The sequence below is a fragment of the Cajanus cajan genome, chromosome 7 (genome assembly GCF_000230855.2).
Source record: "Cajanus cajan strain Asha chromosome 7, NIPB_CcT2T_4, whole genome shotgun sequence".
NCBI classification, from domain to species: domain Eukaryota; kingdom Viridiplantae; phylum Streptophyta; class Magnoliopsida; order Fabales; family Fabaceae; genus Cajanus; species Cajanus cajan.
The window spans coordinates 36,264,010-36,336,098 of record NC_138523.1 but is presented as its reverse complement, the minus strand read 5'-3'; the positions used below and the strand labels follow the sequence as shown (position 1 = coordinate 36,336,098).

The 72,089-nt window shown below is 34.4% G+C and overlaps 3 protein-coding genes across 4 annotated transcripts; all 3 read left to right on the top strand.

Annotated features, from left to right (window-relative positions):
* Positions 1–37,835: 37,835 nt before the first annotated feature.
* Positions 37,836–44,506, top strand: LPPGAMMA (Phosphatidic acid phosphatase (PAP2) family protein). Of its 2 annotated transcripts, none has more exons than XM_020366854.3 (2): positions 37,836–38,680; positions 44,158–44,506. In XM_020366854.3, exon 1 carries the CDS (start codon positions 37,995–37,997, stop codon positions 38,667–38,669), a length of 675 nt encoding a protein of 224 aa, XP_020222443.1. In that variant the 5' UTR covers positions 37,836–37,994; the 3' UTR covers positions 38,670–38,680; positions 44,158–44,506. The 2 variants fall into 2 exon arrangements, with proteins under 2 accessions (XP_020222443.1, XP_020222442.1); XM_020366853.3 differs by having other exon boundaries at positions 37,836–38,684.
* A 15,032-nt stretch (positions 44,507–59,538) lies between these two features.
* LOC114916288 (uncharacterized) lies at positions 59,539–60,377 on the top strand. The gene is made up of 2 exons (XM_083059557.1): positions 59,539–59,710; positions 59,792–60,377. The coding sequence occupies exons 1-2, from the start codon at positions 59,591–59,593 to the stop codon at positions 60,068–60,070; spliced, it is 399 nt and encodes a 132-aa protein (XP_082915683.1). The 5' UTR covers positions 59,539–59,590; the 3' UTR covers positions 60,071–60,377.
* A 4,666-nt stretch (positions 60,378–65,043) lies between these two features.
* Positions 65,044–68,728, top strand: LOC109805165 (POLAR LOCALIZATION DURING ASYMMETRIC DIVISION AND protein). The gene is made up of 4 exons (XM_020367164.3): positions 65,044–65,476; positions 66,649–67,103; positions 67,727–67,982; positions 68,371–68,728. Exons 1-4 carry the CDS (start codon positions 65,125–65,127, stop codon positions 68,505–68,507), a joined length of 1,200 nt encoding a protein of 399 aa, XP_020222753.1. The 5' UTR covers positions 65,044–65,124; the 3' UTR covers positions 68,508–68,728.
* Positions 68,729–72,089: the final 3,361 nt, after the last annotated feature.

Below are 72,089 nucleotides of genomic sequence, written 5' to 3'. Positions count from 1 at the left end.
GAGAACTTTATTATTTTACATTATGTCTGTTTACAATACCTGAACATATATGTTTCTTTATAATGAAAATGTATTTGATTAATAGTGTTATCTACATTCTTAAATTAACTTTGATTTAAATTTGGTTTTTGGATCTTGACTCTAAGAAAGATGAGTGGATGATAATATAATGTTTAATATGTTCAAAGAAAAGGATCAATATAATAATAAAGTACTACATATAAGAGTCACAATAAAATTCACTTAGAAAAATTTTTCACGTTTTAAATAATGCATGTATTGTTTTAAAAAATATATACCTAAATGCACACACATATACACATATTTACACATACATTGTAGTTATTATTATATGTAGTTTTCTTTGATATTGTAGTTACAATTATGACAATTTCAAAAGATTATGTGAAATTATTTTCTCTTCTAGATAGTTAAAAGCTAGCAAAGATATTTGTCATTAACATTGTTCTTCAAAGTTACTTGACAATGATAACAATCGTATTCTTTTGGGAAGAATACAAAAAAAAATCTCAGTATTTTATGACATTAATCCAAAATCTAAATTTATTTTTACATTTTTGCATGTTGTTTTATCTTTATGCGAGTAATGTTATGACTTATTACTATTATGATCTAATGTTTCCTATTTATGTGAATCAATGTCCATTTATTCCCTTCATGAATTCTATTTTTAGATTTTGATTATTTTGGATATCCCATTGATTTATTTTTCTTGTCTATCATGTTTTCAACAGGTGTTAGTGTTGTTCATTGTTGTCCATCTTCACATCCATCACGAACAGGAATCCTCTATCTGATATGAAAATTATACAATCACAAAAATTAACAATAACCTGAGACGTGTTAAAGCACTGTCCTTAAGGACTTATCCGCGTGATGCGCAAGTCCCCCAGGATATAACAGGTTCTTCCCAATTAATAATTGAGGAAACATAACTAACAAGTTTTCTTAACTGAGAATAACCCATAAGACTCATGATATAATCAAGAAAAGATGTGTGTGGAGATATATCCTCAAAATCTTCTGTATGTTATATTTATAATGAAAGGAAACTGTTTCTCAAAGCCACCTTTGACCAAGTCATAAGATAAAATATATTATCTCTTGAAGATCAAGTCAAAATATAAGATAAGACCTAGTCTAAAGACTAAGTCAACAAGACTAATTCTAATTAAAAAAATTATTTAATAAAGTAGAATTAATTTAAAATATTTTTCTACTTAAATGAACATATTAACCTTTTTGAAATATCTCTAAAAAATACAACAATCCCCACATATTTCAAAAAGGTTAAAGAAAAATTCTTAAGAAAACTAAAGAATTTCATGGGTCCTCATTCTCTTGGATGTAATGCGTTGGACCTGGTGTAGCAAGCTATATGAACCAGACCTAGAGTGATAAGACTTAACACACAGTATAATTGGTATAGCAAGCTATATGAATCAAAGACACTTAGCGTATGTTAGAGGTCTACCAATCATATTACACCCCCACAATTCTTGTTGTTATCGTTGTTGTGCGCTAATAGGCCATGCGCATGCCCGATGAGTGCTCTAGAGATATCGCCAAAATCTCATACAAGCGGCCTCACCTGATACTCATATAGGTGATTTCATCAAGTAAATACTGCAAATCATACATTACCCATAAGGGATATGAAAATCATTAAAAGTTTTATAAGTTGTCAAGCTTTCGCATAACCTCATAAAGCTTAACTATAAAACTTATCCTTCACATTAATGCAGTTTTAATACTTTCTCACATCATAAGAAGAGACAAAAACTATTAAAATTGATTAAAATCAATTTAGTGTTAGCAGAACTGACAAGTGACTTGTTTTTACCCATATGAACCTTATTCATGGGATCTCCAATCACAAAGGTTGGGTTACCATCACTTGTTTGTTTACAAGTGGCTTAATAAAGTCTCATTCCCCTCGATGTTTAATATAACAATATCTTCCTTTGGAATTTAAGTGATAGGATCGGCCGAATCCATTATTAACTTCACATAATCGATAAATTCAATCATTTTATATAAGCAATTGCTTTACCACATTATGTTCAATGTTATATTCCCAATGGAATATTTACTAAGAAGTTTTTCAACCACTCAGCCTCATAATCAACCATATCAAGAGAAATAAACTCTAACTCAACAATTAATTAATTGGTTGATCTCAAAGTAATTGCACCACATTCAGGTGTAGTGACATAACCACGGATGGATTTTGTCTCAATTTGATCAAAGATCAAATAATAATCATCATTGTATTTCTAATACAATGGAAAATCCACCATGTTGAATACCATCAATTTATGATATCTTTCCAACATCTCATAGTATTAAAAAATATAGATAATTTCACATCTCATTATGTAATTAAAATATTTAATCAATTAATATACTAGATCAATACTAGCTATCTTCTCATAACGTGAAGTTTCTCTCTCACGTAATGTCATGTAGGCCAAACTCATATATAATCATGTATTACCTCGAAAGAAAATAACAAAAATACACTAGTCATCAAATCAAGTATATGATCACAAAAATATGAGGCAACTTTAAACCAATATCTCAAAACATATAGCAAATATGTTCAACATCACATAAAGTAATGTACCCAAAGCTCATCATATATAATTATATTGGTGTTAAGGGGAGTTTAATCTCATTTATGAAAATTAATAACAATAATAAGGTGTATTAATAATTAAATATTCTCATCATGAAGAGAATCTCAAATATTAATTGCCTACATCATTTCTCATATGATGTCTCGCAATTACTCTTCTCATCCTCTCATCACACCTCATCTTTTCTCTTAAGTGATAGTACTGTTGAGCTTAGAAGAGCTGAAGATTAAAAGAGTTTTGATGATCACAACAACTTGGAGACAACAAGTGTGCAACAACAACATTGAACACAAAAACAAAGTCAAGGAAGTTCAAGAAAAATGTTGTGAAGTATAGCTATGTAATAGAGTTTAGGAAATAAAGTGTTTTAAATGAATTGTTATATTTGTACTTGTGTGTGTGCTTTGTGTATTGAGCAAATCTTGTCTAAAATCAAGTAGAGAGTAGATGATGATGAGTTGAGAACATTGGAAAATTATTTTGAGACTTAAAATGAAGTTTTAAGAACTGACTCAAAATAATCGATTATTGTTAAAAATAATCGATTATTTCAGCAAATGGGCTAAGTGGAATGCCTTGCTGTAATAATCGATTATTTGCCAAAATAATCGATTATTTCATAAACAACTCTCTGGAATAATCGATTATCCAGCTAAATAATTGATTAAATTGTTCTTGGTTGATTTCCAGAAATCTGAAGAACAAAATAATCGATTATTCTTTAAAATAATCGATTATCTGGGTTTGAACTTCTATAAATAGACTTGAACTATTTTGAAAAAAAAGACAATTGTGTGAGAACTGATAATCAACTTCTGAAAACACTTTAGAGAGTCTGTGTGACATCTTGGAAAGGTTTCTTTGTGAAAATCCAAGAAGAAAATCATTTGTGAAAGAACTTGTGAAAATCGTCATCATCATCATACCCTTGAAAGAGAAGGACAAAGGATTGTTCAAGAATTCCAGGTGAATTCATTTCATTTTTGTTTCTTTGTGAATCTTTGTGGAAAATCTTGAGAAGGGTTTCTCAAGTGATTAAGGTTCTTGTAGTGGGATCTACAAGGGGTGCTTTCTTGGGGTCAAGAAAGTGTTTATCTTTTAGTAGTGAAGTATATGCATGTGTGTTTGCTTGTAAACCTTCTTGCTTAAAGATAGTGGAAAAATCTTAATCAGGTGGTGATTAAGGACTGGATGTAGGTCACATGTGGAGTGGCTGAACCAGTATAAAAGACTTGTGCAATCTTCTTCAACCTTATCTCTTGTTTTGTAATTTCTTGATTGAGTTTTAAAGAAGATAAAATTTGATTAACAAGTGAATGTAATTCTTGATGGTTTAAATCTGTAAATTGAACATTATTAATGAACCTCATGATGTTGTAATCAAGATTAGCATATTGCATTCATATTGTCATAACAAGTCTTGAGAAGTGCTTCAAGTGAAAATTCTGTCATAGAAAAGTTTTAATTGAAAGTAAAGATCCAGAAACTCTGATAAAATTTCAAAGGGTCATTGAATCCAATTCACCCCCCCCCCTTGGATTAGGCCATTCTTTTCTAACAATTGGTATCTAGAGCAAGGTTCTTGAGAGTTGTTCAAGACTTAAAAATGGCCAACAACAACCTACCCTATGGTGAGGGTGTCTCTATACATAGATCTCCTGTTTTCAATGGTGAAAACTATGTCTATTGGAAGATTAGGATGAGAATTTTCATTGAGGTTATTGATATTGCTGTATGGGATGCTATAGAAAATGGACCCTATGTCCCAATGAAAAAGAATGATGATGGTGAGCTTAAGGAGAAACATTGGAGTGAGTGGAGTGATGAGGAAAGGAGAAGAGCCCAACATGATAAGAGAGCAAAAAATATAATCACATCTGCATTGTCTATTGATGAATTTTTCAGGATTTCACAATGCTCATCAGCTAAAGAAATGTGGGACACCTTGCAAGTCACTCATGAAGGAACAAGTGATGTGAAAAGATCAAGAAAACATACTCTCATTAGAGAATATGAATTGTTTAGAATGCAAAACGGTGAAACCATCTCTGACTTTCAAAAAAGATTTACACACTTGATAAATCACCTTGTTGATCTTGGCAGGAAATTTGAAAAGGAAGAGCTGAATCTAAAAGTGCTGCAATGCTTGGATAGAACATGGCAAGCAAAGGTGACAGCCATTGAAGAATCAAAGGACTTGACCTCCTTAACATTAGCTACTCTCTTTGGAAAATTAAGGGAGCATGAACAAAAGCTGCACATATTTGATGAACATGAGCAGCAAGACAAGAGAGGTAAAGGAGTGTCATTGAAGGCCTTAAAAACTACCAAAGGAAAAGAGGTATATGAAGAAACAAGCTCCGATGACTCCGAAATCGAAAATTTCAACCTGCTAGTGAAGAAATTCAGAAAGTTTATAAGAAGAAAAAGAAACTCTCCCTATAAGTTCAACAAAAAGCCAAACAAGAAAGAGGAAGCATCCTCCTCCTCCTTCAATTGCTTTGAATGCGGAAAGCCTGGACACATGAAAGCTGACTGTCCAAATATCTTAAAGAAGCAACAAGAGGAGAAGAAGTTTAAGAAAAATGCAAAAGGAAAAAGAGCCTATGTTGCTTGGGAAGACAATGACTCAAGCACAACAAGTGAAGAATCTGAAAGTGAGGAAAACAATTTGTGTTTGATGGCTGGAACTGCACAAGACACAATAGTAAGTGACTCAGACCTTGAATCAAATCCTGATTATGACCAACTTCAAGAAGCTTTCATTCAAATTCATGAAGAGGCTGTCAAGTTAGGTGCCTCAAATTTAAAATTGAAAAACAAGCTGAAATGGTATGAAAATGCTTTAATTAAAGCTGAACAAGAACTTGAAGATTTGAAGCATGAGCATGAAAATCTTCAAACAATGTTTAACTTTAGTGAAGCTCATTCCTCAAAAGATGTTTGTGAACATTGCAAGGTTTTTGAAAAAGAAAATGCTGATTTTAAATCCACACTTGCAAGGTTCACAAAGGGAAATGCAAATTTGAATATTCTTTTGGGAAAGCAAAGAAACACTTTTGATAGGAGTGGACTTGGCTTTAATCCAAGTACAAGCATACCAATTGTGTCAAAGAAAGTAGCTTTTGTGAAAAGTCAAAATTTTAGAAAACTCAAAAGCAACTTTTCTAGACAAGCAACTTGTTTTTATTGTTGTAAAATGGGTCATACTATTAGGAACTGTTACTCAAGAAAATTTGGAGTTCCAAGTGGAAAAATGATTTGGGTTGAGAAGAGTCAAGGGCTGAGAACTAACCAACAAGGACCCTCTACATGGGTACCTAAATTTTTCCTCTGAATTTATTTTGTAGGAATGCTTGAGGGCCAAAAATTTGCTGTGGTATCTTGATAGTGGCTGCTCAAGGCACATGACCGGGGATCCCTCCAAATTCTCAAGTCTGAAATTGAAGAATGAAGGGTATGTTACCTATGGTGACAACAATAAAGGCAAAATTCTTGGTCATGGAAATATTGGTTATTCCTCCTCTCAAACATTGATTGAAAATGTTTTGCTTGTTGATGGATTGAAACATAATTTGCTGAGTATTAGTCAATTGAGTGATAAAGGCTTTAAAATTGAATTTGACAATACATGTTGCTTAATTTGTGATAAAAAGAGTAAAGAAATCAGATTCATAGGAAAAAGGATTGACAACATATATATGCTAGACTTAGAGCATTCTATATCAATGTCAAACACTAAATGTCTAATAACTCAAGAAGAAAGCACATGGCTTTGGCATAGGAGAGCTGCACACATTCACATGGATCACTTGAATAAATTGAGTAGGAAAGAATTGGTGGTTGGTCTACCTAAACTCAAGTTTGGAAAAGACAAATTATGTGATGCTTGTCAAAAGGGCAAGCAAGTGAAGGCTAGTTTTAAAAGCAAAAATCAGATTTCAACATCTAGACCTTTGCAATTAATTCACATGGATTTGTTTGGTCCATCAAGAACAATGAGCTTAGGTGGAAACTACTATGGCTTAGTAATTGTTGATGACTACTCAAGATATACATGGGTTATGTTTCTTGCAAATAAAAATGATGCTTTCACTGCCTTTAGAAAATTTGCTAAGCTTGTTCAAAATGAGAAGTGTTCAAACATCACCTCTATAAGAAGTGATCATGGAGATGAATTCCAAAATATCATGTTTCAAAAATTCTGTGAGGAACATGGTATAAACCATAATTTCTCAGCACCTAGGACACCTCAACAAAATGGAGTTGTTGAGAGGAAAAATAGGTCCTTAGAAGAACTTGCAAGAACAATGTTAAATGAAACAAACCTACCAAAATACTTTTGGGCTGATGCTATTAACACAGCTTGTCATGTGTTAAATAAAGTTTTGATTCGGCCTATTTTAAAGAAAACACCCTATGAAATCTATAAAGGAAAGAAGCCTAACATTTCCTATTTTAGAGTGTTTGGTTGCAAGTGTTATGTGCTGAACAATGGGAAAGAACAACTTGGGAAGTTTGATGCAAAGGCTGATGAAGCAATATTTCTAGGATACTCTACAAATAGTAAGTCTTATAGAATTTATAATAAGAGAACTCTAGTGGTAGAGGAATCTGTTCATGTAGTATTTGATGAAGCAAATAAGCAAGAGACAAGACAAACTGAAATTGAAGATTTAAATGAATTGCTTGATCAACCTCTATTGGAGAATGAACCAAATGAAAAATCTAAGGAGAGTGTATCACATGAGAAAGAAAAGGCAACATGTGAACAATTGCCAAAAGAGTGGAAGACTTCTAGAGAATTATCAATAGATAACATAATTGGAAATATTGGTAAAGGTGTTACAACTAGGAGTGCTATCAAAAATATTTGTAACACTATGGCATTTGTTTCACAAGTTGAACCTAAGAACATTGATGAAGCACTTAAAGATGAACATTGGTTAATGGCTATGCAAGAGGAACTAAATCAGTTTGAAAGAAATGAAGTGTGGGATTTAGTGCCATTACCAAAAGATTATCCAATTATTGGAACCAAGTGGGTTTTTAGAAATAAGCTTGATGAATCTGGAATAATTCTTAGAAATAAGGCAAGATTAGTGGCTAAGGGATATAATCAAGAAGAAGGAATTGACTATGATGAGACTTTTGCCCCTGTAGCAAGGATTGAAGCTATTAGACTACTTCTTGCTTATTCATCAATTAAGAATTTCAAGCTTTATCAAATGGATGTAAAAAGTGTTTTCCTCAATGGGCTGATACAAGAGGAAGTGTATGTGGAACAGCCACCTGGATTTGTGGACTTCAAAAATCCTAATCATGTGTACAAGCTCAAAAAGGCACTCTATGGCTTGAAGCAAGCTCCTAGATCTTGGTATGATAGGCTGAGCAAATTTCTGATTGAGAATGAATATGAAAGAGGAAAAGTGGACAATACATTGTTTGTTAAGAGATTTAAAAATGATACAATGTATGTGCAAATATATGTGGATGATATTGTGTTTGGATCTACAAATTCCTCTCTTTGTAAAGAATTTGCCAAAACAATGCAAGGAGAATTTGAGATGTCAATGATGGGAGAACTTACCTTCTTTTTGGGATTACAAATCAAACAAATGCATGATGGAACTTTCATAAGTCAAATCAAGTATTGCAATGAACTTTTGAAAAAGTTTGGTATGGAAGGGTGTAAGGAGGCTGCCACACCAATATCAAACAATTGCAATCTTGACTTAGATGAGAAAGGAATTGCTGTTGATAATTCAAAATATAGAGGTATCATAGGATCACTCTTATACTTGACAGCAAGTAGGCCTGATATAATGTTTGCTGTGTGCCTATGTGCAAGATTTCAAGCAAATCCTAAAGAATCTCATATGAAAAGTGTAAAGAGAATCCTTAAGTATTTGAAGGGTACAACTAATGTTGGTTTGTGGTATCCAAAAGGAGTATCATTGAGTCTAATTGGCTACTCAGATTCAGATTTTGCTGGGTGCAGGCTAGACAGAAAGAGCACAAGTGGAACATGTCACTTGTTAGGTAGTGCACTTGTTTCATGGCATAGCAAAAAGCAAGCTTGTGTTGCTTTAAGTACAGCTGAAGCTGAGTATATAGCAGCTGGAAGTTGTTGTGCTCAAATCCTTTGGATGAAGCAACAATTAAGAGACTATGGAATTGAGTTGAACAAGATTCCTTTGAGGTGTGATAACACAAGTGCAATAAATCTGACCAAAAATCCAATTTTGCACTCTAGGACTAAGCATATTGAGATAAGACACCACTTTTTGAGAGATCATGTTCAAAGGAATGATTGTGTTGTGGAGTTTGTAGAGACAACCAAACAACTAGCTGATATTTTCACAAAACCTCTACCTAGAGAGAGGTTCAATCAATTGAGAATTGAGTTGGGAATAATTAGTGAAACAAGTTTGAATTGATTATGTTGTGAGAATGAATACAAGAGATGTGTGGAAGATAATATTTGGAAGTTGCAAACAAGACTTGGTGAAATTTGAGAAGTTAAAATTTTCAGTGAAACAAATCATCACTGGAATAATCGATTATCTTAAGATATAATCGATTATCTTAAAGTGACTCATGAAAATAATCGATTATCTGAGGAAATAATCGATTATCTGGAACATGAAGAATTCCAAGAGTTTCGGAAATAATCGATTATTTGGGTAATAATCGATTATCTGGTAAGCAAGAAACTCAAAAGTCACTGGAATAATCGATTATTTGGGTAATAATCGATTATTTGATAAGAAGAAACTCAAAGGTCACTGAAATAATCGATTATTTCAGTCAATAATCGATTATCTGGGGAGTACAAGGAAAATGAACCCTCTGTAATAATCGATTATCCTTAAAATAATCGATTATTCATATCAGAAAATGGTTCAAATTGAGTTTACTGATGCAAATAATCGATTATTTGCACAAATAATCGATTATTTGGGCGGTTTTTTTTTAAATTTTCTTAAAACGGTTAACTCCGCGCCAACTCTTAAAACTACCCATTTTCTCCATACCCAGAATGTGCAAATGCTTTAAAGACTTCTTAGAACCTCTCATTCTCTCATTCTCTCATTATTTCCCAAACCCTCCAAACCCTAACTCTCTCAAAACCTCTCAAAACCCTCTTCTTCTTCATCTTTCTCCAAGACCCAACCATGGCATCTTCCTCCAAGAGACCCAAGAAGCTGGAAGTGAGGGGGAGCAAGCGCCCTCTTCCCTCGGAGCAACTCATCTCGAAGTGGTTTGCCGATGAGAAGGCCCAAGAATACTACTTCGAATGGTATGCCGGTCGGAGTTTTATGAGCCGGAACTGAAGCCGTTCTCACCTTTTGAGCAGATCATGATTAATAAGATTGATGCTGTTATGGACATGTCAAGGAGACATGAGACTTTGTTTTCTGGTTTGCTTGACAGGTTTGATGATCTGGATCGCGAAGTTAGAATCATCAAGACACAGCTTGGGATTCCGGAGGATGAGGAGTGATTTCTGTGTAGTTTTTAAATTTAAGTTTGGGACAATTTGGTTTAATCTGGTTGTACTGTTTTTTTTAATTTCTGAACAAGTTTATTGCTTTTGATGATGAACAATTTAAGTTTGATGAATTTGAAGTTTGGTTTGCTTATGTGATTGGCTTGATTTTGATTCCAAAGATTAATTTGGAATGCTGGTGCACAATGCTCTGTTTTTGGTGAGCATATATGTTGGAATAGTCTGTTTTTGTACTGTGAACATGGCTATCTTGACTTGATTAGGTGTGATTTGTGGTATGATGCACAATTGGCATCACAAATTGGTTTAATTTGATCTGAATCATGGATTGACTAATGACCAAATGGTTTGGTTTGAGCTGCTGAAAAATTCTATACATGGCCTATAATTGTTAACCTTGGCTTACTTTGTTTTTGATAATGCCAAAGGGGGAGAAATGGTATTGTGTGTTGTGTGTTTAGTTTTGTTGCAGGTATTGTGCTTTGTGTGTGTGTGTGTTGTACAGGTTTTGGTCCATGGCACAATAAGGAGCAGGCACAAAATGCATTATGGATTGAAATCATTGTCCATGGGTTGTCATGGGTTGTCATCATCAAAAAGGGGGAGATTGTTGAGCTTAGGAGAGCTGAAGATTAAAAGAGTTTTGATGATCACAACAACTTGGAGACAACAAGTGTGCAACAACAACATTGAACACAAAAACAAAGTCAAGGAAGTTCAAGAAAAATGTTGTGAAGTATAGCTATGTAATAGAGTTTAGGAAATAAAGTGTTTTAAATGAATTGTTATATTTGTACTTGTGTGTGTGCTTTGTGTATTGAGCAAATCTTGTCTAAAATCAAGTAGAGAGTAGATGATGATGAGTTGAGAACATTGGAAAATTATTTTGAGACTTAAAATGAAGTTTTAAGAACTGACTCAAAATAATCGATTATTGTTAAAAATAATCGATTATTTCAGCAAATGGGCTAAGTGGAATGTCTTGCTGTAATAATCGATTATTTGCCAAAATAATCGATTATTTCAGAAACAACTCTCTGGAATAATCGATTATCCAGCTAAATAATCGATTAAATTGTTCTTGGTTGATTTCCAGAAATCTGAAGAACAAAATAATCGATTATTCTTTAAAATAATCGATTATCTGGGTTTGAACTTCTATAAATAGACTTGAACTATTTTGAAAAAAAAGACAATTGTGTGAGAACTGATAATCAACTTCTGAAAACACTTTAGAGAGTCTGTGTGACATCTTGGAAAGGTTTCTTTGTGAAAATCCAAGAAGAAAATCATTTGTGAAAGAACTTGTGAAAATCGTCATCATCATCATACCCTTGAAAGAGAAGGACAAAGGATTGTTCAAGAATTCCAGGTGAATTCGTTTCATTTTTGTTTCTTTGTGAATCTTTGTGGAAAATCTTGAGAAGGGTTTCTCAAGTGATTAAGGTTCTTGTAGTGGGATCTACAAGGGGTGCTTTCTTGGGGTCAAGAAAGTGTTTATCTTTTAGTAGTGAAGTATATGCATGTGTGTTTGCTTGTAAACCTTCTTGCTTAAAGATAGTGGAAAAATCTTAATCAGGTGGTGATTAAGGACTGGATGTAGGTCACATGTGGAGTGGCTGAACCAGTATAAAAGACTTGTGCAATCTTCTTCAACCTTATCTCTTGTTTTGTAATTTCTTGATTGAGTTTTAAAGAAGATAAAATTTGATTAACAAGTGAATGTAATTCTTGATGGTTTAAATCTGTAAATTGAACATTATTAATGAACCTCATGATGTTGTAATCAAGATTAGCATATTGCATTCATATTGTCATAACAAGTCTTGAGAAGTGCTTCAAGTGAAAATTCTGTCATAGAAAAGTTTTAATTGAAAGTAAAGATCCAGAAACTCTGATAAAATTTCAAAGGGTCATTGAATCCAATTCACCCCCCCCTTGGATTAGGCCATTCTTTTCTAACAAGTACTTTTCAAGATCATACTTTAAACTATCTTAGTCTGACTTACTCGACTCATTTGATTCAAAAAAGTATCTTCATCGTATTTAAAAATTATCCATATACTTTAAACTACCTCCTGACTTACTCGTGACGAGGTTTCAATATTAGCCGTAATAACCAAAATTCGGTTCCCGAAGCATTAATAGTCAACAAGTAACATTCATAAAAACCATAAAGTGATGCGTTAGTTCATATAGAATTAAAGAGAGTACAATGCATAAGAAGTTAGTTTAATCGTCTTCTAGGGGATCCACGAGTTCACCATCCACAATTTCTTTGAAGTACCCAATACCCCCAATGTCGATATCAGCATGAAGAAACTTTATTTAGGTTGTTGTAGCATCAAAGCCTTCTATAAATTTCTTCATGGCTTCTATTTTGGTAGCTTGAAGTTCAGCTTGCAATTTCTTGACTTCAGCTTTTAGCAAAGACACTTCACTCTCAAAAATGTGGGCAGCATCGACACTCTTGTCTCGGGCCAGGCGAGTCTCCTCAAGCTCTTTCTCCATTGCTGCTTTTTCAGTAGCCCAAGTTCTTTTTTCCTTTTCAAAACTGTGACAGTTTTCAATCAGTTTGTCCCTCTCAGCCGACACCCATTTCAAATCGGCCTTCCCTTTACTTATATTTTCTTCCAAAAGTGTGATTTTCTTTCCCTGAAGTTTAATCTCCCTAGCCATGCTACGAATTTTGTCTTCATTGATGAGAGATAGAACAGACAGAAGGTTGGTGTAGACCCCTAAAATTGTCCGGGTCGGAAATAAAACTCGAAGACCCTCAAAGATCGAAGGAAAGTCAGCCAGAAGGACTCCTAGAAGACCATAGGATGGCTATCTGTAGGTTTAGAGGTCTTAGAGTAGCTTAAAATAAGGAAGTGGAGGGAATGAAGCCCAATACGGCCGTACTAAACTTAATACGGCCGTATTGAAGCTTCAACACGGCCGCAGTGAACTCAATACGGCGTATTGAAGTTTCTGAAACTTCAATACGGCCGTACTGAAATCAATACGGCCGTATTGAAGCTTCAATACAGCCGCAGTGAACTCAATACGGGCGCATTGAAATTTCTGAATTTCAATACGGCCGTATTGAACTCAATACGGCGGTATTGAAGTTCAAAAATTTCAATACGGCCGTATTGATTCCATAGCCCGTATTGCGCCTATTCCCTATAAATATGGCGTCATTTTGACGTCATTCCACACTTTGGAACATAGTTTCAACCCTCTCCTTGAGTATTCTGGGGTTTTTGAGCAGTGTTCTGCCCTAGAAATCACTCGGAGAGTTGATCCGACGAAGTTCTTGAGCCCCGAGCCATTTTGCTTGAGGATCGAACCTAGTCGAAGGGAAATCCTCCGGATTTCCATAGTAAAAATTTTATAGGAAGGGAGCGAGCGGGCTTGTAGAGCGAGGGAACGCCAAAAAGCTTCCCAGTTTTACGAAATATATAGAAAGCACGCTTCAAAGGTTTCTTCTTCAAAATCCTTCTTTTTACTGCTTTCTGTGTGCATATTTAACTGTCATCATGTAGATAGTTAATTTATAATTGCTTAGAATAAATAGGGGTAATTTAGTAATTCTACACTGTTATTTTAGAAATAATCTGTCATAGGGAACCCGAAAGGGGCGCTGTGGGGTGCTAACACCTTCCCCACGCGTAACCGACTCCCTTACCCGACTCTGGTTGTAATGGCCGAAGTCGATTTTTGAATCGATTGCCTTATCCCTTTTTCCAATGTTTTGAGTAAAACATTGGTGGCGACTCCAAAGAACCCTCCTTTTGCGAAAACCACTAATCCATGGAGGGTCCCGCTTGGGATTAATATGGATTGGTGAATCATTTAATAAAATTGCTCGTTTGACAAGGTCTCAGTTTGAGAATACGTCATTCTAGCAATCCATATTTTTAAACAAATAAACGAGTCCAACCATCCTTCGCGAATGCCGAAAGCCCGTTTCGGGCCGGTGGCGACAGATGGCGACTCCGCTGGGGAAGCTTCGAGAGTCAGTCCCATTTAGTGACAGATTATTTTTAACAAATAATAGTTAAAATTACTTTATTACCCCTTGTTTGTATGATAACATGTTTTATCTATTTGGCTTTAATAACTGTTGTATTTTTAAATTTACGCAATTGTTTGAAATAAAAACTGCACACAAACCTTTGCACACAACAGTTCCCTCTATACCCGGGGGCATGAGTGACTAACCATAGGGAGTGGATGTTAGTACGGCCGGTTGTCGAATGGGTCTATAGGTGCCCGTAGACCGTTGTCGGAAAACATCACTCAAGGTGATAACCATGAACTTGAGTCCGATGGTGCGTTGGAGCTTTCCATCGACCTACGATGAGAGGAATTGGGTCCCTATAATGGGGGCACCTTGGGGGCCTTGGACTGGTGAGAACAGTTAGAACCTACCTTAAATATGCACCTTTCTGCAGGATACCCCTACCTCGTGATTCGCTCGTGACTGTTCGTGGATGAGTGAATTGTTTGTGCATTGTTTATGTGAAATTGTTTGAGCATACATTGCATTTCTTTAAACATACAACATTCCTATTCTTTTAAAATAAAAATAAATAGGAATAAGAATCTTCCATTGCATGGTGTTAACATCTACCTTCATCACATTCATATAGGTAGTTTCCCTTTTCACCCAAAAAAAAATACAAAAAACAAAATACCCAAAAAAAGGAAAAAAGGGTTATTTATCCAAACCAAGCAATATCATGCATCATCTTAGGGACATCCTAAAAACATGATAATGCTTAGTTGAATAAACACAATGCATGCATATTCAACGTCATCATCTCATATCATGCATTCTTATCAAAGATCATGGAGGGATCTAGATTTGCATTTCATACATCCCTCCCAATAAATCATTAATAAACATTAATAAAAAGAAAGAAATAATCGATGCGTATGTTCAAAGAATGGATCGCACGCCGTTCGTTATCAAGTGTAAGCCAACAACCGCGCCAAGCGAACACACGTCAACTCCGTTGTTGGTAATTAAGACGAATAAAGGGGAAGGTCCGACACCGTTAAGGATCACTACTCCAAGGCCTCTTTCCCTTACAAATCAAATAAGGCTGTGCCGTGGATATACGACATCCATTTTTCTGCCGACAGCGATATCTCTAACATCGCTGGACTTGGGGGCATGACTAGGAGTGGTAGGATCTACACTCCCGATGATCTTCATAACAAAGCCCCCAAGAATAAAGAAAAAGAAGAAAAGAAAACCGAGGAAAAAGAATCCGAGGAGGAGACTGACAAGCTGTTAAAATTTATCCGACAGAGCGAGTACTCCATCGTGGATCAACTTCATAGGACGCCAGCAAAGATTACGCTGTTGTCGTTGATCCTATGCTCCGAACCGCATCGGCAAGCTCTGTTGAAAGTCTTGAACGAGGCATACGTGTCGCACACTATCTCCCAAGACGAGTTTGAGGGGATTGTTAGTCACATCAAGGCTAATGATCACCTCACCTTCATCGATGAAGAAATCCCCGCCGAGGGATCAAACCACAACAAGCCCTTGCACATCTCTATAAAGTGCAAGGAGTATCACATCGCTAAAGTCTTGGTAGATAATGGATCTTCCTTGAACGTAATGCCAAAAAGAGCGCTCGAACAAGTGGCAATCAAGGGAATCCAAATGCGCCCGAGCAACATGATCGTTCGAGCCTTCGATGGATCTAAAAGAGAAGTGGTGGGAGAGATCAATCTTCCAATCCAAATTGGACCCACTATCTTCAACGTCGAATTTCAAGTGATGGACATCACTCCCGCATACAGCTGTCTCCTCGGCCGACCTTGGATTCATGATGCGAAAGCTGTTCCTTCTACGCTCCACCAGAAAGTCAAGTTCATAATGGGTGACAAGCTGGTGACCGTGCAAGCTGAAGATGACATACTCATCAGCAAGCCATCCACCATACCTTATGTGGATGCAGCAGAGGAAGCTTTGGAAACCGCCTTCCAAGCATTGGAAATTGCCAATGTTGAAACGTTTCCCCGAGAAATGAAGAAGGTAGCTCATATGCTCACAAAGAACGGATACTTGCCAGGACAAGGATTAGGCAAGGATTCCCAAGGAATCCCGGAGCTACCCATTATCAAGGACAATCCGGGAAAACAAGGGTTAGGATACAACCCTAACAAAGATCAAAGAACGAAGAAGAATCAAGATCCTTCTCGACGTTCTTTAAGCCAGATCTTTAGGAAGGCCGGTTCACAAGCGTCAAGGCCGGTCGTCGTCGTCAAATGTTTTTCTCCTTCTGATAGGGATGTATAGACTTAGTGACTATTAGAGATCACTCCTCGGGGACAGCCCGACCCCCGAGCCTCGATAGGGCACATGTTTCCGCTGCGATTATAATAAAATCATTCTTCATTAATTCTTTATTGCTTCTTTTCTTGCTTGCAATAAAATTCTAGACCACATTATTTTAACCCTGTTTGAATAAGCATAAATGAGGTTAAAATCGTCTTAATAATCAATAAACCCGCATCATTTTTATGTGGAAATGTGCATGACAGCTTGGAGCACCTTTTCTTGGCATCAATAAGTGCCATCATGGATAAAAGAAATCCTAAAGATAATAAGCTCGGCAGGAAACCCAAAAAGGGGACTGCGCAAAAATAAGAGCAAAAGACCCGCTAGGAATCCCACAAAAGGGTGACCTAGGCAAAAGTTAGGGTTACAAAATGAAGACAAAAACCCGCTAGGAATCCCACGAAAAGGGTGACCTAGGCAAAAGTTAGGGTTACAAAATGAATACAAAAGCCCGCTAAGACATCACAAAAGGGTGTTTTAGGCAAAAGTTAGGGCCGTCAAAAAAAGAAAAAAACAAAATAAATCCATGATGGTACCATCAATTGAATTCAACAAGGGGCTCAAGAAAAGCTATCCAAGTTGTCAAAGCACAATCATTAATAACAAAGATGTGCTTAACCTCATAAGTGTTTAATCGAACAAACCTAAACATTTAAGCCTACCATTGGCCAGCCATTCTTACAAAATCCATTTTTCAAAAAATAAAATAATCCCCTCTAAAACACAAACTTTTGAAAAATATACCCTTTCCTTCTTTTCTCTCTTGTCCCAACGATTTTTGAATAATCTAGTGGAAACATGGAGATATAGTGGTCAATAGGAGGGTTGACACATCTTCTAAAGAAAGGGAAGGATCATTTGGTTGATGACACCAAATCTCAAATATAATACGCATCATTCCTCGGTTACAGAAGTCGGCAGCGCACAGCCCGTCTAAGAGGAATGGCAAAATCCAAAAACGCATCGGTTAATTCTTTTGAAAAAAGAGTCAAATAGAATTAGGTGCATCATACCGCATACATGCATACAGATGATAGGTGTACTGGAAGATCACTTATTCTCTGTTTATTGAAAAAACAAACAAAAAAACAAAAAATATATAAACTTCAGAAAAAACAATGCGCCCGTACCATGTTCAGTACACCCGTACTAAAATTGGGGTTATGAACAAATTTTTAACTCAAACATGGGCGTACTGAAATGGATGCGGCCGTATTGGCCATAAAGAAATTTTCAAAGACCTCGTCATGAGGCAATTGCATAAAATAGAAAAAATAGAAAAATTGCTTGTGTATGACAGCAGCAAACAAAATGCAAAGATTCAGAAAATCAACAGCGTCATACAGAATAACTGAGCCTGGAGAGGCTTGCCGAAAGAATACTCTCAGAATAACTGAGCCTGGAGAGGCTTGCCGAAAGAATACAATCAGAATAACTGAGCCTGGAGAGGCTTGCCGAAATAATACTCTCTCAAAATAACTGAGCCTGGAGAGGCTCGCCGAAATAATACTCTCTCAAAATAATTGAGCCTGGAGAGGCTCGCCGAAATAATACTCTCTCATAATAACTGAGACATTTCTGTACAGAAAAAGCCGAAAAACAACAGAAAAGGCAAAAATACAGAAAAAGCCAAAAAATGACAAAAAAGGCAAAAATACAGAAAAAGCCAAAAAATGACAAAAAAGGCAAACATACAGAAAAAGTCAAAAGTCGACAAAAAAAGACAAAGAATTCATCATACAGAATAATTGAGCCTGGAGAGGCTTGCTGAAATAATACTCTCATCAGAATAACTGAGCCTGGAGAGGCTTACTGAAATAATACTCTCTCAGAAATAACTGAGCCTGGAGAGGCTTGCCGAAACAATACTCATTCAGAATAACTGAGCCTGGAGAGGCTCGCCAAAATAATACTCCACATCAAAGAATAATTGAGCCTGGAGAGGCTCGCAGAAATAATACTCCCCAGAGAAACCTCAACTCACGCTCTTGGACTCAAAATCCCTAGCAAGAGCTATCAAGCAAGATCGTCAAAATCCCTAATGGAAACACGATCGCCCAAGAAGAATATCCAAGTCAAAGGACTTTAAAACTTCCTCAGTGAAGATAGCTCTTCAACTCAGGCGTTGAGTGAGGCTAAGCCTGCAGAGGCTTCCTAAAAAATACTCTGGGATACATAAGATCCCCAAATCCCCAGTCGCCTACTCAGAGGCATCCCTGCAAAAAGAGAAAAATCAAAAATATCAATAAGTATTCCCCAAGCGGAATCTGGCACTCAGCCGAACACTGAACTTCAAATCCCCAGTCGCCTACGCAAGAGGCACTCCTTCAAAAAGGAAAACCCAAAAAAGAAATTAATAACAATTCCCCAAGCGGAATTTGGCTTTTCAGCCAATCATCAAACATCAAGATAATTCGCCTACTCAGAGGCACTTCATTCAAAAAGCAAAAATCATAAAAAGATCAATAAATCATTCCCCAAGTGGAATTCGGCTTTCAGCCTATCATTGAACATCAAGATGATCTGCCTAACAGAAGAGGCCAATCACAACCAATGACAAAATCCCCTAACGGATAACAGCCTACACAGAGGCAACAAAATCCAAAAATAAAAAAGAGTTACCCGAATAAGGACAACCGGGATACTCCACCAACGTCAAAGGACGTCAGCCAAACATAAGGCATCGCTCAACTCAAAGAGAGAGCATCTGTGTCCACACCCCAAGGATTCAGAAATTCCCCATGGGTACCAACTACGCAATGGAAAGTTGGGGCACAAGAACCTATGAATGACTGCACATCCCCTAGACGGATCCCTGCGTTATCCAGCCCTCAGCGGCACAAAATCAGAAAAACCGTCGAAGCAGCATCGTGGACTGTGGAGACAAAAATCATCTCAAATCCCTGGAGAGGGCAAACTCACATTGCCAATGTCGTCAAGAACACGGAGGCAGACCCTGGAGAGGGCAAACTCACCCTGGAGAGGGCAAGACTCACGCACAAGTCTGGAGAGGCGACGACTAATACTCACCCTGGAGAGGGCAAACTCACCCTGGAGAGGGCAAGACTCACGCACAAGTCTGGAGAGGCGACGACTAATACTCATCCCGGAGAGGGCAAACTCACCCTGGAGAGGGCAAACTCACCCTGGAGAGGGCAAGACTCACGCACGAGCCTGGAGAGGCGACGACTAATACTCACCCTGGAGAGGGCAAACTCACCCTGGAGAGGGCAAGGCTCACGCTACCAAAGTGACTAGAAGCGCGGAGGTATGCACCAACCTGGAGAGGCTACTCAACAATTTTCCCACCTGAAGACACTACAAGTCGGAAGGATGGCTTATTCCCCGGACAATTGGGTCAACTCCTTTACTTGTAAATCGGTACACCAAAAGGCCGTTTGACTAAGTAAAGGGGGGGCAGCTGTAGACCCCTAAAATTGTCCGGGTCGGAAATAAAACTCGAAGACCCTCAAAGATCGAAGGAAAGTCAGCCAGAAGGACTCCTAGAAGACCATAGGATGGCTATCTGTAGGTTTAGAGGTCTTAGAGTAGCTTAAAATAAGGAAGTGGAGGGAATGAAGCCCAATACGGCCGTACTAAACTTAATACGGCCGTATTGAAGCTTCAACACGGCCGCAGTGAACTCAATACGGCGTATTGAAGTTTCTGAAACTTCAATACGGCCGTACTGAAATCAATACGGCCGTATTGAAGCTTCAATACAGCCGCAGTGAACTCAATACGGGCGCATTGAAATTTCTGAATTTCAATACGGCCGTATTGAACTCAATACGGCGGTATTGAAGTTCAAAAATTTCAATACGGCCGTATTGATTCCATAGCCCGTATTGCGCCTATTCCCTATAAATATGGCGTCATTTTGACGTCATTCCACACTTTGGAACATAGTTTCAACCCTCTCCTTGAGTATTCTGGGGTTTTTGAGCAGTGTTCTGCCCTAGAAATCACTCGGAGAGTTGATCCGACGAAGTTCTTGAGCCCCGAGCCATTTTGCTTGAGGATCGAACCTAGTCGAAGGGAAATCCTCCGGATTTCCATAGTAAAAATTTTATAGGAAGGGAGCGAGCGGGCTTGTAGAGCGAGGGAACGCCAAAAAGCTTCCCAGTTTTACGAAATATATAGAAAGCACGCTTCAAAGGTTTCTTCTTCAAAATCCTTCTTTTTACTGCTTTCTGTGTGCATATTTAACTGTCATCATGTAGATAGTTAATTTATAATTGCTTAGAATAAATAGGGGTAATTTAGTAATTCTACACTGTTATTTTAGAAATAATCTGTCATAGGGAACCCGAAAGGGGCGCTGTGGGGTGCTAACACCTTCCCCACGCGTAACCGACTCCCTTACCCGACTCTGGTTGTAATGGCCGAAGTCGATTTTTGAATCGATTGCCTTATCCCTTTTTCCAATGTTTTGAGTAAAACATTGGTGGCGACTCCAAAGAACCCTCCTTTTGCGAAAACCACTAATCCATGGAGGGTCCCGCTTGGGATTAATATGGATTGGTGAATCATTTAATAAAATTGCTCGTTTGACAAGGTCTCAGTTTGAGAATACGTCATTCTAGCAATCCATATTTTTAAACAAATAAACGAGTCCAACCATCCTTCGCGAATGCCGAAAGCCCGTTTCGGGCCGGTGGCGACAGATGGCGACTCCGCTGGGGAAGCTTCGAGAGTCAGTCCCATTTAGTGACAGATTATTTTTAACAAATAATAGTTAAAATTACTTTATTACCCCTTGTTTGTATGATAACATGTTTTATCTATTTGGCTTTAATAACTGTTGTATTTTTAAATTTACGCAATTGTTTGAAATAAAAACTGCACACAAACCTTTGCACACAACAGTTCCCTCTATACCCGGGGGCATGAGTGACTAACCATAGGGAGTGGATGTTAGTACGGCCGGTTGTCGAATGGGTCTATAGGTGCCCGTAGACCGTTGTCGGAAAACATCACTCAAGGTGATAACCATGAACTTGAGTCCGATGGTGCGTTGGAGCTTTCCATCGACCTACGATGAGAGGAATTGGGTCCCTATAATGGGGGCACCTTGGGGGCCTTGGACTGGTGAGAACAGTTAGAACCTACCTTGAATATGCACCTTTCTGCAGGATACCCCTACCTCGTGATTCGCTCGTGACTGTTCGTGGATGAGTGAATTGTTTGTGCATTGTTTATGTGAAATTGTTTGAGCATACATTGCATTTCTTTAAACATACAACATTCCTATTCTTTTAAAATAAAAATAAATAGGAATAAGAATCTTCCATTGCATGGTGTTAACATCTACCTTCATCACATTCATATAGGTAGTTTCCCTTTTCACCCAAAAAAAAATACAAAAAACAAAATACCCAAAAAAAGGAAAAAAGGGTTATTTATCCAAACCAAGCAATATCATGCATCATCTTAGGGACATCCTAAAAACATGATAATGCTTAGTTGAATAAACACAATGCATGCATATTCAACGTCATCATCTCATATCATGCATTCTTATCAAAGATCATGGAGGGATCTAGATTTGCATTTCATACATCCCTCCCAATAAATCATTAATAAACATTAATAAAAAGAAAGAAATAATCGATGCGTATGTTCAAAGAATGGATCGCACGCCGTTCGTTATCAAGTGTAAGCCAACAACCGCGCCAAGCGAACACACGTCAACTCCGTTGTTGGTAATTAAGACGAATAAAGGGGAAGGTCCGACACCGTTAAGGATCACTACTCCAAGGCCTCTTTCCCTTACAAATCAAATAAGGCTGTGCCGTGGATATACGACATCCATTTTTCTGCCGACAGCGATATCTCTAACATCGCTGGACTTGGGGGCATGACTAGGAGTGGTAGGATCTACACTCCCGATGATCTTCATAACAAAGCCCCCAAGAATAAAGAAAAAGAAGAAAAGAAAACCGAGGAAAAAGAATCCGAGGAGGAGACTGACAAGCTGTTAAAATTTATCCGACAGAGCGAGTACTCCATCGTGGATCAACTTCATAGGACGCCAGCAAAGATTACGCTGTTGTCGTTGATCCTATGCTCCGAACCGCATCGGCAAGCTCTGTTGAAAGTCTTGAACGAGGCATACGTGTCGCACACTATCTCCCAAGACGAGTTTGAGGGGATTGTTAGTCACATCAAGGCTAATGATCACCTCACCTTCATCGATGAAGAAATCCCCGCCGAGGGATCAAACCACAACAAGCCCTTGCACATCTCTATAAAGTGCAAGGAGTATCACATCGCTAAAGTCTTGGTAGATAATGGATCTTCCTTGAACGTAATGCCAAAAAGAGCGCTCGAACAAGTGGCAATCAAGGGAATCCAAATGCGCCCGAGCAACATGATCGTTCGAGCCTTCGATGGATCTAAAAGAGAAGTGGTGGGAGAGATCAATCTTCCAATCCAAATTGGACCCACTATCTTCAACGTCGAATTTCAAGTGATGGACATCACTCCCGCATACAGCTGTCTCCTCGGCCGACCTTGGATTCATGATGCGAAAGCTGTTCCTTCTACGCTCCACCAGAAAGTCAAGTTCATAATGGGTGACAAGCTGGTGACCGTGCAAGCTGAAGATGACATACTCATCAGCAAGCCATCCACCATACCTTATGTGGATGCAGCAGAGGAAGCTTTGGAAACCGCCTTCCAAGCATTGGAAATTGCCAATGTTGAAACGTTTCCCCGAGAAATGAAGAAGGTAGCTCATATGCTCACAAAGAACGGATACTTGCCAGGACAAGGATTAGGCAAGGATTCCCAAGGAATCCCGGAGCTACCCATTATCAAGGACAATCCGGGAAAACAAGGGTTAGGATACAACCCTAACAAAGATCAAAGAACGAAGAAGAATCAAGATCCTTCTCGACGTTCTTTAAGCCAGATCTTTAGGAAGGCCGGTTCACAAGCGTCAAGGCCGGTCGTCGTCGTCAAATGTTTTTCTCCTTCTGATAGGGATGTATAGACTTAGTGACTATTAGAGATCACTCCTCGGGGACAGCCCGACCCCCGAGCCTCGATAGGGCACATGTTTCCGCTGCGATTATAATAAAATCATTCTTCATTAATTCTTTATTGCTTCTTTTCTTGCTTGCAATAAAATTCTAGACCACATTATTTTAACCCTGTTTGAATAAGCATAAATGAGGTTAAAATCGTCTTAATAATCAATAAACCCGCATCATTTTTATGTGGAAATGTGCATGACAGCTTGGAGCACCTTTTCTTGGCATCAATAAGTGCCATCATGGATAAAAGAAATCCTAAAGATAATAAGCTCGGCAGGAAACCCAAAAAGGGGACTGCGCAAAAATAAGAGCAAAAGACCCGCTAGGAATCCCACAAAAGGGTGACCTAGGCAAAAGTTAGGGTTACAAAATGAAGACAAAAACCCGCTAGGAATCCCACGAAAAGGGTGACCTAGGCAAAAGTTAGGGTTACAAAATGAATACAAAAGCCCGCTAAGACATCACAAAAGGGTGTTTTAGGCAAAAGTTAGGGCCGTCAAAAAAAGAAAAAAACAAAATAAATCCATGATGGTACCATCAATTGAATTCAACAAGGGGCTCAAGAAAAGCTATCCAAGTTGTCAAAGCACAATCATTAATAACAAAGATGTGCTTAACCTCATAAGTGTTTAATCGAACAAACCTAAACATTTAAGCCTACCATTGGCCAGCCATTCTTACAAAATCCATTTTTCAAAAAATAAAATAATCCCCTCTAAAACACAAACTTTTGAAAAATATACCCTTTCCTTCTTTTCTCTCTTGTCCCAACGATTTTTGAATAATCTAGTGGAAACATGGAGATATAGTGGTCAATAGGAGGGTTGACACATCTTCTAAAGAAAGGGAAGGATCATTTGGTTGATGACACCAAATCTCAAATATAATACGCATCATTCCTCGGTTACAGAAGTCGGCAGCGCACAGCCCGTCTAAGAGGAATGGCAAAATCCAAAAACGCATCGGTTAATTCTTTTGAAAAAAGAGTCAAATAGAATTAGGTGCATCATACCGCATACATGCATACAGATGATAGGTGTACTGGAAGATCACTTATTCTCTGTTTATTGAAAAAACAAACAAAAAAACAAAAAATATATAAACTTCAGAAAAAACAATGCGCCCGTACCATGTTCAGTACACCCGTACTAAAATTGGGGTTATGAACAAATTTTTAACTCAAACATGGGCGTACTGAAATGGATGCGGCCGTATTGGCCATAAAGAAATTTTCAAAGACCTCGTCATGAGGCAATTGCATAAAATAGAAAAAATAGAAAAATTGCTTGTGTATGACAGCAGCAAACAAAATGCAAAGATTCAGAAAATCAACAGCGTCATACAGAATAACTGAGCCTGGAGAGGCTTGCCGAAAGAATACTCTCAGAATAACTGAGCCTGGAGAGGCTTGCCGAAAGAATACAATCAGAATAACTGAGCCTGGAGAGGCTTGCCGAAATAATACTCTCTCAAAATAACTGAGCCTGGAGAGGCTCGCCGAAATAATACTCTCTCAAAATAATTGAGCCTGGAGAGGCTCGCCGAAATAATACTCTCTCATAATAACTGAGACATTTCTGTACAGAAAAAGCCGAAAAACAACAGAAAAGGCAAAAATACAGAAAAAGCCAAAAAATGACAAAAAAGGCAAAAATACAGAAAAAGCCAAAAAATGACAAAAAAGGCAAACATACAGAAAAAGTCAAAAGTCGACAAAAAAAGACAAAGAATTCATCATACAGAATAATTGAGCCTGGAGAGGCTTGCTGAAATAATACTCTCATCAGAATAACTGAGCCTGGAGAGGCTTACTGAAATAATACTCTCTCAGAAATAACTGAGCCTGGAGAGGCTTGCCGAAACAATACTCATTCAGAATAACTGAGCCTGGAGAGGCTCGCCAAAATAATACTCCACATCAAAGAATAATTGAGCCTGGAGAGGCTCGCAGAAATAATACTCCCCAGAGAAACCTCAACTCACGCTCTTGGACTCAAAATCCCTAGCAAGAGCTATCAAGCAAGATCGTCAAAATCCCTAATGGAAACACGATCGCCCAAGAAGAATATCCAAGTCAAAGGACTTTAAAACTTCCTCAGTGAAGATAGCTCTTCAACTCAGGCGTTGAGTGAGGCTAAGCCTGCAGAGGCTTCCTAAAAAATACTCTGGGATACATAAGATCCCCAAATCCCCAGTCGCCTACTCAGAGGCATCCCTGCAAAAAGAGAAAAATCAAAAATATCAATAAGTATTCCCCAAGCGGAATCTGGCACTCAGCCGAACACTGAACTTCAAATCCCCAGTCGCCTACGCAAGAGGCACTCCTTCAAAAAGGAAAACCCAAAAAAGAAATTAATAACAATTCCCCAAGCGGAATTTGGCTTTTCAGCCAATCATCAAACATCAAGATAATTCGCCTACTCAGAGGCACTTCATTCAAAAAGCAAAAATCATAAAAAGATCAATAAATCATTCCCCAAGTGGAATTCGGCTTTCAGCCTATCATTGAACATCAAGATGATCTGCCTAACAGAAGAGGCCAATCACAACCAATGACAAAATCCCCTAACGGATAACAGCCTACACAGAGGCAACAAAATCCAAAAATAAAAAAGAGTTACCCGAATAAGGACAACCGGGATACTCCACCAACGTCAAAGGACGTCAGCCAAACATAAGGCATCGCTCAACTCAAAGAGAGAGCATCTGTGTCCACACCCCAAGGATTCAGAAATTCCCCATGGGTACCAACTACGCAATGGAAAGTTGGGGCACAAGAACCTATGAATGACTGCACATCCCCTAGACGGATCCCTGCGTTATCCAGCCCTCAGCGGCACAAAATCAGAAAAACCGTCGAAGCAGCATCGTGGACTGTGGAGACAAAAATCATCTCAAATCCCTGGAGAGGGCAAACTCACATTGCCAATGTCGTCAAGAACACGGAGGCAGACCCTGGAGAGGGCAAACTCACCCTGGAGAGGGCAAGACTCACGCACAAGTCTGGAGAGGCGACGACTAATACTCACCCTGGAGAGGGCAAACTCACCCTGGAGAGGGCAAGACTCACGCACAAGTCTGGAGAGGCGACGACTAATACTCATCCCGGAGAGGGCAAACTCACCCTGGAGAGGGCAAACTCACCCTGGAGAGGGCAAGACTCACGCACGAGCCTGGAGAGGCGACGACTAATACTCACCCTGGAGAGGGCAAACTCACCCTGGAGAGGGCAAGGCTCACGCTACCAAAGTGACTAGAAGCGCGGAGGTATGCACCAACCTGGAGAGGCTACTCAACAATTTTCCCACCTGAAGACACTACAAGTCGGAAGGATGGCTTATTCCCCGGACAATTGGGTCAACTCCTTTACTTGTAAATCGGTACACCAAAAGGCCGTTTGACTAAGTAAAGGGGGGGCAGCTGTAGACCCCTAAAATTGTCCGGGTCGGAAATAAAACTCGAAGACCCTCAAAGATCGAAGGAAAGTCAGCCAGAAGGACTCCTAGAAGACCATAGGATGGCTATCTGTAGGTTTAGAGGTCTTAGAGTAGCTTAAAATAAGGAAGTGGAGGGAATGAAGCCCAATACGGCCGTACTAAACTTAATACGGCCGTATTGAAGCTTCAACACGGCCGCAGTGAACTCAATACGGCGTATTGAAGTTTCTGAAACTTCAATACGGCGTATTGAAGTTTCTGAAACTTCAATACGGCCGTACTGAAATCAATACGGCCGTATTGAAGCTTCAATACAGCCGCAGTGAACTCAATACGGGCGCATTGAAATTTCTGAATTTCAATACGGCCGTATTGAACTCAATACGGCGGTATTGAAGTTCAAAAATTTCAATACGGCCGTATTGATTCCATAGCCCGTATTGCGCCTATTCCCTATAAATATGGCGTCATTTTGACGTCATTCCACACTTTGGAACATAGTTTCAACCCTCTCCTTGAGTATTCTGGGGTTTTTGAGCAGTGTTCTGCCCTAGAAATCACTCGGAGAGTTGATCCGACGAAGTTCTTGAGCCCCGAGCCATTTTGCTTGAGGATCGAACCTAGTCGAAGGGAAATCCTCCGGATTTCCATAGTAAAAATTTTATAGGAAGGGAGCGAGCGGGCTTGTAGAGCGAGGGAACGCCAAAAAGCTTCCCAGTTTTACGAAATATATAGAAAGCACGCTTCAAAGGTTTCTTCTTCAAAATCCTTCTTTTTACTGCTTTCTGTGTGCATATTTAACTGTCATCATGTAGATAGTTAATTTATAATTGCTTAGAATAAATAGGGGTAATTTAGTAATTCTACACTGTTATTTTAGAAATAATCTGTCATAGGGAACCCGAAAGGGGCGCTGTGGGGTGCTAACACCTTCCCCACGCGTAACCGACTCCCTTACCCGACTCTGGTTGTAATGGCCGAAGTCGATTTTTGAATCGATTGCCTTATCCCTTTTTCCAATGTTTTGAGTAAAACATTGGTGGCGACTCCAAAGAACCCTCCTTTTGCGAAAACCACTAATCCATGGAGGGTCCCGCTTGGGATTAATATGGATTGGTGAATCATTTAATAAAATTGTTCGTTTGACAAGGTCTCAGTTTGAGAATACGTCATTCTAGCAATCCATATTTTTAAACAAATAAACGAGTCCAACCATCCTTCGCGAATGCCGAAAGCCCGTTTCGGGCCGGTGGCGACAGTTGGTCAAAGACTCGACTCCTTTGGTGATGGAAAAAATAATCATCTTATCTAGATCATCTTTATCACCATCGAGCAAATCGGTCCCACGGATATGAGCTGAGTGGTTAAATTTTTCATCCCAGAAAGAAACTGCCTTACCGCGCTCGGTCCCACGGTCCACAGGGTCCCAATTTTCATCGACACACATACTCAACGTCCTCTCCGCAAATTGGACCTCCACATTCTCTTCGGTCTCTCCGACTCGGATTTCCATTTCCAAATTCACTAGCGTTATGGGTCTATCAGTCTCACGGCGACGTTTGTGAGAAGGGATTAGAATAGATAGGTGTACCTAAGGCTCACACCAACTTCTCCTACTCAAAACAAATGTCATAGGACTGTCATAGACCACAAGGAAGTAAAAAGTCGCCAGAGAAGAGGACGTGCAAAAAGGAAGGAAAAATGAATAGTGATATGTTGCAAAAAACCTATATTTATAGGAATGAAAGGCTGCGCGTGAAAATTAAGGCTAAAACATCACGTCGCACGTGAAACGTTACAACTTCTGACCCTGAGGGTCCCACAGTTTAACTTTATGTACACGTTATGCCACGTGGCAGTGAAATCATTCACCTCTCTACAACAGCGGCCTTACAATAAATGCGTGTCCCTTCTCTCATAATACGAAGAGACACCCCTTAATGTCTTTACGGTACCCACAAATAACAAACCTAACGATCACTAAAGCATTTTTGCCTTGTAATGCAATGTTGGAATAACCCCGAATTGATTTCATCAGGAAGACGTAATGTAGATCTGTCAAGGAAAGACCTCGCACCAATAAGAATGTGTCTCATCGTTACTTCACTGTATGGTTACTTAAGCCCTCTCGCCTTATAGGCTCAAGGCTGGAAGGCAAGTGTACCATCTCGGGTCCATTCCGAGATGAGTTTGCCTAGAGAATAATCGAGACCCCTAGCACGCATTGGAAAAATGTCGCGTTGTGTGATTGCTTAAGCCCTCTCGCCTTATAGGCTCAAGGATGGAAGGCAAGTGTACCATCTCAGGTCCATTCCGAGATGAGTTCGCCTAGAGGCACTACAAAAAAAATAGGTAATTACAGGCGGTTTTTTTTTTTGCGGTTTCCATAAACCGCCAAAAAATGTTACATTTGTGGTAAGGATGGCAAGTGCTACAAATTATTGACACTTTCTGGCGGTTTTAAACCGCCGGAATGGTAATTGTTACAAGTGTTGCCACTTTTTGGCGGTTTTAAACCGCCAGAACGTTCAATAATTTTTTTTTAAAATTAAACTAAAATAAAACATTTTTAAGACGAAGTACGTAGGGGTATTTTGGGAAAAAAAATGAAAATGGAGGCAAATTGCATCGCTTTTGAAGGCGAAACTGAAGAAAACTAATTCGAAAAATTCGGTTTAGTTTTCTTCTTCCACTGAATCCCATGACGAGAGTGAAGCACACGCGAGCTTCTCGCAAGCCTGGTACGTTTCAATTTCAACTTCTTGCTTTCGATTTTCGCAAAACCCTCATTTTCGCAAACTCCTCCCAGGTAGGAAGAACAAAGCGTCGTACACATCCACCTCCGCGCCAGAATTACATCAATCTCAATCGGTAACCCTCCCTATCTTTCTCTTCGCGCCGTTAGATCTATAGGTTCGCTCCTCCAAATTCTGAATTCTTTAAATTCTTGGATTCCAAACGCTTTTCAATTACTCTCTTTAATTAACCTATTTAATTTCTTTGAATCTATTTATTGATTGATATTCGCCGAATTAATGCAGACCAAGGGTTTGGAAAGGTTAGACTCGAGTCATTCAACCAACGGCAATCTCAAATCATTCAGGTTTTTATTCCAGATTCTTATTCCATGTATACACGATCAAATTTCGAAAGAAACGATCCACTGAAAATGAATGCCAGATATGTTTTTAATTAATTTTATTGCTTCAGTTTGTTGAATGAGTTTTCTGGAGACTTGGAAGAATCGACGATGTTTCCGGCAGCAGAGTCAAAGAGGACCTCGACGAAATCAAGCAAACCCTAACTCGTCAATTTTGGGGAATGGCCTCCTTCCTCGCTCCGCCACCTTCAAATTCTCAATCCGATCCCTCTCCTTTCGTCTCCGACCAATCCAATCATCGCTCTATTTCTCAACCACAATTGGATGACGCTGCTGCGGTTTCCGATCACTCTTCGGGCGTCGAACAGGGGAACGATCCTGAATCGAATTCGGTTTCCTTCGGATCCGATTCGGAAGGGAATTGCGGTTTCGAGCTACGCGCGGTTGGAATTACGGAAGAGGTGTTGGCATTTGCCATGAACATCGCTATGCATCCCGAGACGTGGTTGGATTTTCCTATTGAGGAGGAAGACGACACCGACGATAACCTCCTTTATTAATTGGATCAGATCACAGAATCATTAACGCACATTCCCAATTTGGTTTTAGTTATAGTCTTATAGACCAGATCACTCTTGAATGTTAATTATATTGCATATTACATTACATGCCTTATAAACTTGGATGAAAATTGATTTTATATTACATTGTGAGTAATCAGTAATGATATGGTCACGGGTTGCGTGATTTTGTTTTGCTCATCCTTACATGCCTTTGAGATTTTAACGTGATGAATTCTACTTTTAGATTTTGACATGTCTGATGCACAACAAGAGCATGCTGCAGTTGTTGAAAGATTGACTCCTAGATTAGTTGCTCTCAGAATCGAACTATGTCCTTGTCATATGAGCGAAAGTTACTTCTGGAAAGTCTATTTTGTACTTTTGCATTCAAGGCTCAATAAAGAAGATGCCGAGATTTTGTCTACACCCCAAGTCTGTTACATTGGATTTTGGCTTTTCTGTAACTCTTGCAATCACCCTATTGTATAATCTCTCGCAAGATGTTGGTGATGAAGTCATATTAAATTGTTTTTAGCGTTTATTTGTATAATTATGATTTTCTAGACCCCGTTTGACTAGGAATGAATGTTCCAATATCGTTATTTGATGGAAGAGCTCGCTTGCAGTTTGGAAATAGGTGGTTCTTAAAGTCACCTGTTGAGAATTTACTTGGGAATTAAATTATTGGAATTTGTATATATTTCTATTTTTCAGTAATGCTCGTCATGCGTGTTATACAAGTAAGACTCAGAATTGGTGTATCTATATATATTTCTATTTTTCAGTGCAGCTTTAGATGTATGTATTTGTTTCTAATAGTGAAAGCAAATCCAAATGATTGTTTATTATGGGTTTGGATTCGGTCCCAAATTTATGGACCACTAGTTCTTGCCATTTCTCATAGGTGGTTGTACACTTTTTTGATGGAGTCCATTATTTGAAAGCAGAAGATCTTTGATTATTGTCATGTCCCTGGACGAGCTGTGCTTCATCGGGTCAACCTGCTTCTGTGGTGCAGAAGGTGATTTCATTTGTTGCTTGCTTTCATTGCTACTTCAGTTTGTCTAATGATTTTGTGCGTTTGCTTCATACTAAATTGCTCTAGGATACTCACTAGTTTCAGAAATCATACCCATGTCACTATTATCTGTTAATTTTTCCCCCAGTAAATTAAGTGTTTGTATTATGTCATTGTAGTTCTGTCTTTAGAGAGATGAAACGGTACCAAAAAGATTAATTTCTCCGGCTGGTGTGGCGAGTGCAATCGCAAGAAAAAGGAATGGCAACGCACCACAATTGCTGCTACCAGACTGGTAAGTCTTTATGTAATCCGAATGTTTCGTGCTTGTGCATAATTTTCTAGGAAGATGTTACAAGTTGTTTGTATAAATACATGCTTATTCACTTGGCTTGCTTCCAACCTTGTGTGATTAGTATAGACATTTCAAATTGCTCCCAGCCTGCTACTAAAGAAATAATATTTTTTTTGAATTACTTGAAATACAGAGGAACTGTGTAAAACTTGTGTTGAAATATGAGTGTAAAAGAAAAACTGAACAAAAAGTTCAAGAGCCTGCTTCCAATGGTATATATACCAAGTACCAACTCTTTTGAATGAAATCACTCTCTTTTTCTCTACTTTTAATTCAATAACTCTCGATCAATTTGTTTCAGTTATAAAATATAACTAGATTAAAGTATATTATTATAACTCCTTTTGTATTCTTTAATTAAAATTAAAATTTCATTACTACTACTTACATATTAACAATCAATTCAATCTAACTACCATGGGTTTGGCTTGATTTTTCTAAATTGGATAAAGCTATTTTCCAAGGCTCTGGGAGTTATTGATGGCTTAGGAAGCAAATGATGGGCAGCATCATTTAAAAATGTAATTTTAAATGTAATTTAAAATTATACCTTGTTCTCTGTTTGGTACATTAAAATTTGGGTATTATGGTTGTAACAAACTTCCAATACAGAATTGTCATATAATTTCTTAACTTACATTAAAAAGGTTAAATAAGTTTCTAGTTATTCAACATTTTAAGAATTCAATTATTATTTCCTTTTAACTTGATTTTAATTTTTTTATTAATATTTTGTTATATAAATTAGTCTTTGAGATTAAATCTTTTTTTTAATGATAATGTTTGTTAATATATCATATTATGATTGATTTAATTATTAATACCCATTTTTCTATTTAACATATGTCAAATCTTATAACACATTTTTTTTTCTTTCTCAATAGTTATGACAGTAAAAAGTTGTTTTAAAAAATGTTTTTTATTTTTAAAAAATAATATTTAACTATAAGTAAATAAAAAAATTATATTATGTGGTTTGATGGAATATGTGAGAAAATTAAGAAGAAAAAAGAGAAATTTTGTGGCGGTTTAAAACTGCCAGAAATGTAAAATCAAGAAATATTTAGATGAATTTTGTGGCGGTTTGAAACCGCCAGAAAATGACAAACAAGTCAAACAAAAATGCATTTTGTGGCGGGTTCAAACCGCCACAAAGAGATTGAATTTTCTGGCGCTCAAAACCAGCGTTTAGAAAATATCCGCCGCAAACGGTTTTTGGCGACCGTAGATCCGGCGGTTGTTGGTGACGCCGGTAATGCAATTTGTGGCGGTTTTTAACCGCCAGAAACTACCAAAATAACCGTCACAAATCACACATTTTTTTGTAGTGAGGATAGCCGGGACCCCTAGCACGCATCGAAAAATCCTGCGTCGTATGATTGCTTAAGCCCTCTCGCCTTATAGGCTCAGGGCTGGAAGGCAAGTGTACCATCTCGGGTCAATTCCGAGATGAGTTCGCCAAGAGGATATCCAAGACCCCTAGCACGCATCGGAAAAATGTCGATGTACTTTTAAGGAGAGAAAAGGCCCACCGAGAGCTGTAGGGAGAGACCTTTAATAGGGGTAGTCGTATCAAGAATAAAATATCATCATTAATGAGGATATATCTCCATGCATAAAACCATCACGGAAAATCCCAATGTTCATGGGGTCCACGAGGCCCATTAACAGGTAAGTATAAATCCTCAAACTCTAGAGCTAACACGGATAGATTACACTCTTGAATGCTTTGGCTCGGATCATCTTTGGTGAAAAACCCTAGACGATCTCTTGGTTGGAACAATATATAAACCTGATTCCCACTAATTGAGAAAAATAGTTTACATCATTCAATTTTACTAATTTAATCTAAAAATAATTTATTTTTCTAAATTTTCTTTCTTTAAAATTTTATATAAAAATAAAAGACATTATAAATTCAACTTCAATTAAATAAAAATATATTTTTAGAAATGATAGGCAATAAAGTGAATTAATTGATATTTTTTTGTATTTGAAACTAACAAATGTATACTTTTTTTTATAATGGAACTAGAGGAATATCTACATTAAATTTATTAATTTTATAATATGATTTATAATTTATCCTTATTATAAATATAAAAGAAGTAATGTAATTTAAAGGTAGAAATATTTTAGCAAGAGTATGATTATATAAAATAAAAATAGTTAAAGTTTGTTTGTATTTAAGAAAAAAAAGATATTTTTATTTATTTATAATAGAGAAATAAAGAAAGTATTATACTTTTGTTCTAAAAAAATTTTAATTAACATTTAAAAAAGTCAAAAAATTAGATGAAAGAATAACAATTTGACAAGAAAAAGGTCACAAGTTTCAATAAAATAAAATAGACATCAAAAGTAATTCACAATAAAAGAAAAAAAATTAAAACAAACATAGTAACCGGTGAGACTCGTAATCCCGTGTTAATTTTTCTAAAAGATTATTTTTTGAAATTTTTTTATACAAAGTGTTCGAGTAACTCTTATTCATAAATGATGTTAAAAAGAAGAGAGAGAAAACTTTTATTAATAAACAAAAATTAAGTACAAATAAGTTAGGCTAAACATACTTAAAAAAACCATAATTAAGCCTTTAAACAACCTAAAGTACCCTTAACCCTCATCAAACGTGGCCTATTTGGCTATTTTCTTTTTGACGTAATTTTTTTGTCCTACTAAAAGCAGCATTAATATTAAAATAAAAAGTATTAAATTCTTTTGAAGACTCAGTATTTGAGGTTCCTCCCAAGGAAATTAGTCGCTCTATTGGTTGTGGATACTTCATAGACGAAAAAAAAAGAGGTTTAAATATATTTTTTATCATTCAAATTGAAGATAAATTTATTTTTAGTCCCTCAAATTTAAAATTATTGTTTTTAGTCCCTGTAATTTTCAAAAATCTTATTTTAATCTCTTAGGTCACCAATAACATATTTAAAAGTGACTAATTAAAACAGTTATAAAATATTAATCAAATTTAATGTGATATTTTCATTAATAGAAATACCAATAGGTAGATTATATGTAATAATGTTTGATAAATTTCTTAACAAAATTTGAATATAAAGATTAAAATAAGATTTTTTGAAATTATATGGACTAAAAATAACAATTTTAAATTTGAAAGACTAAAAATAAATTTACTCTAAATTCGAGAGACTAAAGATATATTTAAAAATATATATATATATATATATATATATCCGAGTCATTGATTGGCACACATGCGCAACAACGCCTCCATAATCCATTCCACTCCACACCCTTTCTCCGTTTTGAGTTTTGACCAGAATCAATCCTCTAGAACTTCGAATTAAAAATAAATGCGTGTCCCTTCTCTCATAATACGAAGAGACACCCCTTAATGGCTTTACGATACCCACAAATAACAAACCTAACGATCACTAAAACATTTTTTCCTTGTAATGCAATGTCGGAATAACCCCGAATTGATTTCATCAGGAAGACGTAATGTAGATCTATCAAGGAAAGACCCCGCACCAATAAGAATGTGTCTCGTCGTTACTTCACTATATGGTTGCTTAAGCCCTTTCGCTTTATATGCTCAGGGTTGGAAGACAAGTGTACCATCTCGGGTCCATTCCGAGATGAGTTCGCACATAGGATAGTCGAGACCCCTAGTACGCATCGGAAAAATGTCGCGCTGTGTGATTGCTTAAGCCCTCTCGCCTTATAGGCTCAAGGATGGAAGACAAGTGTACAGCCGAGACCCCTAGCACGCATCGAAAAAATCCCGCACTGTATGATTACTTAAGCCCTCTCGCCTTATAGGCTCAGGGCTGGAAGGCAAGTGTACCATCTCGGGTCCATTCTGAGATGAGTTCGCCTAGAAGATATCCGAGACCCCTAGCATGCATCGAAAAAAAGTCGATGTACTTTTAAGGAGAAAGAGGGCCCACCGAGAGTTGTAGGGAGAGACCTTTAATAGGGGTAGTCGTATCAGGAATAAAATATCATCATTAATGAGGATATATCTCCATGCATAAAACCATCACGGAAAATCCCAATGTTCACGGGGTCCACGAGACCCATTAACAAGTAAGTATAAATCCTCAAATCCTAGAGCTAACACGGACAGATTACACTCTTGAATGCTTTGGCTCGGATCATCTTTGATGAAAAACCTTAGACGATCTCTTGGCTGGAATAATATATAAACCTGATTCACACTAATTGAGAAAAATAGTTTACATCATTCAATTTTACTAATTTAATCTAAAAATAATTTATTTTTCTAAATTTTCTTTCTTTAAAATTTTATATAAAAATAAAAGACATTATAAATTCAATTTCAATTAAATAAAAAGGTATTTTTAGAAATAATAGCCATTAAAGTAAATTAATTGATATTTGCTTGTATTTGAAACTAACAAATGTATACTTTATATATATATATATATATATATATATATATATATATATATATATATTTATTGGAACTAGAGGAATATCTACATTAAATTTATTAGTTTTATAATATTATTTATAATTTATCCTTATTATAAATATAAAAGAAGTAATGTAATTTAAAGGTAGAAATATTTTAGCAATAGTATGATTAAATAAAATAAAAATAGTTAAAGTTTGTTTGTATTTAAGAAATTTTTTTTTACTTATAATAGGAAACAAAGAAAGTATTATATTTTTGTTTTGAAAAAATTCTAATTAACAATTAAAAAAGTCAAAAAAAATTAGATGAAAAAAATAACAATTTGACAAGAAGAAAGTCGTGAGTTTCAATACAATAAAGTAGGCATCAAAAGTAACTCACAACAAAATAAAAAAATTAAAATTAAAACATAGTAACCGGTGAGACTCGTAATCCCGTCCCGTGTTAATTTTTCTAAAAGATTATTTTTTGAAATTTTTTTATACAAAGTGTTCGAGTAACTCTTATTCATAAATGATGTTAAAAAGAAGAAAGAAAAAACTTGTATTAATAAACAAAAATTAAGTACAAATAAGTTAGGCTAAACATACTTAAAAAAAACCATAATTAAGCCTTTAAACAACCTAAAGTACCCTTAACCCTCATCAAACGTGGCCTATTTGGCTATTTTCTTTTTGACGTAATTTTTTTGTCCTACTAAAAACAGCATTAATATTAAAATAAAAAGTATTAAATTCTTTTGAAGACTCAAAGTATTTGAGGTCCCTCCTAAGGAAATTAGTCGCTCTATTGGTTGTGGATACTGTTGGATCGAGCGCTTACCACTAGGCCAAAAACTATAGTTGATAGTCAGGGCGCAACTCTTTTTACTTAAGAGCCTAGCAGCCCAAGCGCCATAATTCGACAGTGACTTGACCCACCTAGCCTCCGCCACGGGACAATTGATGCAACCCGCAACAGATACTTCATAGACGAAAAAAAAAGGTTTAAATATATTTTTTATCATTTAAATTGAAGATAAATTTGTTTTTAGTTCCTCAAGTTTAAAATTATTATTTTTAGTCCCTATAATTTTCAAAAATCTTATTTTAATCTCTTAAGTCACCAATAACATATTTAAAAGTGACTAATTAAAACAGTTATAAAATATTAATCAAATTTAATGTGATATTTTCATTAATAGAAATATCAATAGGTAGATTATATGTAATAATGTTTGATAAATTTTTTAGCAAAATTTGAATATAAAGATTAAAATAATTTTTTTTGAAATTATATGGACTAAAAATAACAATTTTAAATTTGAAAGATCAAAAATAAATTTCGAGAGACTAAAGATATATTTAAAAAATATATATATATATGTATATATATATATATATCCGAGTCATCGATTGGCACACATGCGCAACAACGCCTCCATAATCCATTTCCTCCACACATAACGGGAAAGCCCTTTCTCCGTTTTGAGTTTTGACCAGAATCAATCCTCTAGAACTCCGATCTGAGGCAGAGGCAGATCTTCCACTGACTCAGTGACTCAGCGCGATGACGCCGCCGCTGAAGGCCGTGACGCTGACGCACGTGCGGTACCAAAGAGGCGACCGCGTGGGGCACTTCCTGGCGTGGGTGTCCCTGGTCCCCGTGTTCATCTCCCTGGGCGGCTTCGTCTCGCACTTCATCTTCCGCCGCGAGCTCCAGGGCATCTTCTTCGCGGTGGGCCTCATCGTCTCTCAGTTCATCAACGAAGTCATCAAGACCTCCGTCCAGCAGGCCCGCCCCGCCACCTGCGCTCTCCTCGAGATGTGCGACTCCCACGGCTGGCCCTCCAGCCACTGCCAGTACATGTTCTTCTTCGCCACCTACCTCACCCTCCTCTCCTCCAGAAACGGCCTCAGCTTCTGGCACCTGCGTGATAACCCCCTCCTCCACCTCCTCACCTGGTCCCTCGCGCTCCTCACCATGTACTCCCGCGTCTACTTGGGCTACCATACCATCGCGCAGGTCTTCGCTGGCACCGCGCTTGGGGTTTTCCTCGGCGCGGTTTGGTTTTGGGTTGTTAACGTCGTTTTGTACCCTTACTTTCCGCTTATCGAGGAGAGCGCCTTCGGGAGGAGGTTCTATGTCAAGGACACTTCTCATATACCTAATGTGTTGAAGTTCGAGTACGACATGGCCAGGGCTCAGAGACGGAATGAGCCCTCTGATTCTAAGTCCGATTGATTCCTAATTTGGTAGGTATGTTTGGACCTCCTTTTCGCAGATCTCCATTTGGCTCAGGAATTTTAGGGGAAACTTGTGTTTGATTATGTGATTTGATTCCATCTTGCCTCTGCCGGTGTAAATGTGTAATGGAATCAAACTCACATGCCTTCTTTCACAAGTCTCAAGTTGGTATTAGTGGCGTTTTTATTGCGTGATGTAAGTATTTAGAGAATTTAGTTTATATGCATTGTCTGTCTGTTATACTGTCAACCAATAAATTATCATTGATACGACTTTTAAATAATGATTGTAAAACTCAACAAATTTACCTTAGAAATTTGTGATCGGATGGTAGAGTAATTTGCATATATTACTTATATACTAATACTATATAGTGTTTGAATAAACTTTTTCGGAAACACTTATTAAGAGAAGAAAATAGAAAGGGAAAAATAAATCAGCTAAAATTAGTTAATGTACAAGGTTAAAGAAGTTTTTGGACAAACTAATAATACAAGAGTTTCCATAAATTAACTTATTTGTAAGTTAATTTTAATTTATCAAGAATTTATTTCATTTTTCTTTCATATTTTCTTCTCCTACAAGTGCTTCTAGAAAGTTTATCTAAACAAACCTTTGCTCATACATATAGGTGTGTGTGCCTTGGATGGCTAGCCAAAGAGGGACATGAAGATCCTTAGAAGATCTTCATGTCTCTCTTTGGATAGCAATCATAGGAATGTATCATATATTAAAGAAATGTTCGTTCTTATCATTCTGCATTATTTGTGTGTCATGGGATTTATTGATCTTGTGATTGATGTGTAGTGCATACATTTTAATTGGGGTTACTTTTAGTTGTATTGTATGGCAGAGGAAGTGGTTGCCATTATGATTGTTCTGTTCTCTCTAGGTGCTCTTTTTTGCTGTGAATTGATATGTCTCTAGTTGGGTCAAGTATAATTTGATCTGTATACCGAGTAACTCATAGATTAGCATACCAAACCTGTCAAAACTTGTGAACTGAAGCTCAAGGTTATTTGATTATAACCATTCTTCCTGTTTAGTATTGTGACACTGAGACCTGCTTTACTTTGTGTTGTGCTCCTTGTTGAAACTCACTCCATTTATGATATTTTCTGAGGAATCTGAGCATGTATCGTATGTATCCTTATGATATAAAGTTTGCTAGATACTTGTTATGGCATTCTTAAGTAGGTTGAATAAATTTCATGGCACGAGATAGGAAATCCAAGTGGTGGTTCTCAATAATCTTTTATTAGATACTTGACTCTAGTATCAGCAATTAGTTGGTTGGAAGTTAGGATGGACTTAATAAAAACTGTATTAACAGCTAGAAAACATGGATATGATGTGATACAAGTGAAACATACCTGATATGGGTACACGAGGATACAGCAAATTTTTAAAATTATTGGACACAACATGATTATAGCACAACATATACAATTAACATGAAAAATAATCTTAATTTAGGAGGAAATTATCTTTTAAAATTATCAAGGATAATTTAGTCCAACTAGAGTTAAGAGTTTCTCTCCTCCAAATCTCCTAATATTTTGGGGATGCCAAAATTAAGTGAGGAGGGATTTTAGGCCCCTCTAATCTCTTCCAAAATCTTCAGTCAAACTAGAAAAGTTTATACAAATCCCTCCCTTCTCCTTCTCTTCATTTCCTTCCAACCAAACACTACAAAAATGTCAGTGAGGTGCATTGCATGGTAACTATTTTGAAGTTTCCAAGCTTCCTTGATTTAGCTGTTAGTTAGCTAGAATAGTGGACAGTGTATAATATTAATATATAAATAATAGGAGGGAAATAGTCGAGGATAGCTTTAGACTTGGTGTAGGGATGGATTGGGAGGAAGAACCAGTACTTGGATTTCCTAGGACCGAGATAATAAGATATATACATTTGGCATTTCTGGGCTAAATTCCTAAGGATTCTGTGATCACATTTGATTAAGATTCAAGGCAATGAATGATATCCAATCAAGGTCATTTTTTACTATTTGTTTTTATACTTTTCGTGGTGCAATTCCATGTTCTATTATGACAAGTCATGATCCATACATATTGTCCTCTTTTCTAACACTAAGCCTTCACTATTCAAATTTCAAAGTCAGTGGTCTGTCATCTTATCTATGATATGTTGCTGATCAGAGTGAAGTTCTGATCGGAGAGGAGGCACACAGCTTGATGGTGGCATGTAATTGTTTTTTAGCTTAGGCTAGTGTTACACCAGAGGGGAGGTATATTTAGGTTGATTATAATATTAATAGTTATTCTTTATTCAATGTTAAATTGTTCCTTCTAAACCGTTTTCTTAGTATTCATGTGAAAATATGGTTTCTTAATATTCAACAACAACAAAGCCTTATCCCACTAGGTGAAGTTCTTTACATGGACCATATGATCCCATGCAACCCAGTTAAAGATCAAAGTTTCAGAAATGTTATTTACCATGAGAAGACCCCTTTTGACACCTTCCTCCGATGTCCTTTTTGGTTTCTTTCTCCTCCCCTTCACAGGACTAAACCATGCAATATACTCTTCTTACTAGTGCCTCCTATGTCCTTCTTTGTATGAGCCCCAAACACCTTAATTGTTTTTCTGTCATCTTTTCTCAATTGAGGCTGCATCAATCTGTCCTTGAATATAATCCTTTCTATCCTGTCTTTTCTTGTGTGGCCACACATCCATCCAGTGTTATTAGGCTCAACTCAGACCAGCCAGTTTGACTGGTTGACCTGAGAACTGCTCCCATAACCAGTTTGAGCTGCCAATTGGATCAAATATGTATGTGAAGCGGTGGAAACCGGTTTGACTCAGGAAGTTTTAATGTAAACTGGTGGCCCGTGACCTGGCTGGGTCAGTCATGCACCTACTGCTCTCCACCTACACGCTGCCCTGCTGCTATGCACCTACTCACTGCCATATGCACCTACTCACTGCCATATGCACCTACTCACTGCCATATGCACATTTTCACATCAACTACTCTTGCACCTAAGCCTACAACATTGCGCATATTGGTGTTGGAGCCAAGCCAGGTGCACTTGCATGTTGTGGTTGGAGTTCCAAAACTTGGTTAACCAAACAAAATTTGCAGTTGATAGGTGTAGAACCCAGTTCTTTTTAATCTTTGAAGGTCAATTAACCACTAGATCAGCTACTCTTCATGGCATATGTGCGATGAAATTTATTTTTATACTATATACTAATATAAAATTATATTTTTAATAATATATCAATTCATGCAGTTTAACTAGTGACTTACTGATCCAATATCTTGACTGAGTTAGTCACGGTCTGGTTTTGATAACACTACATCTATCATAACATTCTCATTTCTGCCACTCCTCCTTTTTCTCTTGTTGACTTGTCCCTTTATGGCCCAACATTCACTACACTACTATGTTGTATAGTTGGTTGTACAGTAATACAAAAAAATATTCCTTTGAGTTTGGTAGGTGTTTTGAAATCATAAATAACTCTCCAATTCTCAATGCCTTTCTCCATTTTTGTCATTATGCTTGTATCCTATGTGTGACGTCCTCATTAATTTCCCCATCATTTTGTATTATTGATCCCAAAAAAGAATCAATCACTCTAAAGAACAAATCAGGTCTTGGATATATCAGTATTCTGCAGTACACAAATATCAATATTCACCCAATCCCAAATCACTTGAACACAACAAATCTTATACTGTAATATATTTCCAAATTCCAAAATTCTCCCAATATTTCAGCATTTCTTGGAATATATTTCAAGAAGAGTGAAGACAAATAATGATATTGCCTTATTGTCTTATGCGAGAGAGGTGAAACAGAGGAGTAACACTGGTTGTTGACCTCCTTGCTGCTCTGCTGCTGGGCATTTGGAAGAGACGAATCAGAACAGTGAGTTTGGAAGAATGTGAGAGAAAATATAGGTGGGAGATAGGGAACAGAGCTGTCACCTGAATGGAGTTGGATTCAGTGGGGAAAATTGAACCGGACAGAAACTGAGAGAGAAGAGAAAGAAGGAGAAGGAGAAGATCACAAAAGAGTACCAGCTGTAAAGTTTTGTCTAAACATGCTTCAAAAGCCCATAAACAATGCTCATTTTCCCCGAGTTTTTTGGCCTAGGTGAACTTGCCCACACAGTCATGAGTTTGAGCAATTCAGCCCGAGTTTGCATGAGTTGTTTACCCGAGCTAACCACGAAATGATTCTGCTTATGTGCTAAACCAATTGATGGCTGCACACTTGTAAATTCTATGACTTCACTTGTGAGTTTAACAACCATGCCAACAACATTACTATTGTCCATCCTTTTTTACTCATGCTTAATATTTAATTCATACAAATATGAAGTTCCTTATCTCCTCCCTGCTTAGGCTTAATTTCTTTTTTATTATAATATTTTAGCTTAAATCTTCTTCCTTTCTGTTCTATTGTCATATGGGCAACTAAAGGCTTACTTTTTCGAGACAATATAAGACGGAAGGAGCAATGTTTATCCATATTTTAGCTCTCACCCTGCCCCTCCAAAAGAAAATGTTAATATTGTCCCAAAAAGTATATTTACATTTCTTAATTCTTCCATTTTCTCAATTTTTCTTTTTGAAAAACTGGAAGTATTGGGTACATATGTTGAATTGTGCTATCTGCAATGACCATATTGTTTCTAAAGTAAAATTAATATTAGTAACATGTATTCAAGATCCTCTTTTGTCAATTTAGGGTGCTGGGTGGGGGAAAAGGGACTATCACGATGTTTGTATTCAGGATGTTATTAAGTATTTATTTGCGTGTTTCATGATTGTTTGGTATATGTGATGCAATGCCTATTCAAATGTTGGCACGGGGGTTCAATTGGGATGGTTGTGAATGATGGCATGCTGCTGGGGCTTGTTATTATATAGTGATTATTGGTCTCATATTTAAGTGAACTGTAAATGGAATTTTAAAGAGTAACTAATAACATAGGAATCAAATTTCAAGAAGAAACAGCATAGAAAATTTATATCTTAACAAATTGTTCGGAAAACCCTAAGAATTCCGTTAATAGAGACTTCCTTGCTCCTCACAGGCTTGCAACCCTCCTCAGGAGCAAGACAGCATAGATAATACATCAATTTTATATATATGCCAATGCTAACCCCACCCAGTGTCATCCGTTTTACTTGCTGGTCTATATATCTGTTATAAGAATCCATCCTAACAGCAACGATAGTTATATATATCTGCATCTGAGTCCTAACTTGCCTGGACATTGTTCTTTGGGATTTGTTGTTTCCTCAACTAACATTGACATTAATGTATTCATTTGAAGGCATTGTGAGTCATGTGCATTATGTATTTCTAATTTTAATATTCTCCATAATTGAATTTTTTAGTTTATGCAAACGGTGGTAATATTCAAATAACAAATTTAAGGTTTACATATGCTTTGGTATGTTTTGTTTTAACTGACCTTGTTCCTTTTCCATTTTCCAGGCAGATTGCTGCGAATTTTTCTTCTAGGATTTGTATTCTCAAACATTTATGGCAGTATTGTTATTGCTTTCTTCTCTGGAGCTTTCCTCTATAGAAGCCCACCGACTCAGGTATAAATGGTATCTATAAAGAGAGCAGCAGTGCACACTGATACTATAGGTCTTTGATGCGTATAAAATAGAGATGATGTAACAATAGATGATTACGTGATGCTATTGCTATAGATAAACAAATGAATATTTTATCTTGTTTTCTTACATTGGTTTTAGACTAAAAATACATTGACACATACACCTAAAGGATTGTTCAAATTATTGATAAGCTTATAAATATTTGATTTGCCCCTAAAGTATTGTGCATGCTCTATATTGCTTTACATGTTTGTTTTGGCTTAAAATTGAGTGTTCGATTTGCTTATCCTTATAGCCGATTATGCTTTGCTTGTTTTGTGTGTCATGATATTTCCTTTGAATCTTTTATCATGTAATATATATTGAGGGTATAGAGGTATACTATAGGACCTTACTTGAGGTAAGGAAAAGGAATCTTGAAGTCAATGTATGGAGTGTGTAATTACATCTTTTGAGGGTATAGAGGTACTATAGGACTTTACTTGAGACAATGAAAAGGAATCTTAAAGACAGCATGTGGAACTAGAGCATCGTTTGTAATTACTAAAAATGTACTTCTGAGCCCAAACCCAAAACAACGAGACGAAGCTACAACATGGCTAGCAATATCCAGCTATTATTTCGTCTTTTCATTTCATTTAAAGAGAAGATTCGTTTTCCCCCTTCCTATTTTCCTATTAAATGAGGTCCGAAGGTTTTGTTGTGAATCAATTATCTTTTAAACAAAGAAAAAAAAAGCCGTTTCGTGAAGACACATGAATATTTTTTATTATACAACTTTAAATATGTTTTTATTCTTTATAAATATGATTTTGTTAATTTTAGTCTTGATATATATTTTTAAAATAATCTCTATCGATACTTAGTAAGGACTATGGGCATGCTTGTTTAATTTTTTTTAAAAAAGTTTTTCATTTAATAAAATAAGCAGTTTTACTTTAATGTGTTTATCTAAATTGTTTTGTGCTTATTTCTTAAATAATTACTTTTTTTGACAATGTAAAAAAATTACCTTTTTAAAAATCACATTTTTTTAGAATATTTAGTTTTAATTTTAAATGAATTGGCCTTATGTCTATCGATATCATATTAGCGACCATTTTGAAAAGATATAATGTGAGATGTCTAAATATATGTCACATTATCAATAGGTAAAGATAAAAATTACTTTAAAATAAAATAAAATTTACAAGAATTATAATAATGAACTTTTATTGAAGGGCTACACATTAACAATAGGTAAAGATAGAAATTACGTTAAAATAAAATAAATTATAAGAATTATAATAATGAACTTTTATTGAAGGGCTAAAAATAAATTTAGTAATATTCATAAGAATTAAAAACATATTTTACCTTGCATATTTAAATGTCCTTTACCATAGAAGTCTTTTAGATTATTTTGAAGTGTAGACAAGTACAGGCTTGTTAACTTATACTAAAATTCAAGTTTAATTAAAAAATATGGATGTCACAACATCGAATTATGGACTACTTGGTTTGATAGGTTATGATAACATGTTATGAACTATCTTAAAAATTTAAATGGTTAAGTGAAAACAAATATATATATTGTTTTGTTCAAGATCTGGCCCAAAACGAAGAAAATCTGAGACAAGGCAGATTGGGGCTTTAGGATGCCCATGATATCACGCAAGCAAAAGAGTAGTGAAACTGAAATATATAAGTTCTCCAAGGAATGACAAGCGAGGGGGAGATCAAGAATGAAGATTATCATATTAATATCATTTCTTCTTGATAATATTTATTCTCTTGTCTGTGTCATGACAAGAGAATATTTTTTTCCTTTTGTAAATTCCATTTTATCTTGTTATGTAACAATGTCTGCAATTTATCAGCCACCAAACTTTTAATGTAGGAACCTAATAATGGATTAGACATCAAGAATTGGATATTTAGATAATTGTTGATGATTTCATCTATTTGAGTGGGTGCAATAAATTTCAGCTAGGATAAGTTTTACCTCTTACATAAAAATGTTGTGTTTAGGACAAGTAAAATATATGTTTATGAAATAAAAATGTTTTATTTTCCAAACATTTAAGTTTTTTTTAGACTTAAATTATGTTTTTTTAACTTAAATATTTTTTGTCTTTGTAAAATTAGTAATTTTTTATTTTAGTCTCTTTAAAATGTTTTATTTATTTTTTTATTATTATAAAATTAGAACTATTATTTTTAGTCCTTATTTTTTATGTGATCATTTTTAACTATTTTTTGTTTATTAATAAGTTAAGTGATCATCTTATGTGTTACTTACAACTGTTAGCAATATCATGTCAGTATTTGATACTTCTAAAAATGTGTATAGATCCTTAAAATAAATATTATTTATTTATTTTAAAATGACTCCTTAGAGAAAAAATATAATGACTTTTAGATTTTAGAAAAGTAAAAATAATATATATATATATATATATATATATATATATATATATATATTCTTTTTTTTTTTTTTTTACAAGGATCAAAACTAAAATATATTCACTCCATAAGAACAAAAAATCGTAACATTGTAGATTTCAAGGTACTTTGATTTAATTATATGATTGATTAAATGATTAATTATTAATTATTGTTTTAAAACTCTAGAGTCAAGGGACTTTGAGAATTAGGTTGTCTCTAAAGTAATTTAGTCAATGTTAAGTTGGTTCTGCTTAAGGGAAGGTATATAAGGTTTTTCTTAAGATATATAAACCCTATAAGTTTATGTTTTAAGAAACCTTAGAGAGAAACTAGTGAGAAGCTCTCTAGAATTTGAGTGAATCTTCTATTGAAAAACACAAATTTCCGACGAAAAATTTTCGATGGATCAAAATCCATCGGAAAATGTTATTTCCTTCCAACGAATTTATATTTGTCGAAATTTTTTTACGGAATTTCTGTCAGAAATTTCTAACAGAATTATTTCGTCAGAGATTTTCGACAAAATTATTTCGTCAAAAATTTCTGACAGAATTTCTATCAGAAACTTCCGTCAAAAATTCCGTCAAAAATTTCGTCGAAAATCATGACCTATTTATATTAATTAATATTAAATCATATTCGTGGATGCTCATGCTGATTAATTAGAACCACTGATAACGGAACATTATTCCCTAACTGCTCATTTGTAGCCACAAAAACATGCATCAAATTTAGAGAGCCTTGTACCATAACAACTCTTCATACATTATTAATTACAATAATATTAGTTATATAACATCTTTTTAGAAATGTGTTGCCAAGATAATCGATAACATATTTATTTTTAGATAAAACTTAAATGTAATATTAAATGCTAGAGGGAACTAGCCAAGTTAACTAGAGTATCATACAAAGAGGGAGAGTGACAGTTAAGTATTCTTAATTAAGATTTATATTAAAGTTTATATTAATATTTTATTATTGGATTTATTGTATTACCCTTTATCAAATTTTTCTAGTATTAAATGCATTTATTTAGAGTTTTATACATTTTACACTCAAAATGTGAGGAAGTGTATTAAAAATTTTATATTGAATAATGATATAACTAAAATAAGTATATATAAATAATAAAAATTCGTACATTACAAATCACTTATATATATATATATATATATATATATATATATATGATTAAATTAAACTTAGATTCATATAGTTAAGAGAAAATTAAAGATTGTGTAAGGCTTAAAAAAATGTTTAAAAGGATCGATTAATTTTTTAAAGCTAAAATTAATAAAATTTATTTGAAATCATCAACGTTACAAGAAAATTAATAAAATCTATTTGCTGAATTATATTTGAAATCATCAACGTTGATGGTAGCTGGCTTTAACAATTTTATCTATATATGGATAAAAAAATGTTGAAAAATATTGATATTAGTAATATTATTATTAATCGCTTTGCTTCTAGAACGCTATAAAGAAATTTCACTCTGTGATAATTTTTATATATATTTTATTTTATAAGGAATAATAAGTGACATATTTAAGAGCAAATTAAAATATTTTATTGATGATAGATGATAATATAAAAGTATTTTGAATGAAAAATATAATTATATTTTTTTATATGTTTTAAAATGCTATTTTTCCAATATAACAAAATATGTTTTCTAAGATATATATATATATATATATATATATATATATATATATATATATATATATATATATATTTGTACATAAATAGTCATCGTTTTTTGTTTCACTTCGGACCCATCAAATAAAAGGACCAACCCTAGTAATATATATTTTAAGAGTTTTTAATGTTGTTCTTGAATAAAAATTAAGACTTAATCACTTACTTCATCTCTTAATTTATTTATTTGTTTGGATTTGGTATTTTTTTATTATTAATAATCATTGATTTTTAAAATTAATATAATATAATCTTTTCCATCCAATTAAGTTAGCGTCGTTAACTCTATAATTTCTGGTGATTTTAATTTACACTTGATGTCCATTTTTAACCTCCACTATTAATTTTTTTGGATTTTAAACCATGTAAGTTTTAATTAGAGATTCAACGAATCATATTAATATTAAAGATTTTAACAAATTATATTATTATTAAACATCCGATGAATAAGGATATATTTTAAGAAATAATTTATTTAAGATATTATATAATAAGTTTTTATGTAATAAGATCTTAATTATAATTAACATTAAACATTCAATGAATTCGAATAATGATATGTTTTAAGAAATAACTTCTTTAAGATCTTATATAATAAATTTTTATATGATAAGATCTTATAATATTATAAGTGTTTAAAATTTAATAAATCTTTGTATTTGTATAATTATTTAAATACTTATAAGATGTTATTTCATTTTAAAAATAAAGAAAAATTATTATAATTAAATATTGATTGAAAGTAAAATAAAAATATAAAAAGTAACTAAATAACTTTCAAAAAAATAATTAGAAAATGAACACGTACATTAAAAAATAATACATATAAGCATCACACATAAGTACTTAAAAAATGCTAAAAAAATAAGAAAAAGTGTAATTAGAAATGAAGGTAAAATTTAGAGAAATAAGAAAGTTTATACGCGACAAAATTTTAAGTTCCTTTTTTACTTGCTGATAAAAACTTTCAAAAAAATAATTAGAAAATGGTCATCAACTTTGTTGGACATTGCCATAATAGTCTCTCACATATGAAAAATGACAAATTAATAGTCAATGTTTATTTCCATTACTCATTTCAATCATTATCGTCACTTAAAAGTTAAGATCATCCGTTAACTTGTGAATCGACACGCTATGTGTCATGTTGACAACCACATGCACCACGTGTCAGCCTACATGGATGAACAATATATAACACATCACTAGACTCTAAAATGACAATGAAATATATGATAAAATGACATGAAAAGATTATTTAAATAAATACTTTAATCCTTATCAAATAAAATGAATTTTTTAATTGTTAGATATAGTGTATATATATATAAGAGGGATCTGTTTATTTGATGCTGAAGTCTACTTAAATTTACTTGGTTCAATAACTCATGTTTTATATTAAATTTCAATGATCCAATTGTTGAATTCAAAGTTCTTAATGCATTGATCAAGTATGTAAATTTTTGGAAAATTTAAAAATCATTTGATATTTCATTTTATTAATTTAAAATGACGAATAATCATAAAATTATTTTATATATTGATTTGAAATAATGAAACGAAATATCAAATGATTTTTTAAATTTTTTAAAAATTTGCAAATTTAATATATGCATTAAAAACTTTAAATTCAACTGTTGGATCGTTAAAATTTGATGTAAAACATGAGTTATTAAACGGACTAAGTTTAGGTAGACTTACTCCTAGAGTAGACAGATTCTTCTTTATATATATATATATATATATATATATATATATATATATATATATATATAAATAATTCCTCTTTTTGGTGTACACATTATTTTGACTACTTTAATCCTTTATAAAAATTACATAAAACATATAATAATAATTAATAAAGGAGTGAAAAAATTTTCATGAAAGTTTTATCTTTGAAATTGCTAATTTGTTCACTACCTCCACAAATATGTCTGTATTTAAAAGAAGACTTATTTGAAGCATGAAGTATCTTCTTTTTTTGCTAGTATATATATAAAAGAGTTTAGAGATTTAATGAATTGAGTAAAATTTATATTAAAGATAATATATAATTAAGATTTGTAAGTTATTGATTAAATGAACATGGTGATTTAGTGATTAAAATTATTTAAACTACTTAAAATTTTTAAGTTGAGTCTTTACAAATTTTCAAGATTATTTAGAGATTAAAATGAAGATATTGTATATGTTAGAAACTAAAATAAAATAAAAGTGTTTATTTAGGCTAGTAAAAAAAAGGAGACACTTGATACCTCTTAATTTTTAAAAGATAAATAAAAAATAAATTAAAATAATAGTTGTGAGTAATTACTTTAAAAAAATATATCAACGATTATTATTATTTTTAAAAAATTGAAGAATATAATAGATATAGATAACCCTTTCAATTCTATCATTTCGATCCATGATAACGTGTCATGTATTGTTGATCCACGAATCATGTGATAAGTTAACTAAGGTTGTTAACTTTAGTATTTTTTTTAGGTAAAGCGGTGCTAAGGATGAATAACTAGTAACGAAAATAAAAGTTAAATGTTAATGTCCAAAACTAAAATGATATTTTGCTCCAAAGTATAAATATGAATTAATTAATGATTAATGATGAATAATATTATATGTTCACGTGCATTCACATCCCCATACACGTTTTGGTGAGTGGAGAGTGGTGGAGCTGCTTGCTACATTTGCAATTGCAATTTAACGGACCCCGACACAGCGCCAAAACACAAAAATTTTACCCCTCTTTTCTCTCTTCCTAGGTTCAAATGGCTCGCCCTAGGTTTCCACCTTCCTAACTTTCTCTCTTCCTTCTCCACTCTTTCCTAATTCTAATTCCTCCATTCTCACTCCCTTCGCCATGTCCAACAGGTAATTTTTCAAACCCCTCTTTTCTTCTTTTTCAATTTCCATTTCTGTTTCACCGATTTTTGCTTTGATCTCGTCTCGTGATTCTTCGATTTCTCCTATTAGGTTTTTTTTTCTTCTCCGTTTATTTATTTATTCTGTTAAATGCAGGATTTCAAACCCTAGAGGAGCTATATATTAAGACATGGTTGCACAGGTGAATTAATTTTAAAAACTCTCACCTGTAGTTTTGATTTATTTTATTTTATTTTTTTGGCAAGATTCATAGAAATATGTTGGAGAATTGACTGGTAATTTGCCTTTGAATTTTCTTTTTCTTTCTTTTTTTTGGTAATGCCTTGAATTGTCAAAAACATTGGCATGCATTCCAAATGCAACCAAAAAAATGTGAGACTATGGGAGCTTGTAACCATGGGTAAAGTTGAAAAGGATCATGATTGAGGTTGCAAAATTGAAATATGTTGATAATATGGCGATTGAATTTACTGTTACTTTGCCTATGTAAAATTAGACAATCATTGTTGCTCTAGAGACTATTTTTCCATGATATTTTGGTGAGTAATCTACCATTCAGTGAATAAATTTCCATCGTGTGTGGCTGCATAATTTGTTGAAAGACATTATCATTAATATTCACACATAGAGGAGTTCCCTTGACTCCACTGTTCTTTGTCCAAGAAGACTGATTTTACATGATAGAACTATGAGGGACCTCTGTTATTCATGCTATTTCCTGCTTTTCATAATGTTTTGATCTCCAACTTGCATTTGCCACTTGTCACAGGGAAAAAAGACAAAAATGTATGCCTCCATTTGTCCTCTTTATCATCATTTTATTCTTATCCTTTCTCTTTGAAATTCAAATCACTCAAACTAGCAAATAATCTCCATCATAAACTTCTAAATTTTACTTCCTTTTACCCTTGGCAATTTTAATCATGAAGGAGTTGAATCTAAATTCCTAAACATATTGTCATAATACTGAGTATGAAGAACGAACACTCCTCTTGCTTGAGATGTTTGACACGTTTACAACATCAAAACTTCCCTAACACTTCTATGACTTGTGTCAGACACTCCTCATTAAGTGTTTACTTAAATTATTTTTTATCAACTTAGACACTTGAGCCAACACTTTAATATGGATCGAACACTTTTTCTTTTTGGTAAAAGACCGAACAATTTAAGAACACAAGTATTATAAAAAATGGTATTTATATTTTTCTTAAAAAAATCTGAAAATTCAGCTTAAATAGAAATGTTGGCAACAACACTCTTTAAATACTCTTTTAAACACACTCCTTCTAATTAGTCAAAATTTATTGAAAAATACAAAATTTGGTAGAACTCACACCCCATTTAACGACTTTTTTTTCTTTTCGTTTCTGATTTTGTAGTTTTCAATAAGAATGAGTGTGTTAAGAAGAGTGTGTTGTTAATTGTATAATATTAAAAAAAAAATAACATCCCTCATTATGTTTTTGTGATGGTCATTATGGTTGGAAGGTTAACTAAAATATACATAACGTGATTATCATTTTAGATTTTATATATGGAAATGTCTTTAGCAGCTAAAATGAAGTTTTAAACATATTGTTGTATTCATCGTTCTGTTTATGCTTTTACTTAACAAAACAAAAACCCGTTCATGTATGTATGTGGAATGATTTAGCTACGCAGTCATTTATATATTCAAAATGTTATGTTGTGCAGTGGAAAGAGAGTTATTGTACAGGAAAAGTTAAATTACCACTTAAATTGAGCTATTTTTTAAAAAGTTAAGTTTCTCTTAATTTTTTATTTTCCTTATATATTTATCATTGCAAAAAAAAAAAAAGCAGTTCTATTTAAATTTGAGAAGTTTGCTAAACTAATAAAATAGTTTAGTTCAATTAACTCGAATTATTTTTCAATTTTTACTCTTTCAATTCAATGGTTTAGTTCTCGTGTACTCACATTGAATATATTGTGAAATTAAGTTTTTTAAACAAGTTTTAAAGTGTACGTAATTACTCAATCACGTTAGTCTAAAATTTAAAATTAATATGAATTTAAAATTTTAAGATATATATGAATTAATTAGATAATAATTACCACTTGGTCACAACTTTAATATTATGTTAAGAATCAACTATCCTAAAAGCTTAAGCAATTAGATACAGGGGCTGAGGAATTTTTTTTATATCTCTAAATAGATTCATCACCAATATTTGGTATTCATTTACATTCATGGTTTACAACAAATAATGAATCCATGTGCCATTAGGTGAGTCAGCCACATAGATAAATTGATGGCACTAGCCTCTAACAGATATATGATGTAATTTACTTTTTTTTATATTTTAAATTTTTGCCCTAGGATTATCCATAATATTTCCAAACACCTAATAAGCATGGGATCATGAATGATCATTAGGTGTTGTGGCTTGAATGTGTTTAGGAGCTAGTTTCTTTAACTGATTTGATTACTATTGTTGTTGTTAAAAAGGTTTGCAGAAAAGGTATCATGTGCATTCATGTTGATAAGTAACATAGGAGGGAGCCAATATTCAACAAAAATATATTGCTGAGAAGGTTTCTGATTTACTCAAGGTATTTGTAGCCTTTTTATATTATACATACATGGCTTTTGATTTATACAATTTAGTCCCTCTATTTATTTTGAAGATTACTTTAGCCTTTTCTTGTGTCTCATTTTTGCAGAACACTAGATTAAATTAGTTTTCCTAATAGTAATTAATGGTACTATAATTAATAGTAAAAACAAACCCTAATTAGATTAAATTTATGTTCTTGGTTTGATAATACTTCTTAATGTATCTTAATTGTATTTTTAGATAAATAACTAATCCATGTTTAAATATACAGAACATGGATTCTTTTACGTTGAATCGTGCTTGGATGTATGATAGGTGTTACCCTGGTAGAACAGGATTGAAACCATCTTTTGTATTAGGCGTTGAAGAGTTTATAAATAAAGCTCGCCAATACAAATATTATAAAGGTGATGGGGGATTAGATGTCCATGTCTCAAATGCAATTGTACAAAGATTTTGAATGATGAAATTGTGAAGGTTCACCTTTACAAACAAGGGTTCAAACTTGATTATTTTGTTTGGACCGATCATGGTGAAGAAATGCCACATGTTAACTTACATGCTAATGATAGTGTTGTAGATTTGCCTCGAGAGGAACAATTTATGTTTATGCAAGAGATGGTGTCTGATGCTCTCAGACAACATGAGTCACTTGACACACCAGAGTTTGACAACATGGAAGAGCCTCCAAATGAAGAAACTCAAAGATTCTATAATCTGTTGACAAAGTCAAATAAGTCATTGTTTGAAGGGGCTAAAGACTCTAAACTATCCATATGCATCAGGCTATTAGCTTGCAAGTCCAATTGGAATGTTCCTAATCAATGTTTAGAGTTTATTATACAGATGCTTTTGGATGTAACACCCATAAAAGGGAGTTTGCCAAAAAGTTATTATGATGCCAAACAATTAGTAGCAAAGCTAGGATTGGAAGCTAAGAGGATTGATTGTTGTGTGGATGGTTGTATGCTTTTTTATGACAATGAATATGGAAAAAATGATGGAGCATTAATTGAATGCAAATTTTGTAATAAGTCAAGGTATCATGACTGTAGCACCGAAATAAGTAATAAAAAACAAGTTCTAGTTAAGGCAATGTTCTATTTGCCTATAATCCCTCGACTACAGAGAATGCTTGCATCAATGCAAATAGCAGGACATATGACATGGCATCATGAAAACAAAAAAAAAGTGTTGGAGTCTTAAGGCATCCATCTGATGGGGAAGCTTGGAAGCATTTCGATCGAGTACATCCAGATTTTGTTATCGATCCACGCAATGTACGACTTGGTTTATGCTCTGATGGATTCAATCCGTATATCCAAGCATCATCTTCACCTTATTCTTGTTGGCCAGTAATTATTACACCATATAATCTTCCTCCTGAAATGTGCATGTCTAAAGCTTATATGTTTTTGAGCTGCCTTATACCTGGTCCATCGAATCCAAAGGCAGGTATTGATGTTTATTTAGAACCTTTGATTGATGACTTGAAAAAGTTATGGACTGGGGTTTTGACATATGATGTGTCAAGAAAGCAAAATTTTATCATGAAGGCAGCTTTGATGTGGACTATTAATGACTTCCCTGCATATGGCATGTTGTCTGGTTGGGGCACTCATGGAAGATTTGCATGTCCACATTGCATGGAGCATAAGAAATCTTTTACATTAAATTACGGGAGGAAAACTTGTTGGTTTGACTCACATCGTAGATTTTTACCCAACAATCATGTATTTAGAAAGAATATAAAAGCCTTTAGAAAAGGGGAACAAGAACGAGATGGGCCGCCACCTTGTTTGACTCCAGGTCAAGTGTGGCATAGAGTGAAGGATTTGCCAAAAGTTACAGAAAGTGGTGTCTTACCAATAGATGGACATGGAGAGTGGCATAATTGGACAAAAATAAGTATTTTTTGGGATCTTCCATACTGGAAAGATAATTTGCTAAGGCACAATCTTGATGTCATGCATATAGAGAAATTTTTTTGACAACATATTCAACACTGTCATGAATGTGAGTGGTAAGACAAAAGACAATGAGAAGGCAAGGAAGGATTTAGCTTTGTATTGTAGACGACCAGACTTGGAGTTGAAGTCGTTGGTTAACGGTAAGATGTTAAAGCCAAAGGCAAACTACTCTTTAACTACAATAGAAGCAAAGCTAGTATGTTCTTGGATAAAAGATCTAAAGATGTCTGATGGTTATTCTTCTAACTTGGCAAGATGTGTTGATGTTGACAAGGGAAGGGTGCATGGGATAAAAAGCCATGATTGTCATGTATTCATGGAGTGCTTACTTCCTATTGCATTTAGTTCCTTACCGAAGCATGTTTTAAATCCACTGATTGAAGTTAGTCATTTCTTCAAAGATTTATACTCTGCAACGTTGAAGGAGGATGACTTATCTAGGATAAAAGACAATATTCCAATAATACTCTGCAAGTTGGAAAGAATATTTCCTCCTAGTTTTTTTTTATTCAATGGAGCATTTGCCTATTCATCTTCCATATGAAGCAAGTCTTGGTGGACCGGTGCAGTATCGATGGACGTACCCATTTGAAAGGTATTACAATTAACAACATATTCTATTTAATTTTTTAATGCTTATCAACCATCACGTAGTTATTTAATTTTGTAGATTCATGGGCATTTTCTAAACGATCAGTGAAAAATAAGGCAAGGGTTGAAGGATCAATCTGTGTGGCTTACTTGCACCGAGAGACAACTCATTTTTGTTCCCATTATTTCAATCACTTCATGTTATCAACAACGAGTAATAGAAACGAAATGGTAAATGAAAGGGAAAATCTTCCACCGATGTTATCAGTCTTTAACCAACCTGGTCGTCATTCTGGTAAGGAGTTGATTAAATGGTTAACCGATGAACAACAAATTCAGCCCATGTTCATGTGTTGATCAATTGCACTAAAGTTAAATCATACCTTGAGTAAGCATTTGACAATGAATGTTTTCATTATTGTACAACTTATCTTGTATTTTGATCTTAAACTCACCCTTCAAGTGATATATTTGGGCAGTTTATTCATGCAAACTCAAGAAAATTCTTTTGTTCATATACATGCTGATTTTCCTAGATGGTTCAAGGAACAAGTATGTATATAACAATTTATTTTAATTCCCCATTATATATACATTAATTAAAATATAACTTTTCATGTGTCTTACATGCACACATGTTCACAACGACCCTTTAAATGGAAGAAACCAACACTTAAGGGATTTGTCAAATAAGCCATTTAGATGTGTTAAAGAATGGCACACATATTTTGTTAATGGGTACAAGTTTCAAACTTATGCATGGTGCAAGGAGAAAAAGACCATTAATAGTGGAGTTTATGTAAAGGGCATTACAGAAGGAGGTGAAGATGATTTCTATGGGGTCATTCAACACATATATGAACTTTAGTACAATACTTTAAGTTATCCTAAGAAAGTGGTTGTATTTTATTGTGATTGGTTTGATCCTTCAAGAAGAGGTACAAGAGTGGATCCAAAATATAATATAGTGGATATTCGGATTGATGCAAGATATAAAGAGTTTGATCCATTTATCATTGCACATAATGTAAGGAAAGTGTATTATGTCCCATATCCAACAACACGAATGGATAAACGTGGTTGGTTTGTTGCAATCAAAACAAAGCCAAGGGGTCGTATAGAATTTGATGATGTGGAAGATGAAGTGGCTTACCAAGTAGATGAAATGACACATACTAATGAAGTTATTGAAGTTGAAGGTATTTTAGGATTACAGGATGTACAAGGTGATCTTGAAGAAGTTGATGAGCCTGAAGAACCCCTACAACATGTTGAAGTACAAGAGGATGAGGAGGAAGAAGAAGAGGAATCAAATGAAGGGGAATTAGAAGAAGACTTTGATGTATATAGCTCTGAAGAGGATTAAGCAATAAGGATAAATGTCTTAAAAAGTTACTAGGACGAGATTCTATACTTTATTTTTATGTATTTTGTGGTACAACTATATTCATTTATCACAATGATTATATTGGTTTTATCCCTCTATTTAGTTCTCTGTTTTTATGATGCATTTGAATCACTTAATCATAATAATATTTATACATGTTAATTTTGATTTTTATGATGCATTTGAATCACTTAATCATAATATTATTTATACATGTTAATTTTGATTTATCCCATTATATTTATACATGTTAATTTTGATTTATTATTCACAATATTATTATTCCTATATAGATATGACAGGAGAATGTTCCTCTCTTGGTAATAAGGGAAAGGAGAAAGGAAAGCCGAAGAAGTCATGTTATGTAATTAAATTATTTTCAGGAACAAATACCCCGGATCATCTACTCGAACCCCATCAAACTTACCATCTCCATCACCATCACCTTCCTCAATTGTTGCACCCACACCATCCCCAGTTATTGAACCCATCCAATCACCATCTCCACTTGTTGCACCCACACATGCACCATCGTCTATTGCTGCAACCACACCATCCCCAGTTGCTCCAACCACTCGATCACCAACTTCATTTGTTGCACCCACATAAGCACCTTCGCTAGTTGTTGAACCCACACGATCACCATCTCCATTTATTGCAGTCACACCATCCCCAACTGCTACAAGGGTTCCATCATCTTCTAGATCTATAAATGGAGATGATTTAGATTTGGGAGCAGAAGACCCCCTACCCAATGATCGCCCAGTAATTGAACCTATTGGGACAGGGTAATAATAAATTAGAATTTATTTTTCATCATTCACTGTCTTTTTAATTTTGCTAACCTTTTTTTGTATTTAGGTTTGAACCATCCCTTATTGCTACACATGCTATCACACAGACCATTAAGCAACATTTTCTTCATCCACGACCTACATGGGGAGCGATGGAAGATAGTGATAAGGATGCCTTCTTCCAATGTTTTAAGGTATAAATTGCTTGTTTAATTCTTGTTTGTGAACATTCATATGAATTGCTTGTTTGTGAACAATGATATGTTCATCTAAATTGTATCAATTTTTGAGTGATATATTGTTCATCTCATTTCTTTACTTCGAACTTTGATGCTTAATTTACATGTTCACAAACACTTGAACTTACTTGTTATTGTAGTTTCGATATAAACATTTTCTTTTAACACGAGTTGTAAAAAAAAACTTAGTTGAAATGCTTGTGTTATTGCTTTTGGTTTGGTTTAATTTATTTATTTGTATCCTCATGTTATATTTGTTTGTTGCTTCACCTGCATGATATCAATTCTATTAATTGTTGAAAAAGTTTTGAATTTCATTTCCTTTGACATTTTGATGTGTTACAATTATTATAATTCATTAATTTTTTCTTCATGTAGCGTAAGGTGGCATGGAGACCCGAGGATGAGGAAAAAATAAAGAAAATTTTTCACTCAAAAGCCTCTCATAGATTATTTGATATGTTTAATGAAGCTCGGAAAGCAGGTAAAAAGCCACTTTGGGTTAGAGAAGATGTGTGGAACCAATTGGTAGCACATTGGAATTCAGCTGCTTTTCGAGTAAAGTCTACACAAGCCTCACTAAATCGAGCGTCTGAAAAGGGTGGGACTTTTCATACAGGTGGCTCAATTACAGTTCATGATCATACCAAGCGCATGATATGTATGGATTAAAATTTTCTTTTCTATTTTTACAACTTTACAACAAATTAATTTATTTCGCATCAATGTATTATTTGCAGGCAAAAGAATTTGGTCGCTCAGTGCATATTGATGAGGTCTTTCAACAGACCCATATACGAAAAGATACTGGACAGTTTGTTGATGAAAGATCTAACAAAACATATGTAAGTTATTTAAATAATTATTGATGTTACTTTTAATCATATTTACAAGATTAGTAAAACAATGCCTTTGTTGAATAACAGGAAGATTTTCTCAATAAATTTTCTCAAGCTATGTCTGAGGATGCATCATCTGTTGATGAATCACATCTTATGGATCCTGGTTTGGAGGATACAATTAGGTCTAAGTGTTGGTCTGATGCAGTTGGTGGCATGACCACTAAGGGGCGACTGTATGGAGCTAGAGACCTTGCTCGTCATTTAAAAGATACACAGAGCAGTCACGTCGACGTCAATCTTAAAAGGAAAGCATCTTGTAGCAGTTCACATGACACAGAAGACATTGTTCAATTGAAACAATGACTTGCAGAAAATGAACAACAACTTGCAGAAAATGATGTGGTTATTCGTCAGTTGCAACAGTTTCAATCAATTGTCTTGCAATTCTTACCCACAGAAACACAAACTGTCATTCAAAATATTTTTCAACAACAAAATATCAACCTAGATCAACAAAATGGGGAACAACATCAAAACCAACAACAAGAAGATGACCAAAACAAAAATCAACAAGACTCTCCTAATTATGAAGATTATTAGTTAGCATTAGAAAAATATTAATTACTCTATTTGAATTAACTATATATGATGTTTGAATTATGAATTGTTTTATTATTATGATATAAACATTACTATTATCTTTTAAATTTATTTTGATGAAGCTTCTACAATATATATATATATATATATATATATATATATATATATATATATATATATATATATATATATTTGTTAAACAGGTAAAAATAATGTCAATTAGTTATATTAAAAAATTTATTTAAAATTTAAAATTAATAATTTCTGACAGAAATATCCGTTGGAAATATTTATCATAAAATTTCGACAGAAATTTCTGTCGAAAATGGTTTACAAAATTTCTGACAGAAATTTCTGTCGGAAATGTTCGTCATAAATTTCTGACGGAAATTGTCGTCAGAAATGTCCCAAAGAAATTTTAGACAGAAATGTTCCCCAGAAATTTCTGACAAAATTTTCGTTGGAAATGTTCCCTAGAAATTTTTGACGAAATTTTTGTCAGAAATGCCCCCTAGAAATTTTCGACAGAAATTCCGTCAGAAATTTCTGGGAGACATTTCTGTCTAAAATTCTGTCAGAAATTTTTGACAGATATTTTTGTCAGAAATTTTAGACGAAATTTTCTGACAGAATTTTTTGTCGGAAATTTCTGACAGAAATTGGTATTTTCGACATAATTTTTTTTCCGACAACACTTTTTTCGACGAATTTAAATTTGTCAGAAATCCGTCGGAAATACCAAATTCCGTCAAAAATTTACTTGTTTTCGTCAGAAATTTCCATCGGAAATTGGCATTTTTCTTGTAGTGTCTACTAAAATCCTTCTTTTATCCTCCTTTTAGCTAATCAAGACTTGTTAAGTGAGTGATTCGAAGCTTATGAAGCCAAGAAATCCCATACCTCAATGGCATCGAGCATTCAAGGGATGATGCCTAGTGTGGGTTACATATTGTTAATATGATGTTTTAAGTTGTTTTATGATTGAAAGATGATGATTAGATTGTGCAATGAAGATGATATGATGATAATTCATGATGTTTTAAGTTGATGCACTGTATGATGATGCTTATGTTGTTAAGTTGTAAGTTAATAGATTTTTGAGCTATGAAGTTGTATGATGTTTTAGTTGATTCAACTGTTAAGTTGATAGAAATGTGATATTGATACATGTCTTTGTTGAAATACATAAAAACTATGGGAGAGTAAAAAATGTTTAAGAAATTAAAATATCTTATTATGTGAATATATGTTATAATGCTTTGAGAGTTTGGGTTGAAACCCTTCAATAAATATGCTAACTTTTGAATGAATAGTTATTTTAAGTTATCTTTTATAGATTTTATGTAGTATTTGTATGTGGATAAGGTTGAGACATACATGTATAAAATGATCAACCGGGTAAAATACAAAGTCAGAAACTTAGTTTCTAATCTGGTATTGGAAAGACATAGTATTTAGAGGGTAGTCGATGAACTAATCCAATAGGTGACCTAGTGTTGTAAGTTAATGTTATGGTAGACTCATACTCAAACTGTTCTATTTTGACAATAATATTAGACTTCTTAGTTTAAGTAGAGAAACCTGATAAATTAAATTATGTTGTTAAACAAATTCTCTATAAAGCCTGAAGTTATCTATGCCTGACCTGATTATGTTAGGTCAAATGCTATGGTTCGATAGAGTATAGTCATTTTAATTGCTCACCGTTACTATAAGAGATCTCCTTAGTTGATATGTTTGACGACGTATTAGTTAAATATTGATGTTGATGATTAAGAAAGAAATATGTTGAAGTTGTTATATGTTGTAATAAGTTGCAAGTTGGTTGTGTAGCACTTGATAATAAGTGGAAGTTGTATGTTGAGTTTGTATCAGAGAGGTCTCGAGGCCGATAACATGTCGACCCCCATTGTGAAAGTGCTTGGAAGATCCAATATATGTATTTGGTTATCGACATCAGAACTATCGAGAAGCATAGTTGAGGCTAACTCAACCAAGGTTGCACCCTCATCACTATCATTACAAAGAGTAACATCTGATTTTTACAAATCAATAAAAACTCTTGAATATAATTAATGATCAGACCTTCATAAGGTACGTAACGTATATAATACATTCAATCACTTTGAACACTTTCTAACTTAGGCATCAAAAACCCTTTTGCAGGTACAAACCACCTAACACTTGAAAGTCGAGGACTGAGAAGTTAAGGATTGAGGATTTCCCACTAGAGACCTCTTGTACTCATTTCCTAGTAAGAACATAGTTGAATGTTGTTGCTTAATTGATTCTAGTTGTTACTCAATGTTATTGTTGTATGTTGATTTTTTTCACAAGCTTACCATTCTTTTTCTTGTGGTTGGAACTACAATGAACATATTTAATATGAGAGTGTATAACATGATTAACAGGATGATTTGTCTAGTGGAGGGCAATGCTAGAGATGACCAATTTTCTTTTCGATAGTATTGCTCTTATGTAATTTTGATCTTGTATGGGTACTTGACTAGTAAGTATGATTTTTCTTGTTTCTTGTGCACAATGATACTTATGTAGATGATATATATGTACAAGAATCATTTTTAATTTCCTATTCCCTACATGTTTATGAACATGAGATCTATTACCTATTGCATGATAATCTTAGGTTGCTAATGTTTATTATTATTTTTCATTGTATAATAGTTGAATTACAATATAAGACTTATTAAGTCGTTACAAAAATAATGTTTATACATTTTAAAAGGCTGAACTAATTTTCTTTTATATTCAAAATTAAAATCCATTGATTTTGCATGAACTAAAAATAAATTTGAACGCTTTATTTTACTAACAAAACCATTTTATTAGAAATTTATCGAGAAAGAGCGCATATATTTAATAAAAAAATAAGTTAGACATTCACATTATAAAACAATTTTATATTATTATTCAAATATAAATTTAATGTTTATGTTTAACAATTGTTATTTTAAATACGAACTTGCTTGACCGTGAGATTTTTTACAGACAATTATGAGCATTAAATTTCATGTTTAAATTTAAATATAGTACTGAGAGTGTTTAAATATAATACTGATCAAAGTGATAAATGGTTAGTAAACTTGGAAATTTACTGTTTTTCAACCTTCTATAAGTGTTTGTTTTATTTATTTTGTTTTCCGTGGCAATTTTGTTTTCAATCTTTTTTAATGCTGGGATAAAAAGAGTAATCAGTTAATAGTAAATACATAATTAGCACAAACTTTATGGAATAAATTCTTAACTCGTCATTCGTCAATATAAACCGCTTACTAATGGTGGAGTTAATAATATTAAGCATTTTTTTATAGACAAGTTGACAGTCAAAAATTAATATATATTAGCTTAGTTTTTGCTGTATTTGACTTCAAATATTTTGTTCCTTCATGATTAAAAAGGAAAAAAAATCCTCTTCATTTCTTTATTTTTTGGTGAAATTATTTTTTTCATTATTAATATATCATTTTATTTATTTATTTACCCAGAAGTATTTTTTTCTGCTTTTATCCAAAAGAATAATAATAGAAGAAATGGAGAGTTCTTTAATATATATAGAGAGAGGGAGAGAGAGGATTTTTTTCTCTCTCTTAAAATATGTCTTCTTTTTTTTTTTAATCTCTTTTGATTGAATTCACTGTCACAGTACAACTTCACAGTTGTTTATCCACTTTTTAATTTAACATGTTAGATTTATGAAAATAACAACTTCCTAAATAACTTATAAATTTGTAAATATAACATTGCGCGTTCAATTACAAAATATATAAGATGAATCAAAACTCTATACAAAATAAAATGATTAATAAATTATCAAAAAGATTATTTATGCTACATAACAATAATGCTAGCTTCACTTTCGTAATAAAAACATGTTATAGATGTTTGGTTGGTGTCAATAATTTTTTATAGTGACATGATACAATTAAAAGATATAATTGTTTGTCAGTGTAATTTTTTTTTTTTTACACTGACAGTATATAGGTAATTAACTCTTTTTTATTTATCATGATATTAACATAATTATTTTACCATTTTATCAAAAAATAATTTTCTTCGATATCTTGACTGCGTTAAATAACAAAATGTATTTTTTCAATACACAATTATAATCAAAGAAAAAAAATGCAATTAATTAATTTACGAGGCTCCTAATAAAAAACATTTGTATAATATTAAAAGTAAAAAAATTAAATATTTAGATATTTTATTAAATTCTCATCTTTATTTTAAAGAAGTAAACATTAATATTTTCAATTCAATATTTTTTAGTAAATACTTTTAATTTGAATTTTCAACACCATTAATAAATGGTTTTACTTTCACTATTTGGATAAGTTGAATGATTCGGTCAAAGATAATGTACCAAATTAGTTTCTTAAATTCTAATTTCTAATTAACTTAATTTTTAAAGTGAGTAAATTATACAATTACCCATCTGAAACAAATGTTGATTACTATCTTAAAATCCATACCGATAATAAGTGTAATATTAACGGTGGATATTCATTAAATTATTTTAAAATTATAGAAAAATTAAGTAATTTTGACAATCAAAATGATGAATCGAGGGATGTTCTAATTAAGACAATATTCAATGACACTCACCTTCATAAAGAGGAATATGAAAATTGTTGATAAAAATGGAAAGAAGCGGGAAGCACGTGACACACGTGACATGACACCAAAGTTTTAACACTGCATAATAACGCTCTGTTTGGTGTGTGATTTGTCGCAGTGACAGTGGAAATTCTGAGTTGAGAAATTCACTCTCTCTGATTTGGTTTTCTGAATTCTGAATGTGGCAGTTTCTCGTGGCCGCTGTTGTGGCCGGATCCACTGGCTTCGTTGCCAAACACTTCCTTACGCAAAGAAACGACGTTGAGGTTGAAAACGCCGATCTCCACGGTCCAAGTTCCTTCGTCTTTTCCGCTTCCGAAAGCACTTCTCAGACGCGCCAACGTCACGGAGTCTTCACGTTTTCCAGTTCCCGATCTCCCACACAACAAGATGGACCTAAGAGTCGAAGATCCCGAGCCTCCAGGAACGGAGTTAGGGTTGAGCTGCGTTCGGCGCAGAGGAGCGGTGGAAGGAGATTGCGCTTTTGCTTGAAGAAGAACAAAATTACAAAGAACGTGGCTGCCAAGGCAGGTTAGATTCGTGTTTTGACTCTTTTGTTTTCCTAATTCGTTGGTCTGCGATAATGATAATTTTGTAGTACTGTTTTATTTGCAATGCAATTGAAGTCATAATGTATGAGAAATTTCAGATTCTTAGTGAGCTTGATAGCCATAGTGTTATGTGATAATGATATGATGGATCGAATACAATACAAGCAAGGACGGAGCCAAGGGGGACCTACGGGTGCCACGGCCCCCCCAACAATTTTAATTTTTTTTTATATTTTTTTTTATATGCTTTTGATACTTTAATTTTCATTTATTATAAATTATATATTATTTATTCTCGGCCCCCCAGTATTTAATTTTCATTTATTATAAATTATATATTATTTATTCTCGGCCCCCCAGTATTGAAATCCTGGCTCCGTCCCTTATACAAGGGATGAAAATTCATGAATATAGTACTTGCTTATGATGTTGTATGTTGGCCTCAAAGTTTCCATTGCATCTCCATGCGATCATTTCGCAGATGGCAGAGCTCTCTAGGTTGGCTGAACAGATGACTATGAACGATATGTAGTTTTAAAAGTTTTAACTGCAGCTGTTGGAAGTTATTTGGCTGCACCTGTCAATAGGTTGGCTTAATTTGGATTTGCGAAATTCCAATTATATATTTATTATTTTGATTTTTTTTTTTATCAAAACTACAATTACAAATTTATTATATTTTATGAATATTGATACATATGCATACATGTATCTTACACAATGTTTTTTATATATTTTAAAATAATTGTATTGCCATATATGATATGCATTTTATGCAATACACGTATTGTATCTGTGTATCATAGGTTGTGATCTTTGATATTGTGGAAAATTGTAGATAAATGTGACTGATACTACCTCAATTGAGGTTGTAATACAGTCATGGTGACTCCAAAACGCTTGACATTGCAATGGGAATTGTGGTTGCCAACTGTTTTTTATAAGCTTGACTCGTATAATTAGGGATTTTCAGTGCACAATCTCTTCATATTTGATTATTTGGTTGCCCCTTGTTGCCTGTTTATGGCATGGTGCCTCCGTTCTTTTGGCTGTGTTATTGAATCTGTTCAATCTGCTCGAGTGCCTTTTTGCACCGTAGTAAATAACTGATTGGTTTTAAAAATGACTTTTGCTTCATATTGTATTCTTCAGATAACTCCTTGTTTGGTTGGGGACTTTGCATTGGCATCATGTGTATGATGTCAGCTGGAAAAGCTGAGATCAATAAGCTGAACAAGACCGTGGACGAGACAGCTAAACTTGTTCAGGAACTGAAAGCTGAGATCAACAGAAGAAAATCGTCACGCGGTCTTCAAAATTTAGATTCTGTTGGCAATGATGTGAAGGGCTCTCGCAAAATCAGTGGCAAGAATGAAGTAACGCTCAAGAATACAGTCAGTGAGATCAGAAACACTGATGTCATTATTTGGAGTCCTGGTGTAAATGATTGCGGTGAATGTGGAAGTAGTGCTCTTACTGAAGAACCAGAACCACAGGTTCTGGAAATGGATCAACTGGAAGCAGAGCTTGAGCTTGAACTCCAAAAGCTTTCTGGGTGTACTACTGATGGCCCTTGCCATGAAAAAACAAAGCCAAACTTAGATGAGGTGAACTTCTCGAGACCATTCTTTCTTTAGTTGTCTCACACTCATAATATGTTAAATATGGCATCTATGTAGTATGCAGAATGCAGATAGTGCTATGTGTTGTCAATTCTATGGTGCAATGTTTTTCATCCTCTTTTGTCTCTTTCTTTTGATTACCTCAGGCTTTGGAAGCTTTTTTTCTCCTCTGCACTTTTCTTTTTGAATATAATGTTTATGAACCATTCACAATGTATATTTGCTCTCATTTCTCGTTTCCAGCTTGAGCAATCAACTTCTCTGCACCATGGTTTACCAGAGAAAACAGTCTAAACAGAAATTACATGTCAACGTTCTTTTTCTAAAATAATTTAATCAATTTCTGTGTTGCCATCCAAGGTCTGTGTGTGTCGATGCAGCAGAATTTGGATGAGTCTTCTCTGATGACTTGATCAAATTTATATTTAATAGGAGAAACATGCTTTTACACAGTCTAAATCTTGTTAATTCTCGGCCACACCTCGCTGTAGCTTTGGGGAGGGAACTACTGGCCCTTGTCGTCCAACCTTTTCCGTATCCATTTTTACTCGGTTGAGCAACATTTTGTATTCATGATTTCGGTGTTTGATCAATAAAATGGCGTGCAGATTGAAGCTCCAGATGAAGGCTGTCATTTAACAGATGACTGGAATTTAAGTTATTCTAATTCTCATGGAGTGTCAGCATCTGAACTGCATCAGAAACTAAGCCACTTGCTAATAAAACAGCAAGAAAATCAGATCATGGAGCTAGAATCTGAACTGCAGCAAGCTCAATCAAATCTGCATGAGAAGGAAGCTGAACTTCAGGAACTAAAGGACCGTGTCAAACGCCTTACTGAACTCTCACTTTCCACGATTTCAGGCATGATGATCTCTAGTATCTTTTTTGATTCAGAACTTTTTTTTTTTTATTCAGATGATTATCTCTAATATATGACACATGCTTCATGCTCACAAACTCCTATAAACTTATTTGTCATTGGATAACATTTTGATGGTCCCATTGAAACTATTTTTGAATGGCCAAAATGAATTCATCTTAGAATGTGAGGGTTTGTAAGGAAAGATCTGCAAGTATTATTGATTTTTTATCTCTATTATTGATTTGTTTTTTAATTTCAAGACAGTGTCTTGTCATTGTCGCTTTATCTCCTTGGAGCGATATTATTATTATTTTTTCAAATTCATTTTGCGTAACTAGGATTTATTACTGTAATTTGTCCCTCTGACACTACTAATTTCTTTCTCAGATGAAGAAACTCAGGTTCTCACTGATCCAAAGGGAACAAGTGATTATGGCAACAATTACATAGACTCCGAGTTGAAACATTCAGTAGTTGGGACGAAAAGACCTATTGATTTTGAATCTTGCTTGTGTTACATGTGAAACGACACTGATCTCTGGGGGAACAACTACACAAGGGTAGATAGTAGATTAGTTGACAACTCCCTTCCACAGTACTATAACCTAATTATCGTGCCTTAAGTGGTATATGCATAAATTATTTAGGTATATATAATTATAAAATTTATCAACTCGGTACTCGGATACCGATATGTAACATATTCCATAATATCAAGTTCAAGTTCTTCCGTATTCATTTTTAATACGTGTACTAGCAGTGCAGCCCATGTTAGTGCTTTTCTATTAACTAACTATGAACATGAGATTTTTATTTTTTTTATATTATACTAACAGATCTGATTATTTGATTTTTTGTCGTGTACTTTTTGGAGCTGAGCTGAGACTGATTCCCGAGTGACTCGGGGGCCATTTCTGATTAATGCTCAAGCTACATTTATGAGTGGCAGCAGGAAAAAAGGGTGTTTCAGCCTTTTGTTTGACTTTTGGTTCTCTTGTTGGGAGATTATGGGTCAGCCCACTTTCTAGAGTCTTGTCACTCAAAGCCGGTATTACACTTTAGACTTGGAAGTCCAATAAGGTTAGGATTGGAAAGAAGCGCTATCAGCGGAATCTGTGGTTGACTCTTTCTGAAAGGCTTGAAAGGCCATCATTGTGGTGGTGGGGTTTTACTTTTTAGGAGGGTTGCCTTTGCTCCTTTCTTTCCTCCAAATTTTGCTAACCATTGTCCCAAGACATTAAAATTTAAAAGTGATAAAAATTTATTGGTAAGTGTAAACTAATAGGATGAATATATAATTGTCGGAATAAAAAAAGAATGAAGGATTTTCTTAGCATCTGCTTGATGTTTGTCCAAATCATTTTGACCCAAATTTAGATGTGAAGAAAAAATATATATAAAATAAAGCCAAAATATTTGCAAACAACGATAATAATAACACAATTGGCTACTTGGGACAGTATTGGAATCCATGTTCAAATAACAGCATATTTAGTTCCACATTATAAACGATACATGTGTTAAGTGAGAAACAATAAATTTCTTTTTTGCTTTAATTTCATTCTGAGACGTGAAAATGTGTGTTGGATGTATGTTAAACGCCGGATCAAGCAAGCACTAGATCTACTTTAATCTGAAGAGGCAATTACTGAAGCACTGTTTTGGGGAATTCTCATAACACGCAAGCGTTGCTTTCGCTGTTCTATCAGCACGCACAACTACGGACACCAGAAAACAGTTAAGTTAACGTGAAAAGGCAAAATTGCTATCGGGGTTAGTTCAGAGTGAAAAAATCAATTTATAAATAGTAACAAAAATAGCTTGCCACTCTTCCATCCCTCGAATTCCTCCCGTCCTGTGTAGAGTTTTTGGAATTAACTCAGAATGATGAAGAACGTGGGGCAGGAAATGTCATGTCTAAATAATTTTATGAATCATGAAATTGATTTAGTGAAAGAACATTCAAGTGACTGAACACCCACCCTCTAGATATTCTTCCTCCTTCCTTCTCAAATACCAACTAACATGTATTGGACCCTCAGTATTTGAGGTTAAATCAAACTTTTAGATTTTATACACGAGTTAACTTGGATAGTTTTTTATAACAATAATTTAAAACTACCCTAACCAGACTATTTTAGTTGTTTATAAAGTACAGTTGAAATTATAAAAAAAAAAAAAAAACAATCAAAGACTTTAACTTCCGAAAAAAGTCGAATTAAAGACTGGAGGTAATAAATAAAATGTCAAATAAAGGCTAAAGAATAAAAATAAAAGACAAAAAAAAAAAAAATTAATATATTTATAATCTCATGTAAATGATAATTGTGCAGGAAGAGATATTATTTTTAAGGTTTAATACATTATTTCATCTTGAATTTTTTTTTTAAATCTTTTAATTAGATCCCTAAGCTAAATAAAAAATTATAATTGAGTCATTCATATTTTTTTTTTATTTTTTAACATGAGATTAGAGGCCTGTTTATAATTTATGAAATTTGACAAAATATTCTTTATATAGTCATATTTAGACAATCATATCAAATTATTATTTATCACCCATGTATATCAAGTTTTAATTCTTATTATAAAATTTTTCTTAAATCCTATGATCATAATAATTCTGGAATAATAATTTTTTTTAATAATAATATAATATGTCTGTTGAAGTATAAGGATATAAAAAGTATTTTGTCAAATTTTATGTATTGTAAATGAATCTCTAACTTTAAAGATTAAATTAAAAAATATAAAAAGAAGAATGACTCAATTATAATGAATTTTAATTTAGGTAACTAATTAAAAATTTCAAAATAATTTTAGGGACAAAATGATATATTGAATATTTTATTCATTAATGAAAATTAAACTTGCTATGAAGAAATTTACAACAACTCACTTAGCATGAACTAGACCCCTATTGATGGAAAGACATATTAATCGTTCAAATAGAGTTTAAGCAAATAAAATTTAACCTTTTATTTTAATAAAAGAAACATTTATTTAAAGACGGGCCAACTAAATCCTAAAATTTGGACAAGTATCATATTCATCATTTGTCTTTTATTGTACATTACTATGCATGATATTCATATTTTAATTTATGTCGTATTAATTAAACTTTTATTTCGCGTTATATAGGATGTCCATTTCTATTCGGTTGTTATGTAAAATGTTTTATTATATCACTTCTTATACATGAAATGAATAATTTGTTATTTGCAGTTGCGATAATAATAAAAGTACACATGGGATAGGGTACGTAGTTTGGATCGTCCTTCAAATCTTATGCCATTGTGATGTATTTCCCTTCAATATCCTCACTTGTCTTGACCAAATATGAATCATGAACTACTCCCAATAACTTGGGTGGCTCAACATCTAATTAACTTACCTCAAATAAAAATGAGTTAAACAATTTCATAGAAAAGTTCACTAATTTACTCTTAAGAAAAATGAGATTAAACTGCTTCATAGTAAATAATCAGTACAATTTTCTTGTGTTATTAAAAATATATACACAATTTTCGTGTGTTATAGATTTTGACCTCTTAGAACATAGTGATGTCCTTGATAAATACATATATTAAGTGTTCCTGTGTTAGGATACACACTCCAATTATCCTTGTTGTAGCGGGTCGAGTCTGGGGTCTAAGTCTTCTCGTCCTTCTTCGAGTAGTCCGAAATGAGGGGGGGTGCCTGCAAAGACACTCCAACACTCAAGTAAGTGCTCGGCGTATTAAATGCGGTAGTTGAAAAGTTAGTTACGTACCTTGAAGGGGGTCTATTTATAGTGTTTCTTATTGGGCCGTGATTAGGGACTGGGCCCCGGAAAATTAGGGGACTAAATCGGCGTATTACGTAAATTAATCTTTCCGTAATCACTTTAGTATAAATCCATGCCTAGGCCGAGCACACCGACATGTTCCGTTCCATTAGTGGTCGGTTAGCTCGGGTGCTCGGTTCAGTCAGTCACGGGCTCGGGTACTCGGTGTATTCGGGTATGGACTAGGGTGTTCAGCCTAGTTGGCCTCCATACGGTATACAACCCCCGTAGCGTCGAGGATGCGAAAGACGAAGACGATTTAAATGTGCAGGCCATGCCT

Coding starts and splice junctions, on each gene's coding strand:
- LPPGAMMA (XM_020366854.3), top strand. CDS start 37,995: ATGACGCCGCCGCTGAAGGCCGTGACGCTGACGCACGTGCGGTACCAA.
- LOC109805165 (XM_020367164.3), top strand. CDS start 65,125: ATGTGGCAGTTTCTCGTGGCCGCTGTTGTGGCCGGATCCACTGGCTTC. Junction 67,104..67,726: donor CAAAGCCAAACTTAGATGAG/GTGAACTTCTCG, acceptor AATGGCGTGCAG/ATTGAAGCTCCAGATGAAGG. Junction 67,983..68,370: donor CTCACTTTCCACGATTTCAG/GCATGATGATCT, acceptor TTTCTTTCTCAG/ATGAAGAAACTCAGGTTCTC.
- LOC114916288 (XM_083059557.1), top strand. CDS start 59,591: ATGTATTATTTGCAGGCAAAAGAATTTGGTCGCTCAGTGCATATTGAT. Junction 59,711..59,791: donor AAAGATCTAACAAAACATAT/GTAAGTTATTTA, acceptor GTTGAATAACAG/GAAGATTTTCTCAATAAATT.